We start from the raw sequence: 68,044 nt of genomic DNA, 5'->3' as shown, positions 1-68,044 counted from the left end.
GTTCGTGCCCCGGTCTGGGAGGATCCCACATGCCGCGGAGCGGCTGGGCCCGTGAGCCATGGCCGCTGGGCCTGCGCGTCCGGAGCCTGTCCTCCGCAACGGGAGGGGCCACAGCAGTGAGAGGCCCGCGTAACGCATAAAAAAAAAAAAAAAAAAAAAAAAAAAAAAAAGAAGCACTGACCAAGCCTTTGTGTGTAGCCCATGTGCTATGCTGCCTTGTCCTCGTCCCTACCACAAGTCAAAGAGCACACCTAAAGTGACACCCCAAGCCATGCGAACACCCTCACACAGAGGGTATGTGACCAGGAGAGTGACTCAGAGAGCGGGTGGGCGAGACGGATGGAGCCGGGGAAGAAGGGTGCTTCATGACGCCAGCCTGGTCGCTCCTGCCAGCTCTTCCTCGGTGGTATACACCCTCATGTTGGGAAGGTGAATCACAGGTCTGACTTTGTATCTGGGATCACTGCACTCTGTCTTGAGGGAATGCAGACTCCATGTATACACCAAGGCTTGTGCCCTCTTGAGTGGCTAGTTTGGCTCCAGGGGCCAGAGTCACAGTCATGGCTGCCTATAGAAGGGAATTTCCTACAGCCAAACTGGACCCCAGATGTGGTCTTGCTGTTGTGTCCTGCGCTACAGGATCTGCTTGCACAGGCAGCTGTTGAGCTCTGAGCAAGTTGGTTCCTGTTGAACCCAACATATGTAGTGTCCATGACACTTCACAAAGAGGTGCTAGGCATCCTTACACACCTCTAAGTGGGATTAATCAAGGAAGGCTACACCAAAAAGTGGGGATACAAGTCTTAATTGAAATGAAGGGGAGTCTTACTTACATTGTGATCAGTAAACTAGAATATATGTGGAAAATTCTCATTTGAGTTCAAGTTTTAGGGTACCTGGCTTTGTAATTTATTCCACTGAAGTATAGTTGATTTACAATGTTGTGTTAATTTCTGATGTACAGCAAAGTGATTCAGTTATACATGTATATATACATTCTTTTTCATATTCTTTTCCATTGTAATTTATCGCAGGATATTGAATATAGTTCCCTGTGCTATACAGTAGGACCTTGTTGTTTATCCATACTATATATAACAGTTTGCATTTGCTAATCCAAACTCCCAATCCATCCCTTCCCCACCCCGCTTCCCCTTGGCAACCACAAGTCTGTTCTCTATTCTGAGTCTGTTTCTTTTTCATAGATAAGTTCATTTGTGTCATAGTTTAGATTCCACATGTAAGTGATAGCATATGGTATTCGTCTTTCTCTTTCTGGCTTACTTCACTTAGTGTGATCATCTCTAGGTCCATCCATGTGAGTAGCAACTGGCTTTCATGCTCCACTTCACCCCCCACTCAGGTGCCCTCAGTCCAGCATTGGGAAGAGCTCAGTCTCACTTTAGCTCACGAGGAAGAACCTGGAGACCAGAGGACCTTGCAGACATTTTCTTACTCTTCTCTTATCACACTTCCTGGTCAGAGCCCAGCTCACCCTGCACGGTGCCTGGGGATCCCTGTACTTTATTATTATATTTTTAATATATTTATTTATTTATTTATGGCTGCATTGGGTCTTTGTTGCTGCAAGCAGGGGCTACTCTTCATTGTGGTGCACGGGCTTCTCATTGGGGTGGCTTCTCATTGCGGAGCACGGGCTCTAGGCGTGCAGGCTTCAGTAGTTGTGGCCCGTGGGCTCTAGATCACAGACTTAGTTGCTCCGCGGCATGTGGGATCTTCCTGGACCAGGGCTTGAACCCACGTCCCCTGCATTCGCAGGTAGATTCTTAACCACTGCACCACCAGGGAAGTCCTGGGGATCCCTGTATTTTAATCCCCTCTTTCTCTGCCCCTCTGTTCCCAGCCTTCATCCAACTGATGACAGATAAGCCCCATTGCAGATTACTATGGAAATAGCAATCAGCAAGTACTGTTTTGTCTTGGGTATTAAGGCTCTTCAGAGTGGAGCATACGTATAACAAAACACATGCTCTTCCAATAGCATTCTTTTCATAGCATAATAATGTTTTCTAATGCCAAGACCCCCTTCTGCAGGTGAGAATGATAAAGGGAAAAGAGTGTGAGAAGTGTTATCATGCCAAACACATTACTGATCTTAAAATTCCATGTAACAAAGTGATTCTCAGAAGGGTAAGGGGGGATGTATTTTGAAATTTCAGGTGATAGCACTGCCATTCTCTCTACCCTTAAGAACCACTGATTGAGGGAATTCCCTGGCCGTCCTGTTAACCACTGGACTCTGCACTCTCACTGTCGAGGTCGTGGGTTCAATCCCTGGTTGGAGAACTAAGATCCCACAAGTCACACGGTGTGGCCAAAAGAAAAAAAAAGAACCACTGATGGAGCTAAGGCTCTGAAGGAATCATTTGATTCCTAGTTTAACAGATGGTTACAGCTGACGATAGGAAAGATGAACAGCACTGTAATTATGAACTTACCCCAAGGCACATTAGCACAAGTCCAAGTTTAGAGACACAATTCCCACGTATGCAATATGCCAAGTGCATTTATGAATATCCTACGTCTACAGTCTACGTATTATTGTTCACAGTGCTCTTTCATTTACCCTGTAGTTAAGGGCAAGTCCACAAAACAGCCCATAACAGCATTTTATTGTTGTATTGATACTAGGTTTTAAGTTTGATCTCGCCACTTACTAATTTGTGATGGTCAGTCAGTTTGTTTCTTGGAGCCCCAGTGGTTCTAGCATTAAAATTCTGGGGTTCTTTTCTAACCTTGACGTTTAACTGATGGTTGCTGTCATTAATAATAATGGCAACCATTTATTGAGTTCTTCTCTGTGTCAGGCACTGTGCTGAGTCCTTTAGGAACATTGTCCCAGTCTCTGTAAGGTAGGTGGAGGCATTCCCATTTAACAGTTGAGGAAACTGAGGCTGACAGAAAGGAAGAAATATTCCCCAGGCCAAATAGCTGGAGGTCGGTGGTGCTGGCATTCAGACCTGCCAAGTCTGCCTGTCTGAAGCCTCTGCTCTTAACCACTGCCCTGCTTCGCTGTTAACACATTCAGGCAGCACCCGATGAGGCTTGGAATCCTTCCACTCAAATGTTTATTAAACACCTGCTATGTGCCAGGCATTGTGCTAGGCACAGAGAAATGGCATGTGACCCCGAGTTGCTTACAGCAACCTGAAGAAGAGAAACCAGTAAACTAATTTCAATTTCAATTTAAATCCTGCAAGGATTTAAAGCAGGGGAGTGATGTGGTCAGATCTGGGTTTTAGGAAGACGATGCTGGCAGCCCAATGGAAGCAGGATTGGGGAAGGGCCAGGAGCTGAGTTCTTCTGTTTGACTAATTTGATGAGCAGTGATGGAGTCCTGAATTAATGAAGTGGGAAGATGCATATGATCATCACTGAGGAGGTAGAATCAGTAAGACTTAGAGATCAGGGCAAGAGGATTAAAGGTTGCCTTGATATTTCTGAATTACAGTGAATAGACAACAGTGGTGCCGTTCACCAAGACAGAGAATATGGTGGGCAGAAGAGCAGGTTTTTGAGGAGGATGACTTGGGTATTGACTGACTTGACTTTGAGCTGCCTGAAGATACCCAAATGGAGATGTCCAGCCAGCAGCTGGATGTACCAGACTGGAGTTTAGCAGAGTAAAAGAGATCTGGGGCTGGAAACTAAGGCTTAGAGACAAGAGTGTAGCAGTGGGATGGAAGCCTTGGATTGGAACGAAGCCTTCATACATAAAAGGTATAAAGAGCAACAGAAGGTCAAAATCAAAGTCTCAGGAAGTACCCATCCTTATAAGCTGCTGGAAGAAGAGAGGTCTGAGAGAGGGCTATTGGGTAAGAGGACAGCTAAGGAGAATCCCCAGGAGGGAGGAGATAGAATTAACAGCACGGAGAGCCAGTAAGCTGAGAGCAAAGAAAAGGGTCTATTTTGTAGCGATTTGGTGCCCTTCATCTCAGCAATGTCTGTGGTGGTGGTGGGGAAGGCGGCAGAAGCTCAGCTGAGGTGGGCTGGAGAATAAATTGGAGGTGAGGAAGGAGATGAGTGGGTGTGGACTGCTCTTTCTTGGCTCTGAAGAAAAGCAGGTGAAGGTTGCTGTAGGAGTGAGAAGTCTTAGGATGCCAATGGACAAAGCCAGTAGAGCATAAGGTGGCTCACGAGGGGGCAGGTGAAGTAAGCTACAGGGGATCCTGAAAGAGTAGGGGGAAGGGATGCCAAGCTTAGCCTTGGCCAGTAATAGGGATCCCTTGTCTTCTGGGACAGAAAGGAAAAAGGAGCGGGTAGGGCAGATGGAGATGGTGTGGGATGATGGTGGAATAAAGTGATTAGCACCTGGTGACCTCGATTGCTCATTAAATGGGAGGCAGAGTGGTCTGCTGAGTATGAGGGGGAAGTCAGGGGACAGGAGCTTGGGAAGAATAAAGACGGTTTGCAGCAGCCACTGAGAAGACGGGAGAGCGAGCCGACCGAGAACACAAGGAATGGCCTCTGAGCAACGGCAGAGTTCCTGATTGAGGTCAGAACCTGAATTTGCAGGAGCACTGCAAGCTGCTTGTCACAGTTTTTTTCTAGCATCACTCGGCAGCCCAAACAGAGAAGTGGAGAGTTTAAATGCTTGCGGCTGCGTAGGCCGCAATGGGAGGACAGTGTGTGGTCCTGGAGGTGAGTGTCTGAACTGAGATGGAGATAAGATTGTTGGAGTCCATGGAGTCAAGGACCTGAGAGGCTGACCTGTTGAGTAAGCGCTGGAAGCCCCCAGGTGGCTGGCCGTAGGATTACATATCTATATATCTATATATCTGTACCTATATCTATAGATAGATAGATTTCTTGTTGGTTGCACTGCACGGCACGTGGGATCTTAGTTCCCTAACTAGGGATCAAACCCGTGCCCCCTACGGTGGAAGCGTGGAGTCCTAACCACAGGACCTCCAGGGAACTCCCCGGCAGCAGGATTAGAAACAGGAGGATGGGGAGCCTGAGCTAGATCCTTAGGGACCTGAGGTAGATAGATGCAGCAAACAAGGAGTTGAAGATGCAGTAAACATATGGCGTGAGCCTCAAAGAGTTGGGTCAGGGATTTCTAAGAGGGCGGCTGAGGCATCATGGAGAAGCATGCAGAGTTCTGAGGCCTCCCAGGCAGCGGTCATGGCCTCCGCCAGGGCTATATCACTCTCGTTTTCAGACCTGATTTTTGTCAGAGTACCTCTTTCATGCATCTATCAAGGACAGTTAAATAAATGATTAAGCCAGGAACAAGAGTACTAATGAAAGGTATTTCTTTCAGCCTTAGTAGTCATTGATTTTGGTTGATGTCATTCACTTTTCAGTCACTTGTTCAAGAAATATTTATTGAGTACAGACCATGTGCCAGGTACTGTTGTAGGCTAGCGAAGTCTGCACGAACTTCCCTTGTAGTGGGGTGATGAGTGACATGAGGAAAAGTAAGGGGAGAAGGCAGATATGTGTACATAAGATTCTAGATGGGCTGTTTAGAGAAGACCTCGCTGAGGAAGTGACACTTGAGCAGACCTGAAAGAAGTGAAGGAGCAAGTCATGTAGATATCTAGGGGAAGAACATTCCAGAGAAAGAGGGAGGTGCAAAGGCAGGAGGAATGTTTGGTGTATTTAGGGAGCAGCAAGGAGGCAGGCATGGCTGGAACAGGGGAAGCCAAGGGGAAGGGGGTAGGAGTTGGGGTTAGTGAGCAGGGCGAGATACAGGCAGATAATATAGAGCCTTGTAGGCCATCGTAAGGAGCTGGGCTTAATATCTGCACAAAATGGGGAACAAATGCAGGGTTTTGAGCAGACTGGTGTGAACTGACTCAGGATTTAAAGGACTCCCCCTGACTGCTGTGAAGGGAGGAGAGTGGGAACAGAGAACCAAAGAGGAGGCTCTTGCTGTAATCTAGGCAAGAGATGATAGGAGTTGAGGCAGTGGATGTGGTAAGTGGCCTCACTTGAGACTAATTTTACATACACATGGATGATCTTTGGTGTGGTTGATGCTGAACAAATGTTTAAGCCAAGACCGACATCTTTGGCTTTTCAACTCTCACCCAAGCTCCTGTATACACTAGCCCACAAAAGAGAGCTCAGGAAGTACATGCAACCCTCAGAAGTTGGGGACCCAAGGATGGTCAGGGGTGGAGATTTGCTGCAGACTCTGAGCAGACAGTCAGGGTTGCACTGTCTCTTTCGCGCAGTGACTAAATGGGTAAGTAACATCTAGTGGCACTGCTAGGGGAGGGGTCCTGGTGAGTCCCTTCCACCCCAGCCCCTGGCCTGTGGGAACTGCTGCACAGGTCTTTGCTCCAATCTCCTCTCTGCCCTCCCACCGCTTAACTGTGCTGACTTGCTGGTTTTGTTTGTTTCTTTCTTCAATATGTAAGGCTTCTAGCCTTATTTAGGGATACCATCAACTCTGTGCTTTCTTTGAAAGAGTGTATATAATGCATAGGGTTTTGAGAGAGATGGGGGTGGAGGGAAGAGGCAGAGAGAGAAGGTATTTTTAAGAATTTGCCATGGAAAGACAAGTACATCTTAATCTTCCTCCAGGCTCAACTGAATTCCACTCTGAAGTGTTTAAGAGCAAAGCTTTGGAATCAAACAGACCCAAGACAGTACATGGAAAGCTGTTGCACGGTGGTGGGTTCAGAGTCAGAGCCACTCCTTGCCCAGACTGGGCACTGAGGATTGGGCCCTGTGCCTGTGACCCTGACCCCCCTGTCCCAATGCAGCACCAGGAACCTAAATTGTCTGGCATCCCTAGACCAGAGGCAGCTTCCCCAAGGGGCAGGTTCTTCGCTCCCTTCTACCTTGTGGAATCCTGCTCGGTTGCTTCTTGGAAAGATTCCATGAGACGGATCCAAACCATAACCAAAGGAGGAAGAAGGCAGACTGCCCCCGCCCTGGGAGCTGGGGAGGGAGATGGAGCCCACACCCAGGACCAACAGGGAGGCAGAGGCAGATAATATAGCCTGACAGCCAGAGACCTAAGGCTGGGGCTTGGACGCCGGGCTGAGCTAGCAGAGTGGGTAGGTCTGGGAAGCTTTCCTGAAGGGTGGGAGGGTGGATCTGGGGTCAGATCAAAGGGTCCCCAGGCTGGGGAAAGGGCAGAGTGATCTGTTGCCTTTCTGCTAGGTTAGAACCCACCCCCATGCCCACTCTCCACTCCAAGGCAAGAACTGCCTCCTCCCAGCTTTGGAATCAATTCCCTGGGGCTCCTAGGAACCTAGCACCCGTGGGTCAGGGAGCTCATCAGAGGAGACTTGGCCCAATGAGACCACACTGCCCCCAAGCAGGGAGAAAGGCACACACTGTGTGTCCTTGACGCAGGATGGCTCCCTCTCTAGGCCAGCTACTGCAAGCTCGGTGGGAAGACTAACCAAAACTCCAGATCATCTGGAGACCTGGAAATGTATGGCTGACAGTCCTAGGGCACTGGGATTTAGGAGGCGTGAGACCGTGGCGAGAGGTTGGCAGCTGTGAAATCCAGGAGCTGCTGGCTCCTTTGATCCCCCCAGGGGCGTGTCCCTGAGTATCCCAAGTGCCAAAGCTCCCGCTTGGATGTCTTTCCCAGGTTGGTGGAGAAGATGCAGGCGTGGGGGGGGGTGGTTGTCACAACAGTGTGTCATCAGCCTGGCGAGCTGAAATTCACAGACACTAGCCCAGTGCCCTTTGGGAATCCAGGCAAGCTGGGGGGCCCTGGTGGATGGGATGGGGTAAGGGGTACTGGGTTGGGGGGAGGCAGGGAGACTGTACAGTCTCTCTTTGACAGCTAACATTTTCCAGAGCTGGAGCCTACAGGGGAAAGGAAATCAGAGCTTCCCATTTCACACATCTTTTTCCCATTTTGTTCATGCTGCCCAGGGAAAGCCATTAGGGCTAGGTCAGTCTGGGGCCTCCCCCACCCTCCCATGTCTCCAGCCCTGCTATAAGGAGGGGTGGAATGGCAGGGTCACTGGAAGGACAAGGCCCTAGCCTGGCAAAGGGGCCAGACTCTGAACTCTTGTATCCCTTCTTAATTCCCTGCCTGCTCAAAATGGGAGGATGGGGGCAGGGACCAGGAATCTGGGCTCCTGGGGCCCTCCCTTACTCTGCTCTAATCCCCCTGCACCTCTGATTCTATCTCCAGGGAGTCTGGCCCACTGGCCCGGGCCTGGTCTGCAGCAGGAAGGGCCCTGGTGTTGGGGAAGCTGGCCCTTATTACCCGACTCTTGGGGCTTCAGCCTCCTTCCTGGAGCCATTAGCACAGCTGGTTTCCATAGGCCCCTAGGAGCCAGGATGGGGGCCAAGCTACTAGGTCTTTTTTTTTTTTTTTTTTTAATTTATTTTTGGCTGTGTTGGGTCTTCGTTGCTGCACGCCGGCTTTCTCTAGTTGCGAAGAGCGGGGGCTACCCTTCGTCGCGGTGCACGGGCTTCTCATTGCGGTGGCTTCTCTTGTTGCGGAGCACAGGCCCTAGGCGCGCGGGCTCGGTAGTTGTGGTGCACAGGCTTAGTTGCTCCGCAGCATGTGGGATCTTCCGGGACCAGGGCTCGAACCCATGTCCCCTGAATTGGCAGGAAGATTCTTAACCACTGTGCCACCAGGGAAGTCCCAAGCTACTAGGTCTTACCTAAAGACAGTAGCTGAATTTGGGGGCTAGAGACAGGAGGGGAATGTGAGAGCTAAAGAGCTTTGAAGTGGTGTTCTCCCCAAGCTGGCCGATGTTCCTGAGTCTGACCCATCAGCCCCCTTACCCTGCCCACCGCCCCCACCCCCGCCAGGGACAGTGAGTCCAACACCCTCTTTCTGTCTCCATCCAGAACCTCAAAGCTCAGACCTGGGGCCCCCTCAGTTTCTCCTCTGGGACCTCGCCCTTCTCGCCTCCCTCCTGCCTCTTTCCTCTTCAATCCCAGAGTCTGATTATCTGGCCCAGTGCCCACCTTCTGCAGTTCAGGCCAGAGTAGGGATATAGCACCCATCCAATCTGCAGCCTTGCCGATTTCTTTCTTCCTCCAGAAACTCCAGACCATCTCAATGGAGAGGGGAGTTCTTTAGACACCTGGCTCTTCTTCCATTTGCCATCCTCAGAGAGTGGGAGAGGAGGCATCTGGGAGATGGCTCGAGCTCCCCAGAACCAGTTTGGGGCTAGACTGCAGGCTATTCATCTTTTCCAGGGTTAGCCACTGTCCCCAGGTGCCATGCAAACCCAGGTGCCCAGCCTGCCAAACCTGTCATAGCTACAGCCTTCTCCCTCCTGCCTTGGGCTGCCAGGGGTTAAGGGGCCAGTGCAGGGCAGAGAGTGGAAATGGCAGAGGGGTCTGGCCCTAGTCACTGCATCATAAAAGCTAAAAGGAGTTTAACTGCAGGTCTCGGTGCTGACTGAGTTCTTCATCCAGCAGTGCTGCCCTGGGGGGATTCCTTCAGGAGGGGGGGAGGGGCCACAGCTGGCCAGAGTCAGGTCCAGGCCCATCCAGCTTCAGATGTTGGCAACTGCCACCAACAGTCCCGGCCACACTGAATCCCCACCTCAGCCTGGAGGTTCTCTGAGAAGCATGGAGGCTCCAGAGGAAGGGGAGTCGGATTTGGTGCCTTTCACTGCAGTAGGAGAGAAAACTGAGCAGGGGCCAACGTGGAGAAAGGGATGACCTCCCATGCCAGACTGGCAAGAAGCAAAGTCTAGGTGGTGGAGCCACGGTAGAGGGACAGAGAAACAAAGAGCCCAGGGTCAAGGAATAGAATCCGTGCAGTGGTGGCCAGGCCTTGTGCAGGGGGTCTCCAGGCTCTTCAGTGACTGCCCACATCGCTGCGCCTGCCCCCTGAAAAGGCGAGCAGAGCCAGGGGCCTCTCTCAGGCGAAAGAGATTCAATCCGAACACTGTCTTCAGCCAGTGCATCCCCACCTCCTCCTTCTCCCCTCCCTTGCTCAGCCCGCCCGCGGCTCAGTGTGCCCGGCCCAGCCCTGAGGAAAGCGTTGGCGGAAGGAGCTGGGAACCAGGTAGCAGAGCCAAAAACAACAGAGGAGCCGCCTGGCTGCCTGGGTGCGGTGCAGATCCTCCCCTTGTCTAACTGTAATCCCTCCTATCACAGTCAGTCCCCTCCTCACACCCCGTGGCTCTGACCCTACTGGGCCATACTTACCTCCCTCTTTGCAGGGCCCTGGGGCTGACCCCAGAGGCCACTTGTCATCCCCTACCTCTGAGTCCAGCTGCCCCTGCCCCCGGTCACTCGGATTCTCTGCTCACGTCTTCCTTAGTTCTCAGGGTCTCTCCCATGTGCCCAGATGTTCCTGGGAAATGAGTCGCCTCCTTTCTAGTTCTCTGCCTCCCAGCTTGCACTGTAGCTTGCTGGAAGCTCTTCTTTGGTCTAACTGCCATCCATCCTGTTGCAATGGCAATTTCATTTGGGGGAGAATCAGAGCCGGCCTTACCAGATTTGAAAAGGGCTGGTCCCTAAACCCAGGGAGACATACGAATGGAACATCCCCTTCGGTACCGAGGATCAGAGCAGACTAGGAGGCAGGATGCTTAAGTCTACGCTTGGTGCTGAGTGGAATCCTGAGGGCTCAGGAAGGCCAGGAGACACAGCTGTCCTGCCCCAGGCACTCCCAACTCCCCTCTTCTACTTTCCGACTTCCCCACCCTCTATAGAAGTCCTGCTTTATTTGCTGCCCCTACCCTGAGTGGCAGAGACCCAGGTGTCCAGCCCCACCTGGGTTTAATTTCTACATGACTCCCAGCCAACAAACTCTGTGATCCAGCAGATGCAATAACACTGGTCAGGGTGAGGCCCTTCTACAAGTGCTGGCTTTGGCCAGAGAATCTCCTTGGTCCCGGTTGGGGGTGAGGGTGAGGGGTTCATGACACTCCCACTCTTCCCATCGCTCCTCCCCCACTCAGCTTCAAGGGAATGATGGAGAGGAGTGGGGGAGCCTCCTCTTCCCAAGCCCCCAGACCCCTCAATCGTGCCCGCATCTACATCTACTCACACCCACACTCTTGCAACCATTCAGAGCCTGCCCATCTCCATTCCTTGTGCAAAACCAGCCACTTTCCTCATAGCCACACTGCAACGGGAACAAATCCCCAGAGTGTTTCTTTCCTAACTCTCTCAAGCCCGTTGGTTTCCTCCCCACCCCACCCCCATCCTGCCTCTGCTCCCCCAGCTTTTCTCACCAATTAAGCACCCTCCCCCACCTGAGTCTCCAAATTCCTAGGGAGAACCCCAAGAGGAGTATGACCAAGGCTCCTAGAAAGGGGAACGCGTTGCCCCAGGAGATCTGCAGCAGATTTGGTCATAATTAAAAGGCCAGCGCCACTAGGAAATTCCTTCTCCTTATGGATCCCAGCGGGAAATTAAAGCCAGTTGTGACTGAATGACTGATGCTGGCTAAACTCCTCCCCATCGCCTTGTTCCAGGGCCCTAGTCCCTGCCCCTTGCCCCTAGGCTCCCCCAGCCTCCTCTGTTAGCCCCCTTTCCCGGTACCCCCAGCCCTCTCATCCCACTGCTCCCAACCCCAGTCCCCCAACCCCCTTCCCCTGAATCTCCCCTAAGCACCCCTTACACATGAGCCTCCATGCTTCTGTGGGGTAACAGGGCTGCTGGACGCTGAGACATCCAGCCTAGCTGCCCGGCACCATGCTCTGGACCCTCTGCCCACCTCCCTCAGCCAGGGTTGGGGTGCGGGGGCTGAAACTCAGGCCCAGAGCTGCCAAACCACAAGCACATCTGGAAAAAATTCCCCTCCCAGCCCGACTTTCCTTTGTCTTACTTCTGTCTTTTTGGAAATTCTGGCTGACTGGCCAGTGGGGGGAGTGAGGAAGTGAAGGGAGGGGAGTGGGCCCAGGCCTCCTTCCTCCACCCCAGGGAGCCCCCACCTCCAGCCTCTCCAGTTTCCTCAGCCAGACCACATCCCTCCTCTGTGCTCCTGCAGGTCTAGGCTCCCTCATTCTGGTTGACCATCTTTTGAGCGAGGTTTCTACATCCTTCTCACAAGGCTTGTGGGGGAGAGGGCCACCACTGGCCCTTCTCTTTTGCAGCAGGAGGGATGCATATTGAGGAGGAGACTGGACTATTCTGGCTGGGGTCTCAAGAGGGCTGGAGTGGAGATGGACATGGGACCTGGGTGGAAGAGGTAGGGGGCAGTGAGGGGGAAGGAGAGAAAGCAGGAGTCTGCTTTCCGCCATGTTCCCTCCCCCAGCCTCTCCTCATCCCTTTGGCTGGGAGCCTGATTTCACTGTCAGAACCTAATCCCCCTCCCTTTACCTACAGCGTTGCTGGAGCCGGGTGGATGGGGGAGGAGCACAGGCTGTGCCTTAACCCCAGGCCCTAAGCACCCCCCAGGGACCACCCCCTTCCCTCCACCACCTCTGCTTTTGTCTGTCCATCCTCCGAGAGCCCTTCGACCTGCTGCCTCCTCACTTCCAGAAGACCAGGCCACCCGTACCCCCAAATAAACTCTCCCACACCAAACCTGGAACCCTAAAACCTGGAGCATCCAACTCCCTTCTTCAGAATTGACATTTTATTGGTTATTGCAGGGTGGGACCCTGTCAAGAAGTCCTTTCTACAGTCTAATCTCCATCCCTCCTGCTCCAGAGTCACCCTAGTTGCATTATTTTTTTCCTACACACCCGTAATTCAGAGATTTTCCTCTTTACAGCACAGAGTCTCGACCTCCAGTGTGTCTTTGGTAAATCCTCCAGCCCCTCTCCCTTGGCTCTCCTCCTCCGGGCTCCTCTCCAACTAAGGCCCCTACCTCCTTAGACCGTTCCCGGGCTCTAAGTGAAAGGGCTTAGAATCTCGGAGAGCCTGTCCTCTGCTCCACCCATGGCCACGCTGGCAGGGAGGGGCCAGGGCAGGAACCCAGGGCTGGGACCAGATGAGGGGCTTTTCTTCACCGTCTCGGAAGAAGCTGGGAGGACAGCTCCGGCAGGGTGGCGGGGGTGGGGTGCGGTACGGGCATCGGGGCCACGTGCACGGATTCGCCGAGGGCAGCTGGGCTGCAGTGTCCCTCAGCGCTAGACAGGCCCCCGGGTTCCGCCCGCTCAGGGTACCGCATCCTCTGCGGTCGGCGGTCTCGAGTCTCCCGGCCTGTCTCCGAGGTTCCCTGCCTGACTTCCATTTGTTTCTCTGTCTCCTGGCCCTCTCCCCCGGGGTCTCGCTCACTCCCACTTGGGTCTCCGCGGGGAGCCGTTCCCTACCCGCTTCCTTTGATCTCCCACTTCAAAGCTGCTCGCGGCTGGGCGGCCTCTCCTTCCGCCAGTTTTACGGCTCAGAATGGTGACACCTGAGACCCCGCTCCGCCCCTTCCCCGGGGCACCCAGACTCCCCCCAACCTAGGTGGCAGCGCGGCGCGCCGAGGGCTCCGCGCCTCAGTCCCCGCCTCCCCTCCCTGCCGCCTACTGCGATTCCCTCGGGGGTCTGGGGAGCCGAGTGACAGAGAAAGCGCCGTAAAAAAGAGCTCGTGTCAAGTGATTGGCTGTGACCTCTGCCCTCCCCAGCCTGGCGCTCCAGGCTCTTGTTTAACCCTTCGATGCCCGCCCAACGCTTTAAGAAGAATGAGTCTCTTTGCTTAAACTTCCAGCGTCCGCAGGCGCTACTGGAGCCCGATACCGGGTGGGGAGTCGAGGGTGGTGGGTAGGGGGTGAAGCCCCCTCCCAGCCTCTTCGAGTTGTTCCAGTAGGGGGCGCCGTTGCCTCACTTAGGTGCCTGGCCCCTAAACCCCAGGGCTCCCCAGCCGGTCTCGAGTTCGGAGCGGTCACACTGGATCCAACTCAAGCTTCAGTGGAGCCGGAGCTTGGCCGCCCATTCTCTTCCCCAGCTCTGGCTTGCAAGCAGGGGTTCACCCGCCGGTGGTGTCGCCGGGTGTCCGGCGCCAAGGAGTCGAGCGCACCGTGTCAAGTTGGGCAGGGATGGGGAACAAGCGAGGTGCGACCCTGTGCCTCGGACTAAAAGGCATGAGAGGCCAGCATCTGTGCCCCGGGCCTAGCGCCCTCTCCTCTCGGTTGAGAGACCAGTCCGAGGACTATAGCCCTCCGTCCGCCTCCTCATCCACCCACTGGCGCGGGAGCCAGCAATCTCGGGCCCTCTCAGCGAATTCTGGACCCGCCCACTGGGCTAGATCCAGAGGATGGGGTGGGAGTGGGGGTGGGGTGGTAATGCAGGGCCGGGGCTCAAGGCCCCCCAGGTGGGGTGGATGGGGGGGCGGAGCGGGAGGCGGGACCACCTCATTCTTAGGCAAGGGCGGGTCCACAAAGGGTATAAAAGCTGCCCGCGCGAGAGCCCAGGCCGGCTTTAGGGTTGTCCTCGGACGAGTCCTGGTTCGAGTCTTACCATCCGGCGAAGGCGGCGGAGACATCTCTTTCGACTAAAGGACTCAGCGTCCAGTGCTCCAGCCGAAGGATCTAAGGGGACCGCCACTAGCACCGCCACCATGCCCAACTTCTCTGGCAACTGGAAGATCATCCGATCGGAGAACTTTGAGGATTTGCTCAAAGTTCTGGGTAAGGAGATTTTTGAGCGCCCGGGAGAGGAGAGGGGGCTCTGCCGAGGCCTCGGAGGTGGGTACGAGAAAGAAAGGGAAGTTGGAATCAGGGCGTGGGAAGCTGGGCGCCTACATTCCCAAGAATAGGGGTCAGACGCCTGGGTCCCGGGGCGCTGAGCCCGAACACCTAAATCCTTCTTCCTCTGGCGGGGCGCCCACAGACGCCAACTCCTGCGGCGACTCAGCCTCTGAATCAAGTAGAAACCAGAAGCATGAGGTCGGTATTCCCTGGGGTGAGGCAGTGGGGTTCTCCGCAGTTCGGAAGCTGCAAACCCTGCATCCAGGCTGGGAGCCTGGGTCCCTACCCAGCCGAGCCTCCCACCCCCACCCCAGGCATTCCTGCCTCCTTCCCCTTGCCCCCCGCAGGTAACCCAATCCCCGGGCAGATTCCAGATCTCTCAGTGCGGGGCTCCACCCACCAGGTGATCCGTCACCGCAGGGCCCCCAGATCCCCCTTTCTTCCCGTTTCAGAACTTTTCCACTCTGCTCCCCCCACCCTCCATCTGTGAGACAAATATTTTCCTACAGCGAGCAGCTCCAGAATCCTAAACTCGCTCTGGATAATTATCACTTTCTTAGATTTCAACAAATGGCTTCGTGTGAAACCCCAGCCATCCCCTCCCTTTGAGAAAATCCGAATTCTCTTCTCCCTGCCTCCCTGGAGACGGGCTGCAGCCCAGCTAGGTCTGTTGGTTAAAGGTGGAGGAAGTTGAATCTACCCAGACTGCCCTTCCCAACTCCAGTGTGCCCTCTGGTGTCTGGGGAGGAGGGGTGGGGAAAGCCTGGGCCGGCTGGGGAGAGGGCTCTGCAAAGAGATGGAGGTTAGTCAAGGACCCAGCCACTGGGAAGCCACCTGGAAACCCTGGAGCCATCAATTTCTGAACTGAACAGAGAGACCCCAGCTGGAAAGAGCAGAGGGCACCCTGTGTGGGGCCGGGGACTGTAGAAATGAGCCAGGAACTAGGAAGGGGCTGGAATGCAGTGAGGAAAGCAGGGATTTCCATCCTTCCTTACCATTAGTTCTGCTTGCAGTCTGACCACAGTATTTCTTGTAATCATGTCAGCCTTTCTTGCCCTACCCTTGTTGAAATTAAAGATCCAGGACTTCCCTGGTGGTCCAATGGGGACCCCACACTTCCAGTGCAGGGGGCCTGGGTTTGATCCCTGGTCGGAGAACTAGATCCCGCATGCATGCCTCATGCTGCAACCAAGATCCCGCGTGCCACCAAGATCCTGCCAAAGGATAACAATTTTCCCTTCAGAAAGCCTAGATGCCATTCCATCCCCCAACTTCTCTGGATTCTGGCCCCTCTCCCCAGTGGAGGAGGCAGTGGCCTGGCACACCCCCAGGCCCCAGCTGGAGGATAAGATCCCAAACCCAACCCTGTTGTCTGTCTGTCTTCAGTCTGTTTGTCCTCCCTGTGGGGTCTCTCAGAGCCACGTGCCCTCCTCAGGGCTTGCTGTGGGGCAGATTGAAAACAGACCCGTTAGACAAACACAGTCCTGAATCAGCCAACGTTGGCTGAGCCTGGCCCCAGCACCACAGGTACCAGAAGCTGGCTGGAGGGGTGTCTCCTCTGGACCTAGCCTTGCTTCCGCAGGAATCTCAGTCCCTTCTCACCCCTCTTTGTCCTATGCAAGAATCTCTCTCCTGGGGAGGGATGCTCAGGTATTTGGGGGATACCCGTCCCATCCAGTATGATGGTTACGACACATAGCTAGCAGCTCCTGTTCCTATAACGGGAAAGATGGATAACAGGTTGGACTTCCCGGGTAGCACCAGAGAGTGAAGTAGTCTTTTTGTCCAAGGAGGTGGAGTGGGATATGTCTCTTTTACCAAGTCAATTAGTCCTGGGAACCTCAGTCATTTCTCCCTGGACACAAGAGATTGGCAGCCAAGAAGTAGGCTCCTGGGGCTCCTGAGGGAGAGGGCTTCCTCCCACTCCCTTTTGTCTGGAATAGAGTGGGTCTGCTCTGGTGCCGAGGGGAAAGGGGATTTGTTTCTCTAGGGACCCAGGTCTGGAGGAGGGCCAGGGGGTCTGGACCGCATTGGGAGATAGGGAATCCCACTTGCCTGGCCCAGCCCAGCTTGGCCCCTCATCACACCCATTGCTTCCCTGAAGCGTTCTGCTCCAGTTCAGGGCAGGAGGCCAGGCCAGGTGAAGGGTGTAGAGCTTGGACCTCGGCCCTGACTAGAGGTGCCTCCCTGCCTGCTTGACTTCCTGCCAGAGGGCTGCTCTCTCCGGCTCCTCCACTCCTTTTAAATAACTAGGGAATAGAGAGAAGGGCTCTAATCTGGGAAAGGATAGGGGGACAGGCACAGGGACTCTGAATCCACAGAGGCTGAATGAGAAGACCTGACCCCTGAAGTGGGGTGGGTGTTCCTGGAGTCGGGCCCACATCAGGGGAGGGGAGGGGAGTGTCCCTTTCTGTTCCAGGAGGGCAGGTGGGCAGGAATCCGATGCAGGGAACTTTGTCTGAGCCCCAACTCTGGCTTTTTCTTTGCCTTCCTTTTATCAGTGAAAATAACAATAACAATAAGAGTAGCTATCGTTTCCTGAAAACATACAGATGTGCCTGGCACTGCTTGTGCTAGGGCCTAAACACACATCATCCCATGTGATAGGCTCTTGAAGAAGTTACTGTCTCCATTTTACAGTTGTGGAATCTAAGGCTCAGAGAGGTTAAGCCATTTGCCCAGGGTCACCCAGCCTGCAAGGGAGGGTGAGCCAGGTGGAAATCATGGCCTAATGGATCTTACTTATTTCACAGCCGGTGGTGTCCCCAGGCTGCTGACCATTCTGTAGGGGGAAACAGCTGTCCCACCTCTTCCCCTGCTGAGAATCCCTGCTCCTTCTCATCCTGGGGAGGGACAGAGGCTCAGCAAATAAAGGCCACAAGACAGGGGAGGTGAGTGGGCAGGACGTGAGTAGTGAGGCCTGGCTGGGGAAGGCCTGCCCTGCACGTGGGCGGGGGTGCAGACGGAGTGACTCTGATGAGCCCTCCCCAGCAGATGGTCTCCAGCAGGATGGTCAAAGGACCAAAAGTGAGGTGAATTGAGCCAAGGTGAGCTGTCGCAGGATGAGAGGAATAGGGGGAAGCTGCCCCCAAGAACCGAGTGAAGAGCTGAGACTTGGGGATCCCGATCCAGGGCTGCTGACTCATCCAGGTGGGGCCGTAGCTAGAAGCAGAACCCCCAAGGGCGGGGCACTGCCTCTCTGTCCCTCCTCCCTGAACCCACCAGCCATCAGGGCTGTACCACCAGCCCTTCCTTCAAGGTGCTTTCTTGGACACCCAGGCAGCTTGCCCCTCTTCCCAGCCCCTCACAGTTCAGCCTGCTCCTGCTGTCCCTGGGGAGAGTGTGAGCCAGGCGCCTGGAGCGCCCATAAGAGTCGAGCCTCTCCTCTCCCTCCAGGGGTGAACGTGATGCTGAGGAAGATCGCCGTGGCTGCAGCATCCAAGCCAGCAGTGGAGATCAAACAGGAGGGAGACACTTTCTACATCAAAACCTCTACCACCGTGCGTACCACAGAGATCAACTTCAATATTGGAGAAGAGTTTGAGGAGCAGACTGTGGACGGGAGACCCTGTAAGGTGCGTGCCGGGATGGGGTCCCTCAGGCTCATGGCATCTATTGCCCTGCCTCTCAACATGACATTTTCCAGTCTTTTCCTGGAGTCTTTCCTCCAGTTCCAATGGAGAAAGTCCCTAGATAGTGGTGGTGGGTAGAAAGGGGGTGCATCCCCTATACCTCTCACAGCATTGTCCCTGCTGTGGGCCCACCTCACTTGACCACCCTCTCATGCAGAGCCTGGTAAAATGGGAGAGTGAGAACAAAATGGTCTGCGAGCAGAGGCTTTTGAAGGGAGAGGGTCCCAAGACCTCCTGGACCAGAGAACTGACCAATGACGGAGAGCTGATCCTGGTAAGGCCTGCCTCCTCTCAGCGCAGAGCAAGCCCAGTGCTACCGTCAGAGATTTTCCGGGACATTCCAGGGTGCAGGAGATTTAAGAACAACTGTGGCTTGTCTCCCCATCTCCTATGAGGCTGCTGGGGCAGGACTAGGCTGTCCCTGTCCCATACAGTGTCCTTGTGCAAACGTAAAAGGGTGTCCCTTCCATTTGGAACAAAGGACATGCGCTGAGAGGTCCCAACAGTCCTCCGTGGGGATCTTCCTGGCTTGGGGAGAAAGACTTAGGATGGACCCCTGGGGCTGTATTGTCCTCCATCCCGTGATGCCCAGGCATTTTGTGACCAGCTCTTACCTGTCAGTCCTGAGCCGAGAAGTAGGTTTGGACCTGGAGGTCAAGCAGAGTACCTCCGCTCAACCCTCCTGCAACCAAGCACAGGACCCAGGCTAACGATGACTTCTCCCCTTTCAGACCATGACGGCGGACGACATCGTGTGCACCAGGGTCTATGTCCGAGAGTGAGTGGCTGTGGCCCAAGAGCCGCCAGAGCCTGCCACCAGCCCATGCTCCCTGCTTCACTGCCTCATGGGCTGCCCCTCCCCCATTCCTTCCTTCTAGGCTAGCTCTCCCCTCACCCCAGTCACTTCTGGGGGTGCTAGGATGTCTCCTGCAGGGGCTCTGCTTTTTTTGGCCCCCCCTTTCCTCCCATACACCAACAAAGTGGGATGGATGGCAGGACCCCAGATCACCCGTTCCAGAATCACTCCCCCCATCCCAAGTCAGCAGTCCCAGCCCCAACCAGCCCAGAGCACCGTCTCTCTCTTTTTCTGCAAGGGGACCTGAGGGCCCGACTGGGAAGACCGGCCCTCTGTCTTCCACTCTTTGTCCCTGTAGCCCATACAGTGTAGAATATTTATTGGTTAATTTTATTAAAATGTTTTAGAAAATAAAACCTGTCTCTGGCTCATTGGGAAGGGGTTGGGTAAGTCACCTGAGTTCAACTTTGCCTCTAAATTGCAGTGTGAGCGAGTCGATGTTTCAGCAGCACCGGTGCGACTTACACACCTGGGAGGGAACCACCTTCCCTTCACCTTTCTCATCACCACCCCCTCATTTGCTGCTGAATCCATGAGCATCACCTTCACTTCCCCTCCTCCAGCCTCCTTTGTCTCCTGCTCTGGCTTCCAAGGCCACCAGGGCCCCCCTGACTCTGAGCTGGCACGCTGGGGAACTGATTCCCACCTTCTCCCATGATGGTGACACAGCTTCCTCCTCCTCCAATTGTTCCTTCTGTCTCCTCCAACCCCAATCTGTGGGCAACCCTGGGCCTGGCCTTGGCTTCCCACCTGGTTCCAGACGAGCTCCTCACCGCCCACGGGCTGGCCTTGCTCTTACCCAGGTATCCTCTGTGTCTGAGACAAACCCATCTCTGCCTTGAGATCCCTCACTCTGCCCCATCTGCCCTGTCTCCTGGGTCTTCCAGGCCCCTTGGGTCCTCCTCCCACTCACCTCACTGAGCCTCCACACTCAGGTCTGTCCCGTGTCTTCCCAAATTCCATCATCATCTCTCTCAAATGCCTGCCCTCCTTCCCCAGGCCAATGCCCTAGACCATGCTTTCTCACTGCTCACCTCCTAACTGGTTTGCCTGTTTGCTCTTTACATTATTATGCTGTGATAGGGCGAAATGAGCACAAGTGTTAGAATAAGAGAGGTTCAAATCCTGGTTCTGCCACTTGCTAGTTGTGTGACCTCAGACAAGTTACTTAGTGTCTCTGAGCTTCAGTTGTCTGGATTTTTTGTTTTTGTTTTCGTTTTGTTTTTGCGGTACGCGGGCCTCTCACTGTTGTGGCCTCTCCCGTTGCGGAGCACAGGCTCCGGACGCGCAGGCTCAGCGGCCATGGCTCACGGGCCCAGCCACTCCGTGGCATGTGGGATCTTCCTGGACCGGGGCACGAACCCGTGTCCCCTACATCCGCAGGCGGACTCTCAACCACTGCGCCACAAGGGAAGCCCCTTGTTTTTGTTTTTAATTGAAGTATAGTTGGTTTACAATATTGTGTTAGTTTCAGGTGTACAGCAAAGTGATTCGGATATATATATATATATATTTTTCAATTCTTTTCCATTTTAGGCTATTACAAAATACTGAATACAGTTCCCTGTGCTATACAGTAAATCCTTGTTGTTCACCTATTTTATATATGTTAGTGTGTGTCTGTTATTCCCATACTCCTAATTTATCCCTCCCCCATCCCCTTTCCCCTTTGGTAACCATAAATTTGTTTTCTATGTCTGTGAGTCTGTTTCTGTTTTGTAAACAAGTTCATTTGTATTATTATTTTTTTGGCCACACTGCCCGGCTTTCGGGATCTTAGTTCCCTGTCCAGGGAGTGAACCCTGGCCCCCTGCAGTGGAAGTGTGGAGTCCTAACCACTGAACCACCAGGAAATTCCCTGTATTATTTTTTAGATTTCACATATAAGTGATATATAATATTTGTCTTTCTCTGTCTGACTTACTTCACTTAGTATAATAATCACTATGTCCATCCATGTTGCTGCAAATGACAATATTTTATTCTTTTTTATGGCTGAGTAATATTCCATAGTATATATATATATATATATATATATATATATATATATATATATATATATACATGCCATATCTTCTTAGGCCAGTCGTCCGTTGATGGGTACTTGGATTATTTTCCATGTCTTGGCTATTGTAAATAGTGCTGCTCTGAACATGGTGGGGGAGTACATGTATAGTTTTGAACTAAACACAAAATAATGTAATTCAATAGCTTATGTACTGGGAATTTTCAGCTGGGTCTAGCTCCAGGTGTGGCTAAGTCCAGGGACCCAAACAAGTACATCAGCCTCTCCCTTTGCATCCATCTTGCTCACCTCTGTTTCTTTGTGCATTGGTCGCCTTCAATCCTATCACACAGAAATGTTCTCTAAGTCATAGGAAATTGGCTTCATATGCCCCAAGCTTACATGGTTACCGCTTGAGATCTAAAAACAAGTGGGACTCTCTCCCGGGGTCTATATCTTCAACATCCCAGAAGGACTCAGTCTGGTTCTGCTTATATCACATGACCATCCCTTGGACCCTTGGTCTAGTTGCTGTTGGCAAAGCAAGGGGCCCACTGATTGGCCAGGCCTGGACCTCATGCCACACCCATGGCCAAGGAACAGGTCTGGTTCGGTGATTAACAATCGCATCAGAATCCCATGGGATGGGAAGCAGCACTTTTCCAATGAAGAGGGCTGCTATGAGTCTCAGGCTTCTAATCTAGAAAACAGCAATTATATGTAACATCTACCTCACAAGGGTGTTGTAATAGTTAAATAAAATAAATCTCATTACGTACATAGCACTTAGCAATAGTAAGCTCTTAGCATCTCTGATCTATCCTCCACAGTGCTGCCAGAGGATCCTTCAAAACATACATTTTATTATGTCAGAGCCCTGTTTAAAAAACCATAAAACAAGACACAAAATCCCTTTAGCTGCACCCCCTCTTTTTGTCCAAAATAAAGTCCAAACGGGTATTAGAGGCCCTTCAAGACATGGCCCCTACCCTTTCCGGTGTGTGTTCCTCCAGGCAGGCCTCAGCTCCAACCTCCCCTGCATGGTATGCTGCCCTCTCACCCACTGGCATTCAGCTGCTTCTCCAAAGCTTAGCTCCTCACACGGCCTGAAGCGGCCTCTCCCTCCATCGGCACAGTGCACAGTTGGTGGTCACGCTTCAGAGCCTCTGTGTCGGCTGGGGAGCCTCCTCTCCCTGCAAGACCGGGATGCCCTGGGGCCAGAGCCTTCTGTTCCTGCCCCAAGAGAGGCCACATTCGGCAGCTGAGGGCAGAGGGTCAGGGCCAGGGAGCAGGCAGACAGTGTGCAGAGTCCTTGGGTAAGCAAGTCCCGTCTCTGAGTGTGGGGTGGGGGAGGTGAGGGACCCTTTCATTTATTCATCCAACTATTGTTTCCTGAGAGCCTCCTAGGAGCTGGGCACCCTGCTAGGTACTGGAAACACAGAAATGAATAAAATGGACAAGATCTCTGCCCTCATGGGGGCTGTGGGGGGAGGGGAACAGACCTTTAATAGGGAAAGATGGTTAAAAAGTAAATGCATCAATAAATATGCAAGGGACTTCCTTGGTGGTCCAGTGGTAAAGCACCCACCTTACAATGCAGGGGATGCGTGTTGGATCCCTGGTCAGGAAACTAAGATCCCACATGTCGCAGGGCAACTAAGCCCATGAACCACGGCTACTGAGCTCACGCGCCTCAACTAGAAAGCCCGCGTGCCGCAAACTACAGAGCCCACGAGCTCTGGAGCCTGCGTGCCACAACTAGAGAGAAGCCCATGCACCACCATGAAGACCCCGCACGCCTCAACGAAGACCCCGCATGCCGCAAACTACAGAGCCCACGAGCTCTGGAGCCTGGGTGCCACAACTAGAGAGAAGCCCATGCACCACCATGAAGACCCCGCACGCCTCAACAAAGACCCCGCGTGCCGCAACTAAGACCCGATGCAGCAACAACAACAACAACAACAAATATATATATATATGCAATTACCTGTGTGGTAGGGGCTATGAAGGAGAAGCAGAGTAGAGGGAGAAAGTGCCATAGAGAAGACCTCATTTAGATCGGGGGAGGGCAGAGCATCAGAAGAGCAGGTGTTTTGGAGGACAAAGCACTTAGGGGGGGTCCTGGAGGACTCAGTGGGGTAGAGCAGAGGGGAAGGTGCTCTAGGCAGAGAGAACCATGGGGCAGAGTCTCTAAGGACAGTTTGGGGCTGTTCACGGTCCCATAACTGGAATGCCTGGCAGCTGGGGGCGGGCCATCAGTGGCTGGACCGTGCAAAGCCTGAAGGACCTGAGGGCCACAGTAAGTATTTCTTTTCTTTTTCTTTCTTTCTTTTTTTCTGGCTGCGCCTTGCGCAGCTTGTGGGATCTCAGTTCCTGACCAGGGATCAAACCCGGGCCCTCAGCTGGGAGAGCACGGACTCCTTACCACTGGATCACCAGGGAATTGCCACTATTTCTTATTTTATTCTAAGAGCAATGAGAAGCCGTTGAAGGATTTTTAAAAAGGGGGTGGCATTTCACTTGTGTTCTAAGGATTTTCTTCTGGCAGCCAGGTGGAGATGGAACAGAGAAAAGGGGAAGTGAAGGAAAGCCATCAGAAGACTGGTGAGATGCTCGGGCAGAAGGTGGAGAAAAATTGGGGGGAGGTGCAGACTGTGATGCATTAGAAGGGAGGCGTCAAGAATGGCTGTCTGGGGGCTTTCCCGGTGGCACAGTGGTTAAGAGTCCGCCTGCCAATGCAAGGGACACGGGTTCGAGCCCTGGTCTGGGGAGATCCCACATGCCGCGGAGCAGCTAAGCTCGTGAGCCACATCTACTGAGCCTGCCCTCTAAAGTCCACGAGCCACAACTACGGAGCCCATGAGCCACATCTACTGAAGCCTGCACGCTCTAGAGCCTGTGATCCGCAACAGGAGAAGCCACCGCAATGAGAAGCCCGCGCACCGCAACCAAGAGCAGCCCCCACTCGCTGCAACTAGAGAAAGCCTGTGCGCAGCAACGAAGACCCAATGCAGCCAAAAATAAATAAATAAATAAATAAATATAAATAAATTTATGAAAAAAAAAAGAATGGCTGTCTGGCTTTGGTCGCTGCTGGTGCTGTTTTCAGAAATGGAAGAATGAATCAGGCTGAGCTTTCTGGATGCGTTTTGTGTTTGGTTTAACCCAGAAGAGTCTTAACTTGTCAGCCTGAGCCCTTTCTTTATCTTTGGCATCACCTCCTCCCCTCTCACACCATCCTTGACTCCAGCTCTGTCTGGCCTGCATCCAGGCTGCTGGCTCCCCAACCTACCCTTCCCCCGTCAACTTGACTCCCCACTCCCACCCTGGAGAGGCCTTTTTTCAAGCCTTTCCCAGGCCCTTGTGGCTGGAGCTCTGTCTGTCTGTTCGGGGCATCTGCTCTTGTTTCTCTGCCTAGCTTGTCTCTTTCTGAATAAAGTTGTTGAGAATGGCAGACAGAAGAGACATTTCTTTTTCCCAGGAGATCTCAGAGGGCAGGGACTGGGTCTCCCCCATCGGACTGGGGGTTCTCTGAAGGCAGTAGCTGTGTGTCCACCCTGAGACAGAGGCTCCCCTTGGGCAGGCACTTCCTCCTGGCTCTGCTTCTCCAGTACTTCCCTGCCTGCCAGCCTGAAATGACGAGGAAGTTACAGTCCTGGACCCAGGAGATTGGACCAGGGAGCGGCCACCTCACCCATTTGGCCCAGCCCAGCCCAGCCTGTGAGAAAATCTCTCCAGCTTCCCCTCCCAACCCAAGGCCTCTTGGGTTCCTCTTCTGTTACCTGCCCTCATTACTCAGCAGTGCATTGGAGGGAAAATGCATAGGACCCCCCACCCCCTGCATGCATCCTGAAAATTCTGTGAGATATCTGTGGGCAGAGTCTTTTCTAGAGTCCAAGCTTCTCAGAGGAGAGGGAGAAGGTGAAATCTCTGGGGCAACAGAGGGGCCTGGGTCACTGAGCCCCAACAAGGGCCAGAGAGAGAAGAGCCAGAGAGGAAGGGAGGGCAAAGCCAAGGGAGGGGGTATGTGTGATTCTCTCCTGAGGTCAGGGCTGGCACACATGGCAGGGGCACTTACAGGCACTGGGACAGTCTACAGCGACATCTTAGGGAAACTGAAGTATACACACACACACACACACCAAGAAACAGGAGCATGGAACTGAGAGAAAGGTCTAGAAATGTCAAAACCAAGAGAGTCAGGACACAGCTGAGACCAGAGAGGAGAAAGCCCTGGGGAAGCCAAGGCCCAGGGTACCTCTGAGGCCTCCAGAACCTGAGGGCAGCTCCGTGCCTGTGTGTGACAGGAGGAACCACGTTACAGGAATCCACATGGGAGGGATTGGCAGAGGTGGAGCCAGATACAGGAAGCCCTGAGAGAGGCGAGAGAGAGAGAGAGAGAGAGAGAGAGAGAGAGAGAGAGAGAGAGAGAGAGAGAGACAGAGAGAGAGACAGAGACAGAGAGAGAGAGAGAGAGACAGAGAGAGAGAGACAGAGAGACAGAGAGAGAGACAGAGAGAGAGACAGAGAGATCTAGGCTGGAGAAGGCTGAGATACTCAAGAGGAGGGGAAGAGGGGGAAAGAAAGGGCCCCAGGGGTGGGGCTCAGAGGAGAGGGGCATGCTGGTCAGGCCCTCTGACCCCAGGTCCCAACAAAGGGCTACTTAAGGACCGCCACAGGCACAAGATGGATGGAACTGGGGCCGCCAGCCCTTTGTAGCGGAGGATGAAAGGGAGCAGGCTCTGAGGAGAGTCCCTCAGAGTCCCCCACCTCTTGCTGGCTCCTCTGCCTCTCTCCTCAGTGACTTTAGGACTCTTCAGGTGTCAGTGGAAAGGGAGAGACTGGGGTGGGGAGGTGGGGAGGAGTCCACCCAGGGATTTCTCCTGCCTGGGCCAGTCGTACCTGAGAAAGACGAGGGACAGGATAGCAGGACAGGGACAGCTGGGGGACCTGGGAGGGTCCTTCAGTCCGTCTAGAAAGTGAATCCGTCATATGCAAATAGGATGCAAAAGCGATGCCTATCGAGGTCCCCCGGCAGTTGAGACTGCGGCTCTAGTGAGGGTCGGGGGTCCCCAAGTCAGGTCCTCCCACCTCTCCTTCAAGCCTGCCACTGCCCTCCTGACCTCTCGGCTTCTTCCTTCCCCTGTCCCCCTTGGTGCTGCCAGTCGAGAAACCAGTTCTGTCCCTGCCCTGGATAAGGATCTCTGGGCTGGGCTCTTCCCAGGCAGCGGCAGAAACCTGGCTGGCTGACAGCACCCTCACTCCCAGCCGGGGCTGCCAAGAGCTCCCCACTCCAGGCCCACCCGAGGGTGGCCTGGCCCCTTCCTCACCATCCCTCCCACAGTCCAGTCGCACCTTCCTTCTCAGCCCTATTCCCACTCAAAGAGAAGTTCTCCTCAGAGTAGCCTTGTAGGGGGCAGTGTCCCTCCCTCACCTACTTCCTTGGGTGTCCCAGGAACCCCAGTCCCTCTCCTCCCATCTCTGTTCCCCTTTCCCTTTGGGCTGGTGGGCTGGTGGGGTTTGCCTGAATTGCCCCTTCCTCCCCCGCTCCCCGCCCGCTCCCCACAGGGCTGTGACAATTGCTCCCAGACAGCAGGGTCAGCCCCTTGCCCAGTCACTGGCACCAAAGGGGGTGAGATGAGACAGGGTTGACCCCACTTAACCCCAGCCCCTGGTCTCCTCTTGAACTATCATTCTTTTCTCATGACATTCTGGTCCTTTTTTCATCCCTTGGAGCTGCATGCCCGACTCCTCCAACTGGAAGGGACTTTAAAAGGTCGTCTCCTCCGTTCTTCTGCCTCCTCATCAAATGCCTGCCTGACCTCTGCCCCCGGCCAGCACCCCAGAAACCTCATCCCTATCCCAGCCCTCCACAGGTCTGGCCAGCCTCTCCCAGCTTCCCCCAGGGGATCCAGCCACTTGCAGGGAGTAGGAGATGAGAAAAGCAGAGAGGAAGGTAATCCTGGCAGCCATCAGAGGAGATCTGGGGGTGTCTGGAGCTGACTGGACTCAGGTCTCAGCTCCCACCCCCACTCATTGAGGTGAGCAGGTGTGTCAGGTCAGGTTGGGATTCAAGCTGGTGACTCAAGCTGGAGCAGCCTGACAGCTGCACGGTCCTCGGCAATGTGCCCTCCCTTCCGGCTGCCCCAAGGTGGAATCTTAGAAGCTGGGAATTGTTGTAGAACCAGAGAACAGAGTCCCAGAAGGAAGGGCCTTTGGGGATCATGCCTCTCCTTTGTTCAAGAAGAAACTGAGGACCAGAAAGTGATTGGGGGATCACTCAAGCAGCAGGGAAATCATTGGTCACATTAAGAGGGGTCTGCTTGGTCCCAACAGGTGTCAGCAGGACCCCTCCACATCCTCTTTCTCCCCAGCCGGGGAAGTGGGTGCCCCAGGGTGGAGAAGTGTTAGTCTTCCCCATAGGCTCTCTTCCATCTCTCACCCTGGAAGGGGGACAAGCCTCTGCTCCTTGCTGGGCCTCTCCTCTCCTTCTGGACTGAAGATTATGAGGCCAGGATAGCTGTGGGAGCCCTTCAGGCTCAGGTGGGGGATTATGGGCTAAAGTTTCAGCAGGAGCCTAAGGGCAGGGGATCCTGGGCTCAGCCCAGAGCTGCCTGGGGAGGGAGAGCCACCCTCACTTGGCCCAGCTTTGGGGCGGGACACTGGAGCTTCCTCAGAGGCCTGATGATCCAGTCCCCAATTCATTTCGGCCCACCCAGGGTGTACCTAAGCGTAAGGAGACCCAAGGACCCGACCATCCTCCTCTTGGTTCGACCATAGCACAGGTGTCATTACTGTTTTCAGGGATGCCTACAAAGGCAGGGCCCAGGCCTGGCCTTGGCCAGATGGGCAGCATTTACTCCCTCGACAAACATTTACGGAGCATCAGCTATTCGCCAGGCCCTGTGCTGAGCAGGACCAATGCAGTCCCTGACTTTCATCCGTCCTCTCATCCATTGAGGAAATTCTCCCCCACCTCCTCGTATGTGCCAAGCACATCATTCCGGCTCCTCGCCCTCAGTTCCAGAGCTGAGCTGGGATGGGACACCCCACAGCAAGATCTGTGGGACAAGGTGTCAGAAGGGCCCTCTCGTGCCATCCTCAGGCTGCCATCAGGCTGCCCAGGTCTCAGCTCCAGCCCCTTACTTAACAGCTGAGTATAGAGGCTAATCTTTCAGTGAAACTTTCCTGTAATTGTCCTTCTGTCATCACAGTCCCTGACTCAGAAATCAGCCAAGGAACTGCAGAAACAGAGGCAGAAAGGTGAGGTCATCCTTCCAGCAGCCTGTCTCAGGGCAAGAACATGGGCCACAACCCGGCTGAGTCCCGGGACTTAACAGAGAAGGAGAGATTGCACCCTCCCACAATCCTCTCTGGCTCACCCCTTCCCTTGCCCCCATTCCTCCAGGGAAGTCCTTCCTAAAGGCTAACTGAAGTTCCTCCTGCTGTAGCTTCAGCTCCTCAAGGGGCTGGAACTCAGAGGACAGGCTCCTTTCCTCAAGTAGCTTTAGAGACTCAGAAGAGGAGTAGTGTGGGCGCACCCACGTGGGGACACTTTCTCCACTTCTCCCAGCTCTCTTTTCTTTTTCCTTTCTCCACCCCTCATCCTTTCCCCTTCCCTCCTCTCTCCTCAGTCCCCGACTCCAGCTCCTGGCTCAGTGCCAGCATTGTTCCTGCCTGGCTCCCCTCTCCCCTCCTCCTTCCCTCCCTGCCCCCTCCAGCCAGTCCTAGGGGCACCAGCTTGCCCAGTCCCTGCCCTCAGTAGCCCCAGGCTGTGGGGGGGGCGGGGCGGGGTGGGAGGAGACCTTTCTGATTCCATCTTCTGCTTCCTCTTTGCTCTGCCCTTCTAGTCCCCACTGACGGCCTCCACCCTGCCATAGAAACCTGGGAGCTTGGGTTACTCAGGGGCCCTGGTTATTTTTAATGCCACCAACTCAGAAGATAAATATACCTCCCCCTCCCCCCAGCTGCCCTGCATAGACCAACACCTCCTCCAGATACCCTCATTCTCCCACCTTTTATCCAATCTCCTCAGTCTTGCTAAATGCCTTCCCATCACATTCCTCCCTAGTGGGTTCCCCCACCTTGGACTCTCAGCAGGAAGACAGCCTGACCCCCAAACCCCCATAGATGAGGTGGGAGGTGTCCTGGTGTCCTGCCTCCACTTGGTGGCTTCCTGAGACAAGGGCTCCATGGGAGCTTCCCCCTCGACTGGCATGGCTGGGGCAAGACTCAGAGAGCCCTGGGGAGGAGGCGCTGGACAGGAGTCACTCCTTGGCCCCAGCCTCAGCCCTGGGGTCCCTCTCCTATTTGGCCAGGGGAGGGGCCAGTTGTCAAGAGCCCACTGCCTCTTCCTCTCCCTTATCCCACTCCATTTCTGTTTGATCCCACAAGACAGGCAAGTTCTTCCTGGAATTAACTTCCAGGCCTCTTGTTTTGGCTCAAAGAACCAAACTCTGGCAGGGAGTTCCCTGGTGGCCTAGTGGTTAGGATTCTGGGCTTTCACTGCCATGGCCTGGGTTCGATTCCTGGTCGGGGAACTGAGATCCCACGAGCCACGGTGCAGCCAGAAAAAAGACAACCCTCTGGCAATATTTCAGGGCAGGAACTGCAGCTCTCCAGGGAGGACAGGAGCGGGGTCCTGGGGTCCAGATGGATTGTTGTTCATTCCTAGAGTGTTGGAATCCCCAGGGTTGAAGAAGCCACCAAGGTCCTCTAGGACAGATCACAAAATGGATCACCCTAGAGTGGTTAGCTGTCTTGTGTCCCAGTAACGGGGCTCACACTCCCTCTGGTGGCAACCTGCTCCAGGACAGAAACAAGTCCTGTGCCCATCTCCTTTGTCTGGGCTAGCATCTGGGCCCGTAGCATCTACTCATCAGGACGGGTTCTGATCTCTGGACCCACTAAGAGAAGTCTGGGCCCTTTTACCCAAGAGCCCCTCAGGCACTTCAAATGACCCCACCGTATGTATTTATTTTCAAATATTTCACATACTCTATCAATAAAGAACTACATTACGCACAGTGGTGTACCTCTCCATCCCCCTTGCATCTCCTCCCTCCTCCCCAGAGGGAACTACTATCCTCTCCTTTATTTTTACCATTATTTTGCCTTTCAAAAACGTTTTTACTACATACGTACAAACCTCCAGATAACACACTGTTTTGCAGGGTTTTGAGCTTTGATGGAAAAGGCATCTGCCGTGTGGATTTTACTGCAGCTTTTGCTTCTTCTTCTCGACATGATGTTCGTGAGGTGCATCCATGCTGATGCGTTTCCACAATTGTACTGAATGAACACACTTCACGATTGTGAAAAATTAAAAAATCTGACAGTACCAAGACCCTGTGGAGCAATGGGAACTCTTTGCACACTGTTAGTGGAGAGTAACCTGGTATGCCCGCTTTAAAAAACGACGTGGCAGGAAGTCCCTGGTGGTTCAGTAGTTAAGACTCCAGGCTTTCACTGCCAAGGGCGTGGGTTCGATCCCTGGTTGGGGAGCTAAGATCCCGCAAACTGCATGGCCAAAAAAAAAAAAAAAAAGATGTGGCATTGTCCAGTGGAGTTGAAGACGTGCCTTCCCTCCAACAAGCAATTCCCTTCCAGATGGCTCCAAAGAGAATGGGACACACACGGGCCCCAGAAGACCTGGCCAAGAATGTTTGCAGCAGCATGGGTAGTAACAACCTAACTCACCCCACCTTATTCACTCATTTATTCATTTCACAAACATACACTGAACACCTGTTCAGGACCAGGCGCTTGGACAGACTGAGCGGCGAGCTCTCTGTGCTCAGATTGGGTGGGTATTATTTCCCCCATTTTATAGATGAGGAAGCTGAGACTCAGAGAGGTTAAGGGTCTCTCCAGGACTCAGGTCTGCCACCAGAGCCTATGCTCTTAACATCCTCACCACACTTCGTCCAGGTGCCTGGTCCTTCAGTGGGCACGTTACGGTGTGTCTGTGCCCTCCTTCAGCAGGGTGCTCGGAGCCAAACTCAGCCCTGGAGTGTGGCCAGACCAGCGTGGGGTTGGACAGTCAGTCAGCAAACACCTGATGGGAGCTCAGTGTAGGCAGAGCATCAGGGTACCACCAAACACAGACGGCACCTTCAGCATCTTCCCTGGGATCCCAGCCCAAGACAACACTAGCTCCCTGATTCCAGCTCCAGTCCAGCCCCAGCTGGCCTTCTCTGTCCACTTCTCCTAAAAACTGGGTGGGTGGGTGGGTGGGTGTTGGTGGGGTGAAGACTGGATGATTTTAACCAGGGGAGAGTGTTTTAAGTTAGTCATCTCCCGGTTGGTGCTGTGTGTGCTAAGGTGGCCCTGAGTGAGATGCTAGGAAAAGCATGAGGGATGGTAGAGATTAAAGACTTTCCCACAAGGTCCTCTCTGACTCATCCCCTGACCCCGCCCCCCCATCATCATCTTCTTTCCCAGAGAGAGGGAGGTGCAGGCTGAGTCAGAACTCTGATTTCAAGTTCTATTTGTGTGGTCTTGGATAGGTTACTTAGCTTCTTTAGGTTGTTTCCTGTTAGAAAATCATGAATGATAATGATGATAATAGTACCTACCTCACTACCTAGATATTATAGCTTAAAATCAACATCACAGGATTTCCCCAGGGAATGTAGCTTCTCTTGTGGCAATAGTAGCGCCCGGTGGCCGTGCCCCACTGCAGCCCCTTTTACTTTGCGGGGGTGGAGACCTGAGCTGAGCCGGAGCAGGCGGGTGGCTGCTGCTTTGCAAGCGGCTCAGCAAACCGCAGACCCAGAGCGTCACAGAGAGAAGGGAACAGCTCATCATTCTGTACTTTTATCCTCTGTCCCTGAACAACCTAGTCCATGCTCACAGTCCCCCAGCTTATCCACCCCACTCGGGCATCATCCTTCTAAATGTGATCCCCAACCCTGCACATCTGACAGCCACTGCACCTCTCCCCATGCCACCCTCCCTCCCCACCCTAGGGCCAAGCCACCAGTATGGGAATCTTCCCTGTCCCCTCCCGCCATCCCACATCTAACTCTTATTGGAACCGACACATCCTAAGTATTCTCACACTCATCCCTCCTCTCCGCCCCTAGGCTCTGGTCTCACCACCTCGAAGGTGGCAACTACCTCCTGATTGGCCATCCTGCCTGTCTCCCCCCAGCCCGCCCCAATCCTTCACAGTGATCTCACCAGGTTACCCGTGGTTGAGGTTAAAACCTTTTCAGGGCTCCTCGCTGCCTGGAGGGCAAAGGCCCCAAATGAACCACACGGCCACCTCCTTTGTCCCCTCCCCCCTCCTCCTCCAGTTCATCACGCCTCTCTACCCGGATCGCACTCTATGGTTCCCACGTCTGTCCTCCAACGTGCCCATCGGCTTCCTGAGGGCAGCGCTCCACATTAGTCATTTTTGATTCCTTCACAATATTTATTTAGTGCCTATGGTGCACCTGGCACTCAATAAGTGCTTTCTAAATATTATTTGAATAAATTACTGTGGAAACCACGACCTAAAGAGGTGAACTGACTAGTCCAAGGTTGCATAGAGAGACAAGGCTCTTTGTCCAATGCTTTTCCCATGCTACTTGCCTTCCCTGAACCCCTCCCTCAGGATGGAGAATGAGGAGTCCAGCTGGCCTGTTGTAGATGTGAGGGAAAGGAGAAAGCTGCAAAACAAAGCCAGCCCCATCATCCCTCCAGCCGGGAGAGGAGAAAATGAAGAGAGAAGGAACATTTCAGCCTCCCAGACCCAGCTCCAGCTCCAAGCCTCCCTCACGGGGATGGGGAAAAGCAGCATGGAAAGGGAGGGTCCAGCCAGTACCCAAAGCTCTCAGGCCAAAGCCAGACTTCCCAGGAGGGGTCTCTGGGCCCGCTCTCTGCTCTGCTGGTCGCTTCCTTCGCACCCGCTCTCTCCCTCTCTCTATGTCTCCAGATCTCTCGGTACAGAGCTTCCCAAAGTTGTCGTCTCTCTTACCATCTGGTCTCCAACCTACTCACTTCCTTCTTCCTGTCTCTTTTCTTGTTGTCAAAAGACTTGTGACTCCTTGCTGACGTTACTCCTTGCCACACATGTCCAGCAGGACCCATCTAGTCCTGGAAGTGGAGGGGAAGAGAGAAGGGGGACAGGGAGATAAAAAGGAGGGGTCAAGTTAGGGATAGGGCAAGAGTGATGTCCTGCCCCTGCCCTAGCCTCCGTATTATGAGGCAAAGAAGTGAGAGGTAGGGGAGGTAACAAAAAAGAACAGCTTTAGATCTCTCTGACCACTGCCTGCAATGACATTCTGTTGGGTCTCCCTCTCCTGTCCCTTAAGCACACTTTGGCAGACCCGCCCCGAGGCTTCCTTCTCCTCTGCAGGACAGAGGAGGAGACAGGCTACAGTCAGCCTTCCTCAGATGCAGACCTCCCTTGGGGGTGGTGATGCCTAAAGCTTGCTCCCCATGGGGGGCTCCTTTCACAGAGTCCTCTTGGCACACAGAACCTCGCCTGTCCCTCCCTGTGGCCCCCTCTATTCCCAGCCATCCCTCTCCAGTGTCTGTGTCTCAGTGAGGCCCAGATGAACAAACCCCGTGCCCTAAAAGACAGCTGCCCAGAGGTGGGACACCAATGTGCCCTTCATGCGGATGCCCGGCCGTGAGGAGTCATCCCCTTGGAAGTCCACACCCACTCGCCTCAGTATGCATCACCCTTCCCCTCGGAGCAGAGGAGGGGAAGCCGCAGCCTGCCCTCCAGGGCTGGCCACCCCGCAATCCAATGCTGCGGTGTGCAACCTCTTTGCCCTCCGCCTGCCTTCTCTCCTGGGGACTGGGGCAGGGGTGAAGCCTTGCAGATGAGTCTGGCAGCTTTCTTTAGGATATGTATGGTGCTCAGAGGCTATTATCTTTTAGTTTCGGAACTTAGCTGCAGTCCTGAGACATGAGTAGCTTCAGAAATTCTTCATCAACCATGATTCCAAGTTGCCTTACCATCTGCTCATCTTCCTCTGGGATCAATTCCAACCTGCCAAGGTCCCTCTTAAAATACTGTGTCCAGAACAATACTCCAAATGCGGAAGGGCAAAGGGAATGTCACCACCCCTGATCTGGATGCCTTGCATCTACGAATCACTTATATCCTTTTTACTCTTTTAGGTGGCCACATCACAGTGGTGGTTCATAACAAGCTTGTGGTCTGCTAAAACCCCCAGGTTTTCTTCACTAGATAGGCTTTATTCTTTTCTCTTCTTATGCTGTTGATTTTTTTTTTTGAAACCTAAAGCAGAATTTTACATTTATCCCTATTAAATGTCATCTGGTTCATTTTTTTTCCTATTCTGTCAAACCCTCTCATTTCTTGCATAATATGTAAACTTGATCAATATGGCTTCTATGATTTCATCCAAGTCTTTAATAAAAACTTGTGATCTTCAGACCAAGGACAGAACCCTGAGGGCCCACAGAACCCTCTTCAGCTTTCTCATGGACATCTCTGGGGATGGCTACTGAACTTTGTATCCACCCAGTGTAGTATCACACAGTCCATGTGTCCTGGCCAGGCACAGGGACATAAGAAGTGCAGGCAAAGGCCTCATAAAAATCCCAGTAACAGGGCTTCCCTGGTGGCGCAGTGGTTGAGAGTCTGCCTGCCAATGCAGGGGACACGGGTTCGTGCCCCAGTCCGGGAAGATCCCACGTGCCGCAGAGCAGCGGGGCCCGTGAGCCATGGCTGCTGCTGAGCCTGCGCGTCCGGAGCCTGGGATCCGCAACGGGAGAGGCCCGCATACTGCAAAAAAAAAAAAAAAAAAAACAAGAAAAAAAAGAAATCCCAGTAACAATGCAACCCCCCGAGGGAGGAGAGGACACCTGGCCCAACTTGTGCCCATTGAGTGTCCCCTGGTCGCATGGAAGGCCTCATTTTCCTCAGCTTCTCATTGCCTCAAATATCAGTTATCTGTTTAGAATTGTCTGGGCCTTGGTGTCCATTCCACCAGCTGTGGTTGCTGGGACCCACCTTCTCCGGCCTTAAAAAAATCAACATCCCACTCTTCTCCAGCATTTTAGATCATCTCTGCCTTCCAAGATTCCCAAAACTCACCAAGAGTGGTTCACGGGAAGGGTTTGCTCTAGCTTGATGGCTTTCATGGTGATGGTCCTCAAAAAGGCTTTGTACAAAGACGTCCCCATACCCGGTCTTCTTTGATGCTCAGAACAAACGCCTGGGGATGGGTAAGTATTCACCTCCTTTACCAAACAGGTAAACTGAGGCTCAGTTGGAGAAGCTATGTGATTTGCCTAACGTCATTCAGCTAGAAAGTGTAAAAGTCAGACCCAGTGCTCTTTGCATGAAACACAGTCCAAATGTCTCCCCTCTGGGTGAGAGTGAGAGGCCCAGGAGGGAAACTCCCCACACCGGTGCCACCCCACATTTCCAGGGGACCCCCCCCCTTGGAGGATCCCAGGGATCTCAAGTATTCAGCTTCTCTCTCCCCACAGCCAGGAAGAGAAAGAGGAGGGAGAGATGCCAAGTGACCTCCCCTGGACACAACTTTTGGGATGCCCCAGCCCAAACCAAACCGCAGGATTTGTGAGGTAATGTGGGGATGGAGAAGCCTCAGCCTCCCGGTCTGCACTCAGTCTCAGTCAATCCCCCCACTCCACGCCCACCGGCCCCTCCCTTTCTGCTCCACATATGGTAGTGAATTCAAAGTCCAGTTGGCCTGGTGGGATGGCCTCCTGGTCATTGACCCTGCTGTACCCCCTTTCCAGAAAACCTTCTCCATTATCTGTGCTCCCCCAGGTCTCTGTGGATAGCTCAGGTGCTAAGTATTATGATAATATTACCTCCACCACCATTGCTGTTGCCCTCACATTACCAAACCATGTGCTCCTCCAGGGCTGGGACAGAGTGCTGACACATAGTAGGTCTCAATGAACACTTGTAGAGCTAAATTGGATTTACATGAGCAGAAATTCCTTCCCCAAAGACCCCCCTCAGTCTCATTATCTCTGGCCCTCTCCCTCGGACCCTGCTTCCCCTTTACCCTACAAACCCCAAATTCCACCTCCCTCACTACCCAGTTCAAGGACCCCTCCTCCTCCAGAAGGCCTTCCCAGCTACTCCCGCCCTCAGTGAGCTCTTCGTTTCCTGAACTGTGGAACGCTCAAAGGTATATTTTGAGGATTCAGTCAGATAACGTAAATAAAATGTTAGAACATGACTGGCATATTACAAAGGCTCGATAAATTTGGACTAGTTGTGACAAAAGATGCCTCTTCTTTCTGCTTCCTCTTCTTGGCCCGGTCTGCGAGCCACCAGGGGGCGCCCTCTGCCCAAAAATCCCTGACAACGAGGCCAGGATGGGGTGTCCTTCCCTGCGAACTGGCGGGGCGGGCGGGGGCTTCCATTACCTAAAAAGTGGGTATATGCACCTCAGGTTATATGAAAGATGAGTAGAAAGGATGGAGGTGAATAATGGGGAGAACATCCTTTTGCCTGCTCTCTCCGTTTCCTGGCGGAGACTGAGGAAATAGGGTGTGTGTGCATATGGGGTGTTTCCCAGTAGGGCACATTTGTTCTTGTGTTCCAGGCAATGTCTCTTCTAACTTCTCGCTGCAATGCTGCCTTCTTCCAGTATTTCAGGAGGGTGAGCCTTCGCTATTTACGAAAAACATGCCCACATCTATTCTTTCAACAGTCCCATGACAGTTCCATCATCACTCCCATTTTTTGGATGAAGAAACTGAGTCTTAGAGGAATTCAGTAAGTGATAGCTCTCTTGGATGCGCTGAGTAACTGAGACTCGCACCCCCTCGCAGGACTGAATCCCCTGGCACCCCCTCCACAGGCTCAGTTCTGTGTTTAATGGGCTTTTACATCTGCGGTTCTGACCTTGCCTCATGGCCTCTTCCCCCTGAAAGCCACCATCGGATCGGATTCTCTGGGCATGGCTTTTCCTTTGGTTTCACTCTCCAGCATACCGGGGGCACAGGGACAAAGGCTGCCGTCGTTTCTCTGAACTCTAAGGGGTTAAGGCCTGGGTCCCGCCCCTTTTCCCGCCAGGCTGGCGGGAGTATGAATAGCCTCGCTCCCACTCCCGACTCTCAGTCGCTTCAGCTGCTCCTCGCCCCGCCCCGTCATTGTCCCCATCCGTCTTCTTTACCCTTCCGTCCTAAAAGCTTTGAGAGCTACTGGCTTCTCCCGGTGCTTCGCCTCTCTCCACCTTCGGTGGATCAGACGGGCAGGATGGAGGGCTGCCTGGGGGAGGAATCTTTTCAGATGTGGGAGCTCAACCGGCGCCTGGAGGCCTACCTGGCCCGGGTCAAGGCGCTAGAGGAGCAGAATGAGCTGCTCAGCGCGGAGCTCGGGGGTCTCCGGGCACAGGCCGGGGACGCCTCCTGGAGGGCCCGTGCCGACGACGAGCTGGCGGCCCTGCGGGCCCTCGTCGACCAGCGCTGGCGGGAGAAGCGCGCGGCCGAGGTGGCGCGCGACAACCTGGAAGAAGAGGTGGAGGGCGTGGCGAGCCGGTGCCAGCAGCTGCGGCTGGCCCGGGAGCGGACCGCGGAGGAAACAGCCCGCAGCCGGCGCGCGGTCGAGGCCGAAAAGTGCGCCCAGGCCTGGCTGAGCACCCAGGCGGCGGAGCTGGAGCGCGAGCTGGAGGCTCTGCGCGCGGCGCACGAGGAGGAACGCGCGGGCCTGAACGCTCAGGCTGCCTGCGCCCCCCGCGGCCCCGCTCCGCCCCGCGGGCCCCCCGTGCCGGCCCCCGAGGTTGAGGAGCTGGCGCTGCGGCTGGGCGAGGCGTGGCGCGGGGCAGTGCGCGGCTACCAGGAGCGCGTGGCGCACATGGAGACGTCGCTGGGCCAGGCCCGCGAGCGGCTGGGCCACGCGTTGCAGGGCGCCCGCGAGGGTCGGCTGAAGCTGCAGCAGCTCCAAGCGGAGCGCAGCGGCCTCCAGGAGCGCAGGGCCGCGCTGGAGCAGAGGTTGGAGGGCCGCTGGCAGGAGCGGCTGCGGGCTACTGAGCAGTTCCAGGTGAGGAAGCCTGGGGGCCTGGGCAAGACAAGGCTTCAGGAAGTCCCGTTGGGGATCAGAGACCTGGGAAAGGGAGTGGGAAGTCGGGGGTGTGGTGGCTGCAGATTCAGGGGCCACTTCTTAGAAAACCATGCCTGGTGCCACTGTCCTAGACTTTCACAACTCTGTCTAGTGTAGGGCTGGAATGATGGAGGTTCAGACCTCAAAGCACACCCCCTCGAAGGGCAGACAGGCACAAGACTGCAGCAGCCTCCTCACTGTCTAAGCGGCACCTTCGTACCCTGATGGCCCCTGGACCCCTCCCTAGGCCCTGCTGTTGCTCAGAAGATGCTCAGAACTTTCCCTCTCAGTGCTGATCTGATGGTCTGGCCACTCAAGAGTCTACAAGTTCCCAACTGCCCTCCTCCCCCTGACAGGAGAGGGTGAGGGGCCCTGGATGGGGAGCCACCAGCCCTTCTCTCCCTTGTCTGGGCTTTTCGGCTCCTGAGCACATTCCAGAGGCCTGGGACAGCTGCTCCCCCTCACACTGCGCAGATGTGACCAGCAGCTGAGAAAACAGCCTCCTGCCTGGGCCAGACAGAGGTCTCACCATGACCCCCCCCCTCCTTCAGAGGAGAAAGATTCCAGAACATGTGGGAAGTGGAGGGGGTGGGGGCCTAGCATGGGGAGCAGGAGACAGTGACTGGGACCCGGGCTGTTTGGCTTCCAATCCTGCAGGCTCCAGGCCTGGTGATTAATCGTTTTTCCTTCTGCTTCCACTTTTTTCCTTCTCCTCCTCTCTGTAAGCCATCTCCTCTCCTCCCTCGCCTCCCCCTTCCTGTGGGAGCTGAATTCTGAGCAGCATGTGCTACCATTTAATCAGCATTCTCAGAGGAGGAGCCAGGCGGTGGGAGAGGGCTGAGAGGGGCCGCTGTGCTCTTCTCGGGGGCTTCGGGAGGGGTTCTCTGGGCGGGAAGTGGGGTAGGGGAGGCCGGAATCCGCTCTGCAGAGAAGTGAGGGAGCAAAAAATGCTGCTGCAGTGGCCAATGGGGATACGTTAGCAGAAGGACCCCGTCCCTTCACTGACTGCCTCTGGCTTGCTCTGCAGCTGTCCGTGGAGGCCCTGGAGCAGGAGAAACAGGGCCTACAGAGCCAGATCGCCCAGGTCCTGGAAGGTCGGCAGCAGCTGGCACACCTCAAGATGTCCCTCAGCTTGGAGGTGGCCACATACAGGTACAGGTTGACCCTGACCCATGCAGGCACACAGATGCACGCATACATGCAGGGGCAGGCTCCTTGGCTGAAGAGGCCCAGAGCCACGGGTGGTGGAGGCTCTGCCACTGCTCAGTCCTGTGACTCTAGGCTGATCCCTTCCACACAACGATGTGTGCCACCTAAGCCCACCTGCTCTCTCGTGGGTTCAGGACCAGAGAAGCATCCCGTGCCCAGGAGATCCCCCAAGGAGAGGTGATACAGCTGAGTGGGACAGCCTCAAAGGAGAGGGCTGGACACGTGTGGGTCACCCAGATCCAGAACCTTACCCCAAGGGGCTGAAAGGCCCAGTCTCTGTGTGTGTGCTCACACAGAGAGGGTGACATCCTTGAGCAGCCTCAGGAAGAGGGAATTGCAGGTGTGGGCCCGTGGCACTGACTTGCCACCTGACCTGGGCCTCAGTCTCCTTGTCGGGAGGATGGGAGATGGGCTGGGTGACAGCCAAGGTCCCTTCCATCCTGAATGTCCTGGGGCCTGGCTTCTCTCGAGCCTTGGCCCCGCCCAGCCCTTCTACTGACCACATTCCCTGTTGGCTCAGGAAAGGTTGAGACCAAGGAAGTGCTGCTTCTCTGGCTCTGTGGCCTTGGGCAAACCCAGTTTCTGGGAAACTGGCCTGGTTAGCCAAGGATCCACTGATGAAGCCTGAGGAAGGGGCTTTGCTACTGTGAAGGGCTGCGTACCCCAAGCCTGCAGGGTGGAGCCAGGGCTAGACAGGCTGTGAGGACAGTGCCCCCAGAATCCACAGGCAAACAAAAGCAGGGGCCCTGGGACAGGTTAAGGAGGGGAGGGGAGGCCGGGCCCAGAGAGGGAAGGTCGGTGAGGATCTAGGGATGAAGAAGAGAGGGCCTCCACCTCCATGGGGCACAGAGCTCAGGGAGCGTGAGGCTGCATCGAGAAGGACAGAGGTGAGACCACAGAAAACACTAACCAGACTCAGAGATCATGAAGTAGAGCACAGAGGAGATAGATGTTCAGGATAACTTGTTGAATTGATTGGTCCTCCCTCCCCCGCAATCGGCCCCCTCCTCCTCAGTCCCCGTGGGGCACTAAGGCAGGGGCGTGTACGCGAAAACCTCCATTGCCCTGAAAGGCTTGGGATCCAGAGTACTTAGAGATCTCAAGATGAGGGCCTTGACCCCTAAATCAAACCACTGAGGGGAGAGGACTGTGCAGGCTTAACCTGGGTTTTGAGGCATGAAAAGGATTTGGAGAGAGGGAGCTGAATTCATTGGCTTTTGTCTAGAACCAGCTCTGGGGGCCCTGGGGGAGAAGGAGGAGGGAGCCTATCCCATGGGAACGGCCTGAGAATTCCCACTTCCCCTGGGAAGCCCCCTACTCAGACCCTCCAGATGGCAGTGTGGACAAAGGCATCAATTAGCATGAGAATCGGCCCCCCACCCGGAGGATGAGGTCATAGGCCTGGGGTTGGGAGGGGACTAGTCTAAGCAATGTGTGGGTGTGTGTGTACACTGTGTGGACTGTGTGGGAATTTGCTTGTGTGTCTGTGAGTCCAGCTGTGTGTCCCACATAAGTGTGTGACTCCGTGTGACCAAATGGGTGATATCTGTGGGATGTGACCATGTGATTTCATGTGCAGAGCCAAGTATGCATGTGGCTTTTGTGTGATAGTGGTGAAAATGAAGAGATAGCCTGCCAGGCCAGGGACGCACATGCTCAGCCGCGACTTTTGCCTGGCTGGCTTGCCGGCTGGCCTGTGGGCAGAGGGCTGACCCAGCTTTTCCTCCCTTGTCCCCAGAACCCTCCTAGAGGCAGAGAACTCCCGGCTGCAGACACCTGGCAGCGGTTCCAAGGCTTCCCTCAGCTTCCTGGGTAAGAGGAGGGGCCAAGGTCCCCCCAAAACTTTACCTTTCTTTCCTCTTCACACCCAGAGCGATGCCTTTCCTGAAAAGCAGCAGTCTTAAGTCTTGACACCGTGGTCCTCCACGGCAGCGAGCATACTCTTAGCCCAGCCCATAAAAGGCAGGAGCAGGACCCTCTTGCCAGAAGTGGTAGCTGCTCCCCTGCCCCACCCCCAACCTGTATGTGCTGACAGCGTTCCTTCCCCTCTACTTTTCCAGACCCTAAGCTGGAGCTGCATTTCCCTGGGACCCCAGAAGGCCGGCGTCTGGGACCTTTGCTTTCTGTGCTGAGCCCTACTCCCCTCTCCTCGTCTTTGCCTGATACCCTTGAAACACCTGTGCCAGGCTTCCTGAAGAGCCAGGAGCTCCTTCAGGGCCATGCCCCCACCTCGGCCAGCACCCCCATTCCGCCCACACCTCAGGCTCCCCGCCCTGCCACAGATGCCAAGATCAGAGCCCAGGATGCCCCTCTCTCCCTGCCCCAGCCACAGGTTGGGGTGCAACAGGTTCCAGAAGCGGTGTGGGCTGAAGCCAAGGTGGCCATCCCTGCCAGCGTCCTGCCAGGACCAGAGGAGCCTGGGGGCAAGGAACAAGAGCCCAGTCCAGGCCAGTCCTCTGAAGATCATGCCTCCCTGGCTCCAGCCCTCAGCCCTGACCATCCCAGTTTAGAGGCCAAAGATGGAGAACCCAGTGGGTCTAGCAGATTCCAGGAGGAAGGGGAAGGACAAATCTGGGGGCTGGCAGAGAAAGAAACAGCTGTAGAGGTCAAAGTAATAAGCAGCTTGCAGCAGGAAACATGGCAAGAAGAGGGGGATCTGGACATGAAAGAAATCCAAGACTCCCTGGGTCCTTTGGAAAAAGAAACTCTGAAGTCTCTGGAAGAGGAGATTCAGGAGCCACTGATTTCTCTGGAAAAACAGCGCCATGAGACAATGAGATCTCTAGAGAAGGAGAATCAGGAATCTCTGAGGTCTTTGGAAGAAGAGAACTTAGAAACACTAAAAACTCTAGAAAAGGAGAATCAAGAGTTATTGCAGTCTTTAGAAGGAAAGGAGATGGAGGTAATGAGACCTCTAGAAAAAGAGACTCTAGAAGTACTTAAGCCTATAGGAAGAGAGGACCCACAGACATTGCAATCACCAGAAAAGGAGAGTCAAGAAATAATGAGGTCTCTTCAAGGAAATGTAGGAGCATTTTTATCTCCAGGAAAGGAAAATCAAGAATTAGTGAGGTCTCTAGAAGAGGAGAACTTTGAGTCATTGAGAGCTCTAGAAAAGGAAAGGCAAGAGCCACTGAGATGTCAAGACGTAGAGAACCAGGAAACATTGAGACCCTTAGCAAAAGAGAATCTAGAGCCACTGAGATCTCTAGAAGAAAAAGACCAGGAGACATCAAGACCTCTAGGAAAAGAGAATCAGCCACTGAGGTCTCTAGAAAAAGAAGACCAGATGACATTGAGCCCTCTAGAAAAGGTGAAACCAGAGGCACTAAAGTCTCTTGGAAAAGACCAGGAGATAGATAGACTTCTCGAAAAAGAGAATCAAGACTTATTAAGGTCCCTAAATGAAGAGAGTGTAGAGGCAGTGAGATCTTTAGGAACAGAGACTCTAGAACCACTAAAGCCTACAGGAGAAGAAAACCTGGAAATGTTGAAACCTCTAGAAAAGGAAAGTCAAGAACCACTGGGGTCTGTGGAAGGGAACCAAGAGACACTGAGACCCCTAGAAAAGGAGACTCAGAAATCACTGAGCTCTCTGGGAGGGCAGAGTGTAGAGGATATGAGATCTCCAGAGGAGGTAGACAAGGGAAGTCAAAGGTATCTGGAAGAGGAAGAGAACGTGGAGAAGGGAGAGAATTCAGAGCTACCAAGGTCCCTGGAGGAGGAGGGACAGGAGCTGCCACTCTCTGCACATCTGCAGAAGTGGGAAGATACGGTGCAGGGGGCTCAAGAACTGGATCAGGAAACGCCCCCTGGGAGACCTGAACTGGACAGTGCGGACGAGGCAGAGATGGAACCTAGGGAATGGGAGAGCTTTGCTGGGAAGGGGGAGGCTGTAGACCAAGGGGAGCTGCAGCTGACGGCCACAGGCAAGGCCTGGAGCCCAGGTGAGGGGCAGCTAGGGAGCTCCGAGCCCAAAGAGCAGAGGGTCTCAGCTGAGGGAGCCAGTGGGGTGGGAGGCACTGAGGGCCTCCAGGACCCTGAAGAGCAGTCAGACCAGGTGGGGACCCCAGGCCTCCCAGCTCGCCAGGGAATGTCAGAGGTGCTAGAGCCAGTGTTGGAAGGTGAGGATGTGGCCCCCAGCGATGGCCGAGCCTCCCCAGAGGTCGCCTTGGGCTTAGAGACTGCAGGAGCGGAACAGGGACCGGAGCAGGAGGCGGTAGGGCTGGAGGACCCAGGCGGCCTGGCCAGAGAGGAGGTGATGGAGCCACCCCTGGGGGAGGAAGGTTTGGAGGCAAAGAGGGTACAGGGCTTGGAAGGGCCCAGAAAGGAGCTGGAGGAGGCAGCTGCTCTGGAGCCAGAGCTCTCCACACTGCCCAGGAAGAGCAGAGACCCGCTGGACACTGCCAGGGGCTGGGAGGAGTCTGAGCCTGATGCCCCTGAGGAAGCAGAGGAGATGTTCCCTGCTGAGACCTCGTGCTGCGATGGAAGTGATACACCTCAACCCAGGCCCTTGAGCTCCGAGGGAGCAAAGGAGGATGCCGAAGCAGTGCTGGGGCCACCCAGCCCACGGCCCACTGAGTCCTGCTCACCCATCCCAATCCCTGAAGATGCCCCTGGGCCCCAGCCCCTGGCTGAGGGTAGCCAAGAGGCTAGCTGGGGGCTGGCAGGCAGGGCTGAGGTCCTGGGAAAGGTGGAGGGTGAGCAGGAGGATATGGGCTCCGCGGGAATCCCTGAAGGCCTCTCGGAGGAGGGGGAGGAGAGCAGAGAAGAGAGTGAGGCTGATGAGCTAGGGGAGACCCTTCCCGACTCCACTCCCCTGGGCCTCTACCTCGGGTCCCCTGCTTCCCCCAAGTGGGACCTGGCTGGAGAGCAGAGGCCCTCCCCTCAAGAGGAGACTGGAAAGGAAGGCTGGGGCCCTGCAGTCCTGGCCTCTGAGGGCCTTGGGGCCCATCCCTCAGAGGAGGAGGAGGGAGGAGATGAGGAGGAACGTGGCCATGACTCTGAGCTGTCGGAAGAATTTGAGGACTTGGGGACTGAGGCTTCTCTTCTTCCTGGGGTCCCTGGGGAGGTGGCAGAACCTCCAGGCCAGGTGCCCCCGTTGCTACTGGAGCCTGCAGCCTGGGATCCGGATGGGGAATCTGATGGATTTGCAGATGAGGAAGAGAGCGGGGAGGAGGGAGAGGAAGAAGATGAAGAAGGGGAGAGGGGGCCAGGGGCAGGGCGGTGGGGGACAGGGCCCTCTGTGGGCAGCCTCCCGGCCCTGAGTGGCCCTCAGAGAGGGAACCTCCTGGGGTCTGAGACCATGGATGTCAGTGTCCCCTGGGATGATGGCTTGAGGGGTGCGGCATCTGATGCCCCCATGACTGCCCTGGAGACTGAGTCCCAGGACAGCACGGAGGCCTCAGGATCAGAGGAGGAGTCTGATGCTATTCCCCTGGAGAGGGAGGGCCAAGTCCCTGGCCCTCTGGGGACCCTCAGTGCGGTGGAGGACACGGGCTTGGAGGCAGGGGACCCCCTTGGTGGTGTCAATGGCCAGGGCCCCAGCCTGAAGGAAGAGTTGGAGCATGTGAATGGGGGTGTGGTGAACGGGCTGGAGCAGTCTGAGGGAGTAAGGCAGGGGAAACCGGGGCCCCCTGAGGGTGACCGAGGGAGCCCCTTGGAGGAGGAGGAGGAGGGGGGTGCCCTGAAGACCCCTTGGGCAGGGGCTCCGCTTCACCTGGGCCAAGGCCAGCTCCTGAAGTTCAGTCAGCGAGAGGGAGATGGAGACTCCTGGTCCTCAGGGGAGGACTAGAGGAAGAGCACCCCCTCCTGCACTGAGGTCTTGGGCAGGGGGGTATCCCCAAGCCCCCTCCCTGCTCGGAGGCAGCACCCTTAACTTATCTCTTGACCCGTGGTTTCTGTCCGAGAGGCCTGGCTAGCCGAGGTGAAATGGGTGTGGCAAAGGGACCCGTTCCAAGAATGCAGGCTCTGGGAATAGAAACCAGCCCCTTGGACCCTGCTAAGGGGGACATCCGGCCTGCACTGTCCCACGAGGCTGAAGCCAACTGAATCTCTGTAGGACTAGGCCCCCCCTTTTCTTTGCACTCCCTTTCCTTCCCATCCCATCAGCTGGAAAAGGCCAGGGGCCCAGTGGCTCCTCCATGGGGAGGGGGCCGTGGTGGTCCATGCGCCAGGGCTCACCAGCTCTGCCCTTCTTCACTGCACCCTCATGGGATGTCTGGCTGATGGCTACTGGTGGTGAGGGGGTGCTTCTATGTCCTGACCCCCCATATGCCTGCCATGTTGTAGCCCCATCTGGCTTTTCCCTGCCTGAATAAAGTAATACCTCCGCCTATAAAGTCTGGACTCTCCCTTCCTCAATTCAGGGGGGCCTCAGGGCTGACACAGAAGCAGAGGAGACTGGGGGAGGAAGCAGGACATGCTAGTGTGAGGGAGGGGCTGCCTCCTGAGGAGAGGAGGACCTGGAAGGCCTCATGGAGGAGACACAGCAGACAGACGAAGGCTGCAGGCAGCAGTGCTGGAGACCTGGGGAGGGAGGGGGGTGCTGTTTGACCAGGGAAGGAGGGCCAGCCCTTGTGGCCTTCTGCAGGAGGGCCTGCAGAAGTCCGGCCTATCATCATCTCTGCCCACAGCGCTGATTACAGGGATTAAGCCTTGGGGCCACACTCTCCCGCGCATGTCCTCACTGCTGGCCCCTCAGTGCCGCCAGCATAATAAGCCCCCTTGCCCCCAAACCCAAACAATTGTATGGCCTTGGCGTCTGCTCAGACTGGCTGGGTCAGAGCTGCGTAAGGGAAGAGGGAGGCCTATTCTGTCTCAGTCTGGCTGTGTGGCCTCAGGTCAGCGTTTAACCTCTCTGAACCTCAGATTCAGCCACACAGCGAGGGATGCTGGGCCAGGTGACTGCGGGGCCTCCCAGGGCAGGGAGATCAGGAGGAAGGCTGGGGAAAGCCGGAGGGCTACAGTTTAGATCTTCGGTAGGACTTCCCTTCCATGCTAAAGCAGGAGACAGAGGACAGGAAAGTGGAGGTGAGGCCGGGATAGACTGAAGCTGTCAGGGGTGAAACAAAAGTGCGAGGGGGTGTGCTGATAACGGGTTAGATCAGGGGTCCACCCAGCCACAGCTTCTTCCCAAGAGTACCCCCTTTCCCAGGAGTTCTCTGGGTCCCTGTGTAGGGCAGGGTGACACCAGGGGTTCCTGGATTAGGCGGGGCTTGAAGGCCTTGAAGTCAGGATACCCAAATAGAAACCACTCCCCAGCTCAGCTCTGCAGGGAAGGAAGAGCTGGCGACACCTCTAAATATCCTGGGTGGGGGTGGGGCAGGGGCTGACAGACAAATGTTCCACGTCTGGGGACAATCCCAAGGCCAGAGGCAGGCCCTTCCTTTCCTCGGGCCCAAGGCTGAGGGCAGGGGAAGATGAGAAGATGAAGTCTCACCCTCTGGACAAGGAGGGGTGGACAGAGGCCCCCTGACAGAACCTCACTGTCTGTTTCTCTGCCCATGCCTTTCTCCTCCACCTAAGAGTCTTTGCATTAGGTATCCAGGCCCCCTCCTCTGCCCTTGGGGTCCAGGATGCTGGCAGCCCTCCTGGCAGCCCAAGCCTCCACGATCCTTCCTGTACTCACTGCTAACAAGGCCGTCTGCTCCCGCCAGGCTGTGGGCGAGCACACTGGCCCGAGCAAATAAGGCCCACTCCCTGCTCCTCTAATGGGACAGAGGAGACCTGTGCTTGATCTCCCCAGGCCCTCGGGCACCCCCGCCTGGATGGGGGACCAAGGACAGAGGCCAAGCCAAGCAGTCCTTCCCTGTGTCTGGTGCCCATCCTGACCCCCACACCAAGATCCCTGGTTCCCTGCAGAATTACCCAAACTAGCCATTTCTGCCAACAGTCCCAAACAGGTGGAGGGACATCAGTTAGACAGAAGTGAAGACTTTCTAAAAGACGTATATGGTGGGTGGTGTGTTCTCTTTGGCAATGGTAGTCCATCTGTGCAGCAAGAGAAATGAGGGTTGGACAGTAACAGGGACTGTCAGATGTTTACAGGGCATCTCCTATGCACCATGGACCATGCAGGTGCTGGGAGTCCAAGGTTCCTGGCCCCAAGAGCTCTACCTTCTAACCAAACAAGGGCTTCTGAGTGGAAATCATATTTGAAAACAGAGAAGGGCAGGAGGTTATGGGAGCAGAGAGCGGGGGCCCCACCTGATCTGGGCTGGGGAAGGCTGGGAGGAGGAGGTCAGGGATGGCTGCCCTGGGAACCTGAAGCATGAGCAGGAGCTGACCTGTGTGGTGAAGAGGAGGGAGGAGGAGGGAGGAGGAGGGAGGAGGGAGGAGGAGGGAGGAGGGAGGAGGAGGGAGGAGGAAAGAGGAGGAGGGAAGAGGAGGGAGGAGGAGGGAGGAGGAGGGAGGAGGAGGGAGGAGGAGGGAGGAGGAGAGAAGAGGAGGGAAGAGGAGGGAGGAGGAGGGAGGAGGAGGGAGGAGGAGGGAGGAGGAGAGAAGAGGAGGGAGGAGGAGGGAGGAGGAGGGAGGAGGAGAGAAAAGGAGGGAGGAGGAGGGAGGAGGAGGGAGGAGGGAGGAGGAGGGAGGAGGAAAGAGGAGGAGGGAAGAGGAAGGAGGAGGGAGGAGGGAGGAGGAGGGAGGAGGGAGGAGGAGGGAGGAGGAGGGAGGAGGAGAGAAGAGGAGGGAAGAGGAGGGAGGAGGAGGGAGGAGGAGGGAGGAGGAGAGAAGAGGAGGGAGGAGGAGGGAGGAGGAGGGAGGAGGAGAGAAGAGGAGGGAGGAGGAGGGAGGAGGAGGGAAGAGGAGGGAGGAGGAGAGAAAAGGAGGGAGGAGGAGGGAGGAGGAGGGAGGAGGAAGGAGGAGGAGGGAGGAGGAGAGAAGAGGAGGCAGAGGAAAGGATTCTAGTCAGAGGGAAGAGCAGGTGCAAAGTCCTGGGGCAGGAAGAGAAGTCTGGGCATTTGAGGAACAGAATGTAGGCTTGTGTGGCCAGAAGGTGGAGAATGAGGGGTAAACTGTCCACAATAAGACTAGAGAGGAGTTGGGGGCCAGTGGGCCAAGGCCTAGCCAAGCAGCCAAGAAATACGGATTTCATCCTAAGGGAAATGAGGAGCTTTGAAAGGTTGTAAGTAGTGAGATGACATGACCAGGTTTGCATTTTAAATAGAACCTCTGGCTGCTGTGTGAGAGTGGATTGGGGTAGGTAGGTGGGCTTCAGGGAGGCTACTGCAGCGGTCCAGGTGGGGGACAAGGGTGGCAGTGGGAAGGAGAGGAGGCAGGTAAGGAAAGCACAGTCTCAGGCCTTGGTGACCCACTGTGGGAGATGGAGTGGGAGTGTGGCAGTAGGGGCAGCTGGGAGTCAGTGGTCCCATCTTCTGAGCTGGAGAATCCAGCAGGAAATTGTGACCTCTAGGAGGAGCTGCCCTGGGAGAGGGTGGGTTTGTGGAGCCCAGGAGAGAGGACCAGGTTGGAGAAGAGAATTGGAGGGGTCTGGGGACCCAAGGGTGCTCAGTACACATGGACTGAATACATGAATAAATGAATGAATGAACGACTGTGATGAGATCAGACGACAGGAAGCACTTGGAAGGGTGGAGTCCCAGGGGAGGGAATGAGGAGGCAGCACCCGCCACGTCCCCCCCATCCCAGCATGAGGACAAGTGGGAGGTTATTCTGGGACCTCCTCTGGGTAAATATAGCCTCTGGGGTGGGGGTAGGATGGGGGGGCTGGAGGTGACTTCCTCAGTTTGCTTGGGGCACTTCCTTATAAGGCTGTGCGGGCCGCGGCGCCTGGGAGGGTGAGGTCAGGGGCTGAGCTCTCCATTCAGCCCAGCCCGATGCTGTCCGGTTGCTGCTGCTGCCGCCAGAGGCTCAGAGGAAATCAAAGGCCTTGGCTTTGGGTTCTGGCCAAGGAGCTCAGAGTGTGGCCTCTTAAAGGGCCCCCTCAGCCTCACGTCTATGCAGGAGCCCAGTCCAGGGGTGGGAGGGGGTGTTCTTCCAGGGTCCTCTCAGGAGGTGATGCTGGGGGCCTCGGTTTTCCCATCTGCACAGTACTGCTCGGACTGGATCGTTCCCTGCTGCTCCATGCAGCTAGGAGATGCTGCCGTCTAACCTGGATCCCTCCCACTGCAGGGTCTATGCTTCTTGCTCTGGCCTCTTGAGATCAAAGCCTCAGAGTTCATTCATTGCTTCCAAAGGCCCTGGTCTCTCAGCTCCCCTAGTTTCCCCCTCTCGGCCCCTCCTTGGGGGACCAGCTGCTGCCACTTGACCCTGTGGTGTCACAGCTGCTATCAGAAATGCCATCCTTGTCAGGCAGGGATGGAGGAATGTGATTTAATTTCAGCTGGAATGTGCCCTCTGGGGCTGCCCCTAGAAAGGGGAGGGAATGGAGACTAAGCCCAAGAAACCCAAGAGGGCTCTGGGCTTGGCAACAGGCCCCTGGGTCCCTGTGGGGCCGCCCCAGCCCACAGGGGATGGAAAGTTCCAGGACACTGCTGCAGCAGGATGGGTGGAAGTTAGACATGAGGGTCTTCCTAGGAGGTGGGAAAAGAGAAGGTGTCACGTGAATGCAGCTCCAGTAGATAAAGAAAAGACCCAGGGACCCGTTCCCGAGTCCTCAGGCCCACCTTAAAAAGACAAAGGAGAGTCTCAAGTGAGCCACCAGGGAAGGGACTTTTGGGCTCAGGGGCAGGAAGAGGGACAGAATGGCCTCAGGTGAGGGTCCACGGAGTCTGCGACCAGAAGCAGAGGAAAACACGGCCCTCTCTGTTTCCACTCTCATGATCCGAAGATCCCATAGCCACGTCTCCATCCACCCTGGGGGCCCCTCTCCCCTTTCTTTCTAATACAGCACTGGCACACCTAGATCATGTCTCTTCTCCAACAATTCAGAAGCAGTAGACTCTGCCTCCCACTCCCCACTCTTTCCCCAGCCCCATTAATCCAGGGTCTCCAATGTGGACATCCCTCCTGTAACCTAACTCCTGTTTCTCAGGCTGTCGCCTCTGGCCCCTCTTTCCCAAAGGGGCAGACCTGGGCCCCAGAGTCCCAGGTCCTAGAGCCTCCTTCAGCTTTCTCCTCTTCCAGTCGTGAGCTCCCCTTCCCCCAGCCTTTGTTCACTCTCCCCACCCCGTGACTCAGCTGTGGCACCAGAAATAAACCGAGGCAGGTGCCAGGGGGCCACTGTCGAGGAAGCACCTCCCAGCAGCTGTGGGCTCCTGCTGACAAGTGGAGCCCCAGGGTCCCAGGAGGGGTGGCTTGGAGAGTTCAATTTTGGGGGTGGGGAGACGTCTCACTGGCTCTGGCTCCCTCCTCCCTCCTCCCTGCTAAGGAGAGACACCCCCTCCCTGTCAGCCTCACTCACCACTCACAGACCCACTCTCCTTCCTCGTCTCCCCCTTTTCACCTCTCCTCTGTCTTCCACTCTTCCACTTCCTTTCTTCCCTCCTCCCTGGCCCCTTCCCAAGTCCTGAATCCTTTGGTCTCTCCTGGATTCCCTCTTTCTCTATTCACCTCATTTGCCAGGAAATTCTGTGTCAAAAGAGAACTTCAGTTCACCTTGATGGGGATAAAGGCACAGACAGACATTCTTGCCAACGATACTAAGAATCCTTAGATGTCACTTGGGGGCCATAGAACATGGGCCAGCGGTCTGTGGGCTGTTCCTCTTCAGGGCTCCAGTCCAAAGTGGTCAACCAATAGCCTTCCCTCTGTTAACAACTTCTAAAGACAAAGGAAGAATCATCAGGAAATAAACACAGAGGCCACAGGATCTACACACTCAGACGATTAACGAGAGTCTAGAGTCTCTCAGTGGGGAATTTCCCCACATTTTTCTTCCATTTTCCTCTTTTCTTTTCTCTCCTCTCCTTCCCAATCCTTTTCCCCTGCTCTGTCCCTGAATCTTTCAGTTCTCCCTTCCCAGGAGGAAGAAGGCTGCTTTGCAGGAGGCAGATGGGAAGTTAGATCTCAGGAAGGACCTTTAGCCTGGGGAACAGAGGAACCTTTATACCGCTGGGAGAGACAGCACCTGGATCCTCACTCCAGGCGGGATCTGACTGCAGCCCCTACGGAAAGCCCTCCCACCCACGGGGGTCTGACAGGCTGAGCATTTTTGGAAGTCTTTGGGAGCTACTGTGTCGCAGAAGGCAGCCAGGACAATGGGGCCCTTTCTCTCCCTGCCCAGGAGACAGGCCCACAGACAGGCTAGGACAAAGGCTTCAGTGAGGTCAGGGCAGTGTGTGGGAGTTATGGGTGGGGGGGTGGGGAGTGGGGGAGGAATGGGGAGGTGGGATGTGGGTAAGAGCAGACTGGGAAAAGCTGGGGACCCTGGCAGGTGGAGGACCTCTGGAAGGCCCATCTCCCTGGGCTCTCAGGCCCCTTTTCAATGCCCAAGGCTCTAACCCAAGCTGGGCCTCCTCTCTCCACATAGAGGGGGAGGGAACCCCCATTCTAGATATGAGGAAAGGAGGCTGGGAGCTTAACCGTATACCCAGGGCACTCTGCTGTGTCCTGGAGGCAGAGGTAGATACAGCTGTGCCCCTACTCCAGCTGTCCAAAGAGATAGGGATGACACTCCATGAGGGGCCGATTCCCCCTATCCAGACCAAGAGAGCCCCCCCCCCCACACACACACACATACTGGTCCAGGGGTTAGATTCTATGCAGGGTGCTGAGTCATCCCTGGACCAGCTCTCCCTTCCCCAGGAAGTCCAACAAAGCCAGGAGAAGGCTTCCGTTTCCGGCAGCCCTGCCCAAGCAGCTCAGCAGGTGTCAGGGGAACAGGGGGGATCCTAGTTCTTCTGGAACTCTCCTCATCCACAGATCAATGACGGTAGATCCCTGCCTACTGCTGCCGGGAGATTCAGTGAGAAAGCTGATGACAAGGCTGGGAAACCAAAGCCCCTTCCAGCTTCCCACCAGAGTCTCTCCAGGAAATCCAACCTGCTACCTAAACTCCATCTCTGTGAGGATATGTTTCTCAGACAACCTCCCTTAAGAACCCAAGGACAGGGCTCCCCTGGTGGCGCAGTGGTTAAGAAGCCGCCTGCCAATGCAGGGGACACGGGCTCAAGCCCTGCTCCAGGAAGATCCCACATGCTGTGGAACAACTCTGCCCGTGTGCCACAACTACTGAGCCTGTGCTCTAGAGCCCGTGAGCCACAACTACTGAGCCCATGCGCCACAGCTACTGAAGCCCGCACACCTAGAGCCCGTGCTCCACAGCAAGAGAAGCCACCGCAATGAGAAGCCCACGCACCGCAAGGAAGAATAGCCCCCGCTCACCGCAACTAGAGAAAACCCCGCGCACAATACAGACCCAATGCAACCAAAAATAAATAATAAATAATTTAATTAAAAAATAAAAACCCAAGGACAGACACTGCCTCCTCCTCTTCAGACCCCACCTTCAAAGGCCCACTTTGGTCTTGATCCACTTACAATTCCAGCTTAATGCTCTGACATCCCTAAAAGTGCAATGAGTGGGTAATTGCAGGGTAATACAGGATAAAGTGGGGTTCTGCTCTGGCCCCAGGATCATCTTCTTCTTCGTAGCTGCTTAAAAAACAGTCCCACTCCCTAGCCATGCTAGGCTGTGTCTTGTGGAGGTGTGGAGTGTGGGCCGGGCAGAAGGTGGGACAGGAGAGCCTGGGGCGAAGAGAGGAATGTGGTGGTTGGTGATTGGTTGGGAGCTGGCTCTGGGAGGTCAGTGTTGGTGTCTCAGAGACCAGCTGGTTGGGGTTTACATACCTGGAGAAGGCCCAGGATGGGCCTGGGCAGGGATGGCCTGGGAGAGCCCCCAGCTCCCCCCAACAATCACCTGTCTTCCTCTGTCCTGTCTCACCTGTCTGGGTCTCTTCATATTGTCCTCTCTAAGCTTTTTGCTCCTCTGGATCTGTCTCCCTAACCCTTAGTTTTATCAGGTTTTACTGACTTCCACAAAAAGGAGTAAGAACTGCCCATGTGCGTGAATGTGGTGTAACCGTGGGCACAAGCAGAAGTGTGTACACATGACAGTGTGCACACGTGTGTGCATGTGTGTGAACCAGTGTGGTTAAGTGTGAGGATCTGCAGCAGTAAGATTCACCCCCATCAAGAAGACAGACAGCATGCTGGCAAAACACTTTACCAGGAGGCACAAGAAGGCACAATTCAGTGGACTGCGATGAGGTACACACACACACACACACACACACACACACACACACACACGCACACACGCGCGCGCGCAGCTGACCATTCTCTCTCCACTATTCAGAGAGTGACCTCATCATCTCAGTCTCCGCTGACTCACAGACCCCAGGGCCAGCTCAGCCTGGCCGGAAGTCCTACCTTCCTCCCGCCCCACAGCCCGCAACCCGCTTCCCTTCCCTGGGCTCCTCAGAAAGACAGACCCCAGCGCTCCCTGGCGGTATCCCGGGACTCCTCCAGTTCGGCTCCACTCACGCACGCGCACACGGCACTCTCAGGCTGACGTGTCTGCAGCCGCAGCGCCCTCTGCTGACCACAGCCTATGGGCCTCACAGGTCGTTCCCCAGATCTCTGCCCGCCCTTGTTTCCCCGTTCCTGCATCTCTGCTGCTTCTGCTGAAAGTAAGCCTTCTTGAAGCCTAACCCTCTGCGTTCCCTTCACCCTCACACCCCCTGGGAGAATCCCCCTCTGGAACCTCGGAATGGGGACACCAAAGCACCCACCTCTCTGGGCCCTCAGCCCCTCTACCTCCCCAGACTGAACTTCTCCAGGTCGGCTTGACTGGACACTCTGGGCACTCCAGCTTCTTCCAAATATCCTCATGCTGTTCCCCAACCCCCGTGGGCTTATTCATTCCATAAATACTTACTGGGCAGCTATTCTGTGCCAGGCACTCATATCAGGCACTGACATCTTGAGGACTTCTCTGACCTTCAGAAGCTAATAAACACAGAAGGTCTATTTATCCTGTGAGGCCCGGCCCAACTCCACTTTTCTCTCTCACACACAGAGGCATCAATCTTGTTTGGGCTCAAATGCAGCTTTATTTCCTGCTGGTTTTACAGGTATTCCACCCTGCGAACCCATTCTCTTGGAAAACCGAGAATGAGTGGGCACAGTGCCCCCCAGGGGAATGGAGAGGACAGGATGGCTGGCAAGGAGAGGGCAGTTGAGGCACTTAGGGACCTACTCAAGGCCCTGAGGGAAAAACCTGATGCCCAGGATAGGGGTGAGAGAGCCTAAGGCAGGGCTGGAGCTACCCAGGTATTTCACAGAAGCCCCTCCAGGCACTATCACCTGGACTTCAGCTCCACCCCTCTCGTTGTCACTCCCTGTGATGGGAAAAGCATGGGTTGGAGGGAGGGTTGGGGGCAGAGCGCAGTACTGGGGGCCTTGACCCTTAGGGACCTGGAGCGGGATTGGGAGGGGGTGTCAACCGTGCCTTCCAGCTCCCCAGGAGCCTCCTCGGATGTCCTTCTGGGGCTTTTATTGGGCGCAGAGCTCGAGCCTGGGAAAGACACACACACTCACCCTCCACCCTTGGGCTCCTCCTCCCTCTCTCTCTTCTCAGAGCCTGCCCTCTGGGTTCTTGCTCCTTGACCTCTGACCTCATCAAAACACTTTCGCTGGCTCAGCCCGTAAGAGCCCAGACTGTGGCTGCATATTCTCAGACAGCAGCACTGAAGGGGACCCCGGAGCATTCAGCCCACCTCCTCTTTGCCCCAGAGAGGGGTAGTGATAACTCCAAGATTACACAGCCAGTGATGGACAGAGCTAGGACTGGAGCCCAGGGTTGTGTTGGCTAGCGCCCCCCACCTGCCTCCTCCTGGCACTCACAGGCCTGCGGGGCACACAGGAGATCTGGGGGGGCTCCCAGCGACCATTCTCCTGGCAGCGGATCAGTGGTAGGTTGCGCTGGGCCAGGCCCTCCAGGCACCGGTAACGAAGCACTGTGTCTACTTCATAGCGCAGCCGTGGACGGCCAAATACTCGAGCCAGGGGCAGCTCTGGTGGGGGGCCACAGGACACTGCAGGGGGGACACAGTCAGGAACTGGGAGCTGGGCTCTGGGGGTAACAGTTCCCAGAATTGGGATGAAGGAGGAGAGGAGTAGGCCATAACCTGACACACAAAAAGAGTAGGGGTTCCAGGGACTTCCCTGGTGGCACAGTGGTTGGGACTCCGAGCTCCCAATGCAGGGGGCCCCGGTTCAATTCCTGGTCAGGGAACTAGATCCCACATGCATGCTGCAACTAAGAGATTGCATGCCACAACTAAGGAGCCCACCAGCCGCAACTAAGACCCGGTGCAACCAAACAAATAAATAATAAAGAGTAGGGGTTCCAAATGGACCCATCTAATTTGTTATCCCGCCCATGCCCACGGCCTGGGACACATTTCTGATTTCTCTGTGTAGCTTTGCACCCTCCTTCTGCACACACATCAGTTCCAGGATTCTCTAGCCCCCACCCCTCCTCCCCCTCGCCCGCCCTCACCCAGCCCCATCTTGCAGGTGTAGGACAGGTGGTAGTTGCAGGGCACATCACTCCATTGTCCCTGATCATGCCACACCATAACCACGCAGTTCTCTCCGGACAGGAAGTAGCTGTCTGGCTGCCCAGGGTTCCAGTTCTCATAGAGCTGGGAGGGTGGGGGGAGGATGGAGGAGGTGGTGAGGAGCTCCAGCCCCAGGAGCACTGAGAGGAATGGACCTGGAGGACCTGAGGAGAAGGGGGTGGGGGAGGGGCACCAGGAGAGGGAAGGCTAGAGGGATGGGGAGTAGGGGACCCAGAAGGAAAAAGAAGATGTCAGGGGCTTTGGGGGGAAGGATAATGGAAACCAGAAGAGAAGAGAAGGGGACACAAGGAATGCAGGAGGGCCAGGAAGAGGAAAAGGTAAGGGGCCAGTAAAAGGAGAGGGAGGGATGGGGGTTACTGGGGGTAGAGGGCAGAAATGCTTCGAAGAAGCGACCTAGACAGCGTGAGGGGCGGCCAGAACCTCTCACCAGGGAGACGCCATCTGACCACAGGAAATCGCCTTCGATGGTCCTGTCATTGAGCCCGATCCACTGGTATTCCCGGTATCGATCTGGGGAAGAACCGCAGGGGAGACGAAGGTGTGCAGTGAGCTTCGCTGCCAGCAGATGGCGGCCATTCCCTGTCATCGGGCTCTCTGTGGGTGCTCGCGGGGGGGAAGTCCTTCCCGCAACCCCAAATCCGCGCTTCCCGGTATCCTTATCCCTCCAACATCTGCACAAGGGCGGGATGGAAGGCAGGGGCGTGGGGGGTGAGGGAAGAAGAAAAACCAGGGCTAGAAAAGGGAAACTCTGGAAAAAGTAAAAACTCTCAGCAAGGTCAGAGTCGGGGAGAGTAGACGGAGGCAGGAGAGCCAGGGAGGTGGGGAGCGACTAAAGATAAGCCCCCAAGCAACCGCCAGGCTGATGCAGGTGTATTTCCTGCGCGAATCTCAGCCCTCCCCTGCCTGAAGCCCCACTACCCACGTGTGGAGTGGGAAGGAGGGAGAGAGGAAAGAAAAGTGAATGAATGAATGAATGAGGTAAACCAAGTAATGAGTGCCTGAATTAATGTATAAGGGAGTTAATTAACACACTCATTAACTGATTGATTGATTGATTGATGAGTGAGTGTGTGAGTGAGAGAACAGGTGACGAGGGTCGCCTCCTGCCCTGTCCCCAGCCCACTGTTGATGAAGTCCTGTTCCTCCGGCGTGCTGACGCTGGCCAGGTGCGCGCCGTACATCCGGCACTTGTTCTCCGCCTCCTCCCAGCTCCTTCGTGTAGAAAAGTGCTTGTAGCAGGCGCCCTGGAAGGCGTCCCAGCCGGGGCTGCAGAAGTGGAGGCCTAGGACACAGAAGGGCAGGCAGCTTAGGCGGGAGAACCCCGAAACTCTGAGAGGCTGGGTCCCCAGACAGGGACTGGGCTCCTCCCACCACCTCAGACCGAGGGGGCGGGCTAAGTGTAGGAGGGCGGTGCCAAAGAGAGAGTAGAGAAGGAGCGGCTAGGAGCTGGAAGGGCCCTGGTTGGAGGGGGGCCTTGATGCCTTCCTTCTCTTGAGCGACACAGACCAGGGTGAGGCTGGAGTCCCGGCCTGGGTCTCTGCAATCCTCCTTCCTAAAGAAGAGCTGAACCCTCCTCTCTTCCCAGGAGAATGGAAACCGACAAGTACTGCCTGCCTGCCAAATTCCAGGAGCATAGACTCCCTGAGAGAGTCTTTTTTTTTTTGAGAGTCATTTTTGATTCCACTTAACAGATGAGGAAATTGACGGGAGGGCTCAGAGAAGTTATGTGATTTGTCTGAAATGGGGATTCTTTTCCCGCGCTTCCACTGCAGGAGGCCCAGGTTCAATCCCTGGTCAGGGAACTAAGATCCCGCAAAGTGCGGGGTGCATCTAACAACAACAAATGGAAATTCATTAATGGCAAGGCCAAAACCAGTGTCCCGTCCCACGCCCTGGAACTAGCGCGTTGTGGCAGGGTCTAGGCTTCAGCTCTCCCCCCAACGCAGCCCCTCAGCACACTCACCAACATCGCACAGGTCCCCCCCATAGCCAGGCAAACATAGGCAGCGGACCCCCTCCTCCTCCTCCAAGCACGTCCCACCATTGTGGCAGGGGCTGGGGACACAGTAACCTGAGAGGGAGAGAGGTGTGAGGTGGGGGGCCAGGGAAGCACAGCTCTGCAGCAGGGGTCCCAGCCCTGACCCGCTTGTCCTGGGGGCTATCACAGCACCCTAAATGTTCTCCCTGGAGCCTGCCTCTGGTCACAGCCCAGACCTGAGTTCTGGGTTTTTTCCCCTCCTCACTGCCCCCCACTTGAGCACTAGCTCAGCCCAGTGCTGGTCATTGTCATGCCCACCAGTGTGGGCCACGTCTAACAGGGGCCAAGAGGAGTGTCCAGGAAGGCCTTCAGGGTTTAATCCCACTAAGGGGAAAGATACTGGGCTGTCAGTCATGCGTCCTGGACTCTTACCTAGCTCCTGGATCTGCTGGGTACATTGAGCCAGTCACTTTACCTCTCTAGGCCTAGAGGTTAGTCCCCCACCCCTTGTCATTGTGCCAGGTCCTAGCACAGTTCTGTGTAGTCTAGGTGGGCTGGGTGGAACTGAAGGAGAGGAGAGTCACCATAGCAACAGTGAGGTGTGGCCTGCCATTTACTGCTTCTGGGACCTGACACTGGGGTGGTCTAGGAGGGAGCTAACCATTCCTCCTGCTGTCCACTGGGCAGAGTCAGGCCCAGAAGCTCTTAGTGAAGATCCAATGCACTTCCCTCACTCTATGCCCTACTCCTTCGCCCCCCCAACCCTTCCCAGAAATGGAGCTGCAGCAGCTCCCCCTGTCCTGTAGCACTGGCTCCACACACTCTCTCAACATCATCCAAGCTCTTTGCCTCCCCTTCTTATCTCCCAGGACTCTCCCCCCACCCCGTTACCAGACTCCCCTTTCCCCCTCCACTTGGGGCCTCCTGCAGGTTCCCCAGCCTAGAAACCCCTCCAGTCCATTTTGTTCCTTCCTTCTGGCCCCTCTCCTCCAGGCAGTCTTCTTGGACTAACACACTACTCTGAAGGCCTGCAATCTGTTGTCTACATCCAGCTCCGTCTGGCTAGGCCATCTGCCTTCTCTTCTGGACTCTCTCTCATGATCTTGGGTGGCTGCCCTTAGACTGGGCCTAGGTGCTGAAGGGGCTGTCAGATTCTACTCCTTTCTGATCCGGATGACCTGGAGATGATGGCCCCACAGACTGACAGAGCAGGTCAGTGTTCTCGGCCCAGCCCTGGGCAGGACCCCTCAGACCAAGCCATCCACTCCTAGCAGCCAAGGCCCATGCCCACAGTGCTTTACTCTGGCCCAAGATCCCACTGCCTGGTGGGGATCAGAGCAGAGGTGCGGGGAGGAGAAGCTGGAGGTGATTCAAAGAATTTTGCTGGGATGACCTAGCTGTTTTGGGTAAAATGAATCAGCTATTCCAACACCACTCCCGCTGTCATCACTCCTTCTGCCAATAGTTTCTTTCAAGCTGGTACTGCTACCTCCTAGGGCAAAGCAAGAAGGGGAAGTGTTTTATTTAACCCTTTAAGGACCAGGTCCTACAAAGGGTAGGAGTCCTGAACCCCCTTCCTTTCCTCACACTTTCCTGCTCCCCCCGTGATCCTCTCTGCTCCTCTCTGTCCAACCCCCTAACCCTGGGGGCCAAAGACTCTCAAACTTGGTCCCTGGGGCCTTACCCAAGCCACAGGTCCCTCCCCCTGGCTGTGGGTGGCAGAACCTGAACCAGGATGGTGGGGGTTGGGTGTTGGTGGTGAAGGAACTCCTCTTGAGACTTTCTGGTCTTCCACCTCCCCCCTTCTGGATCAACTACTATACACAATCAGAAAGTTCTTCCTTCCTTACTGCTGCAATAGCAGGCTGGAGGACCTCTCACTCATCCCCCAGGTGGGGTAACTAAGACACCGCAGGTACTTCCAATGGTGATCCTCTCCCACCAAAGCCCCTCCTCACCCCACAGCACTGAACTCCAAGGCCAGCTGGGCAGGGAAACAGTAGTTGAAATGAGTGAGCCTAGGTGTGATGTAGAGCCCCCTAGCCCACCCTGGGCCATCTAGGAGAATGACCCTGGTACTAGGAGGGTCCCAGCCTTCTCCAGAGATCTCCATTTGGAAGCTCAACCTTCACTGAATAGATAGGGCTTCTTTCTCTCAGACCCCAGAACCTAACTCCCCATTCCCCCTCCCTCCACACTCTCCAACCTCCCCTCCTGATTTGTTTCTTCTCCAGCAATAGGAACTTTGAGATCCTCTGGGTTCAGGAAGGGTGAAATAGTGGGTGAGGGTGGTCATTAGTGCAGGAGTTAGTGGAGGAGGGGGAGGCCATAGGCAGTGGGATGAAAGCGAGATACCATTCCCCTGCTGATATGTGGGGGAGGGGAACAGAGCCTTGGGGCACCTGGACACCAGGGAATGGCCTTCATGCTAAGAGGGGCTTTCTCTGTCAGTCCTCTGTATGTATGGCTCTAGATGGGAGCCATCAAGATGGATCAGAAAGGGACACGTGTACACACACACACACACACACACACACACACTGGCCTGCAGAGGTTTCTCTCCATCAGGAGTGAGGGACTACAACTCCCAGCATTCCCGCAGACTGACAGACAAAGACTTCTCTGGGGTAAAGTGTACAGTCAGATTTGGGATCTCAGCAGTCAGGAAGGAAGGCGGAGACAGGCCTGAGGAGAGGACAAGGGAACAGCTGGGGCTGTTAGACTGCTAGGACAGGAAAGGGTGCAGGCTGAAGATGGAGACGGAAGAGGCACAAAGACACACAAAGACCCAGGGGGAGAAAGAGAGAGACAGAGACACAGAGAGAGAGATGGCACCAAAAGAACCATCAAAGAGCTACCCAGGACACAACTCCATGGAATGAAAGGGGCAAACAGCTGGGGGTGGAGACAGAGGGTGCCAGAGTTTTGGTTATAAAGCGGTTTAATAGAGATTTATTTCCAAGGCTTGTTTCCATGAAACAGTCGAAAAAAGTACTTCACAGAAGTAGTTGCTTAAGGCTCTGTGGGGATAGGGCTCTCCTGGACCCCAAAGGTTGAGGGGTGGGCATGGGATCCCAGACTTCCCTGATACCAGTGGGAGGCAGCTGAAGGGAGGTGGCACACAGGAGGGAGAGGGAGCAGTGGAGGATGGGCCTGGGCCTTGAAGAACGCAAAAGGCAATGAGGGCACCCACTGAACAAGGCATGAGGGTCCTCTGTGGGGCCAGTGAAATGTGAGTCACAGGTAGAGAGCCGAGGGTAGGAAAAAGTTCCAGGTGTTTGGTGGTAGGGCTGGGGGTCACAGTGTGGATTTCAGAAACAGAAACTCCCACAGGGTGGGAGTCATGGAGTTGGGGGTTACAGGGTGAGGACTCAGAGAGCTGGAATGGAAGTCACAAGGTGGGGTATCCAAGATTGGAAGCCCACAGGTAGAGGTGGGTAGGAGAATGAAGGCAAAGGACAAGAGAGTCTGGGGCAGTGGTGGGTTAAAGGACTATAGGTCAGGTGATCCAGAGCTGCAGGGGGGGAAAGAGGATGAGGATAAAGAGGGAGGTTGAGCCTTGGGCAAAGTTACCTGATGAGGGGGCCACGGCCACTCCACCATGGCTGGCACTGTCAGTGGGCAGCACCGGCTGGGCATGCACTGAAGTCCCTGCTGGGACAGTTCTTCCAGAATTCTCTTCAGAAGGGGTCTCCAGGTCCCTGGTACCCTCAGGGACCCGTGTGGCTGGAAGCAGGGAAGGGGCATCCTCGGAGCTCCCTGTCTCCTCACTCTCTCCTCGAGGGACCCCAGACAGCTCAGGACCCCCAGTCTCCTTCCCTATCTCTCTTGCCCCAACCGGAGTGGAAGGTGATGGGGATGCCAGGTTCCCTTCCCTGGGAGAGGGCAGGGCCTCCGTGGGTGGTCCAAGGACCGTTGGAGGCCTGGGAGCCTCTGGCTCTCCGTAGGGAGGTGGTGATGCATCAGGCTTCAGGACTGCCCTCACTGGTGGGGATGCCTGGGAGAGTGACTCCTCTGGAGCCAGCTCAGTGGGGAGAGGGGCCTCTGGGTCCAGGCTGCTGAGCTCACTGGGCCAGGCCCACAGGGCCTCATCCTCCACCTCCTCCTCTTCTTCTTCTTCCTCTTCTCTCTCTTCTTCATCCTTGTGTGTCTCTTCTTCCTCCAACACCTTGCCTTCCTCTTCTGAGGACCCCAGGGGAGGTACAATGGATTGGGTTTCAAATTCTAGGCAAAGCACAGATGGTTCAGCACCAGGGACAGCACCCACCAGAGGCCAGGAAGAAGGAAGGGGAAGGGGAGAAAGGTGGGGCTGGGGAGGGTGAGCCCTCAGGGAGAGGGAAGAGCCTGCCCTGGGGAGGAACTGCCTTTGCTCCACACCAGAAGAATTTCAACTGGAGCTGCAATAGTGAGGCAACACTTGAGAAGGCTCTATGAGCTGTCATTAGCCCAGGAAAACCTGGTGGTTGCATCTCCTTCTCCCAGTCTGTTAAAATTCTCTGTTTATTTTGGGTAGGTGAGGGGGAGGAGAGACCAAAGAAAGGAGATCCCTCCTTCCCAGAGGGCAGCTCCTTAGTCCAAGCATCTCCAGACCCAGCTATCTGGGAGTGGGATTTGCTGGAAAGGCAAAGGTTGGGAGAGGAACAGGAGAGATGCCTTGCACGACTGTGCTGCTGAGAGAGGACAGGGTAGAATCACGGCAGCGACAACCCTGGCCTCAGCCTGGGCTTGCCCTTTCTGCCCCAACTTCTCCCAGGTGTGGATATCCCCAGGATAAGAGATTTGAGTTACCTAGGAGGGTCCTAGGGGCCTCTGCTGGGTCTTCTGGAGTGGAGCTTCCACCTGTTCCATCCTCCATGATGGGAATGGAGTAGATGGCTCCCCGGGACTCGCTCTCCACAGCTTCCTGAGGCAGCTGCAGTTCCTCCAGGGTCTCTGTCACTGTGACAATGGCTTCCAGTGCATCAGAGGCCAGGTCAGTGGCCTCAGGGATGGCAGAGGGCTGGGCAGAGTCTGTGGCAGGAGGAAAGTGCCAATGGGAGGTTAAGGAGGTGCCTCTGCCCTCACAGGCCTGCATGTGAGGGTTCTGGGTTAGACTCAGAGACCATAGCATTCTCTTAATTCTCTCTCATCTTCCCTATGGAGCACCCACGGGGCCCAGAGAGCACCCCGGGGCTTCATCACTCATTCCTCAAGCATTAATCAAGTGCCCGCTATGTGTCATGCCGAGCATTCTCCTGGGCACTGAGGATACAGTGCCCAGCGAAACAGCAAGCTTCCTGCCCTCAAGGGGATTTATATTCTAGATACAGACAAACAAATAAACATATAATGTTACCATATAAAGAACAATTAAGTTTAGCAAGGAGACGGGAAGTACTACTTTAGATAGAATGGTAAAGGAAGGCTCAGGAGAGAGGTCATCCCTCGAGTAAGGAGATGGAGGCAGAAGGATGGACAGAATGGCCTCAGCACCTTGGGACCCTGGTTTTAGGGTAAGGTGTGAGGGATCCCAGTCATCCTAAGACTCTAGAAATGGAAGGGGACAGGCTGCCATCACCACAGGAGAGCTGAAGGGTAGGGTACAGGAAGGACATTCAACCATCACCGCCTGATGACCTCGGTGTTGGGGCCAAGGGGCAAGTGGCCACCCCATCCTTCCAGGATCTGCTCTCTTCAAATAACCAGAGTTTTAGAATGAATTACCTTGTCCCAGGGGAAGGGAACCAAGAGCAGAAAACCAGTGAAGCAAAGGTGGAATTGGGCTAAGAAAAGCCCTGAGGGCCAGCCGTGTTCAGCCAGACAGGACAGGACAGCGCATCCTGCCTGCGTCACCTGCTTCAGTGAGCCTTGCTCATACCAGACAAGCAAACCTGTACCCTTGCCCGCCTCTGCCCTCCACCTGCTCCCAGCCATAGTCGTCCTCTTCCTTCCCCTCTTCTCCTGATTCAGTTCCTCCTTCAATTTCTTTCCATAACAGTGCTTGGGACATAATTATAATCGGTGCTAGAAGTGTTAACTGCTATCGGTATAACTAGTAGCAGCAGCATCACCATTATCTGTGTTCAAGTAAGTCTTTCCAGACGGACCTGTCTTCCTGTGGACTTGCCTTCCCCACCCCTCCCAGCCTCGGGCTAAAGCCATCTGGAGATCTGTCCCAGGGGAAGTAATGCTTTTCTCTCAGTCTTTCCTTGCGCTGGGAGTGAAGCATTTCGTCTTTGATCAGACTGCGGGCTCCCATGGCAGAAACCGTGTCTTCCTCCTTCAGACTAAGGGCTCCTAGTAGGCTGTGTCTTCTCTTTCCATTTCTGCCTCCAGCCCTTGTACCAGTACTGCAGGCTCACAGTTGGGGCAGGGACTCCAATGCTCCATGGCAATGCCTCCCTGATTGTCAGTCATCCTTGGCCTGGGCCCTGTGCCTCTGGGGGTCGCAGGCACTGCCTCCCCTCCAGCTCCCAATATAAGATGTGGGCAGGAAGCCATCTCTACACCCAGCTGTCTTTAAGGACCTGCTCCCTGTGGGGGGAATTACGTCTGTCCCTCAATATTTGGTGGTAAAAATCTGATACCTTCAAGCTGAAGGTTCTGGAAACCCCTCTGAAGCGTATTTAGTTAACTGGAGCAGATCATTCATTGGATTCAGAGAATGTCAGTCATCTCTGGTCTGCTCATGAGCTGACCAGAGATGGAGACATATTTGGCAGCCCAATAAGGGAGAGGCAGCTTTGCAACAGGAAGAGACAAGGCAGGGACTACTGGTGTGGAGGCAGGTGAGGAGATGCAGCGAGGTGAGCCCTCCTTGAGGCCACAAAGACCAAGTCAGAGGGCACAACCAGAATTAGAACCCTAAGTGACAAGCTGAGCACCACCCAAAGCTCCTTGAGGCAAATGGCAAAGACCCAAGAGAAACTGGTCGGGGCTGGGGTAAGAGCATAGGCTTCGACTCCGTCTCCCTGAGGTTGGTCTCAGCCTCTGCAGGGAGGTGGGCTCACCTCGGAAGCAGTAGACATTGAAGCGGCTGTGCTTGTTGGGGAAGCCGGTCTGGTTGGGGAAGAGGAAGAGAGTCTTGACACCAGGGAGGCCCCCACCACAGCGCTGGCTGGGTGTGACGATGGGGTAGCGCACACTGCCATCAGCCAGCCAGCCTGGGCTGCAGCGGTCCAGGCCACCATCCCAGGCTGCATACAGCTGGCCTGTGGTTGCAATCTTAGCACCCCGCTCCTGGCAGTATGCCCGTGCCTCCTCCAATGTCAGCTTGTCTGGAGGGGCACCCAGGAACAGCTCTCCTGGGGAGAAGAAGAGGCTGGGTTACCAGGAAGGGAGCTCCTTCCACCCTGGGCTCCCACAGAGACTCTGGGCAAGCTTCTCTGGGCCTCAGTCTCCTCATCTGCGACATGCAGTCCATCACACTACTTTATAGGATCGAAGTCTTGATAGAATCTTAGGATCGATAATATTGCTCGAAAGAACCTGGCCCAACTTCCTAATTCTGCCAAGAAGGAAACTGAGGCTCAGAGATACTAAAACATAGAGAGATGCACAGCAGGTAACAGCAGACTCAAACTCAGTCTCCTACCACCTGTCTGAGGCTTTGGCCATGAACTTGTCTCTATGACAGTGTTTGGAGGGAGGGACACTGACTCTTTCCTTACCACTGGCTGCCCACTTAAATACAGGATGATAAAGGACGATAAGGTCCAGCAGAGGCCCAGGAGGACCTATGGGCAGCACTGGAGAGGGGGCTCTTCCCCTGGCAACTCCCTACCCCCAATCACCATTTAGTTCTTCAGCATAACAGTAGACATCATAGAGGTCATCCGGGTCCACCACTCCATAGTTCCGGACCCCAGGGAAGCCATCCATGTCTCCATAACAGGCCTCTCGTGGAGTCTGGATGGGATACCTGGGGAAGGGGTACAAATGCCTTCACCAGGGAGCCATCCCATGGTGACCCCCCTGAATCACACTGCCTTTCAGTGCAGCCAATTGTCCTCCTAGCTCTGCAGAAATGCACACCCCCCACCAAGGCGGGGTCCTAACCCACCCTCCAAAGACCAGCTTCATCCGCCAGAGGCAGGGAGCCCTATATGGCCAGCCTGAGGCAGCCCCTGGCAGAACCAGAGGCCACAGCCCACCTCAGAAACAGCTAGAAGCTCCAGGGCCCCAGCCCCAGCCCACCTCACGGTCTGGTCGGACAACCAGCCAGCATCACACTGTTCATAGCCCCCAAGATAGGCGGCATAGAGCTGCTCCGGAGTGGCGATTCGGGCTCCGATGCGGGCACAGGCCTCCTGGGCCCCAGCGAAGGAGAAAGCATAGCGGGCAGAGCCCTCTCGGTAGAGAAAGACGACCCCTGAGGGGCAGAGAGGATCCTGAGGCAGGATCACCCAGCACACTGACTTCCCCTTCCCCTCCTTGTCAACCCCCTGTATACAAAGGGTAAAGTCCAAATAGCGCCCGCTCTACAGCATGAGGGGCTTCAGTTAGACTGTGGGTAGAATTTCCTCCACCTGAAGAGAGAAAGGAGGTAACAGAGGCCTGTAGCTACCCGCTCCTTTTCCAACTCAGTCTGTGCCTTCTAGGTGTTTGCTTCCGCTTCAGACTGTGGGCTCCCCTCCCTCTCTCCGGGAACCTCTCTCCATCTTTGCCCTCTCACCTTTGACCTTGACCTCCACAGCGTCGCTGCTGTCGTCGATGCCGTGCTGGACCTCGCAGCGGTAGATGCCCGAGTCGTTGGGCCGCAGCTCGCTCAGCACCAGGGAGACATCGGTGAGTGACGCTGGGTAGGCAGGCAGTGCCACGCGGAACCGGTAGGCCTCGCTCACCTTGACGCGTAGCCCCCGCGCCACTAGTACCTCGGCCTCCCGGCCGCCGGACAGGAAGGTCCACTTGACCCGAGGGGAGCCCTGCGCGGCCCGGCGGCTTGGCGGCGGCCGCAGGTAGTGAACGTGGCACGGGATGGTGAGGGCGCCGCCCAGCACGCCCTGCAGCGGCGCGTCACCCGCTATGCGCACGCGGAAAGCCCGGTCCTCTGTGGGCGGGCGGGGCCGGCTGGAACTTCTTGCTGTGGATCTGCCACGACCCGCCCCAGGGTTTCCGAGCCCCGCCCCAGGATCCCGACGCCCCGCCCTAGGATTCCCGGGCCTTGCCCGGGGGTTTTCGTAACCCCGCCCCCAAGAACCTGGGCTCGGGCCCGCTGAGTCCTGCAAACCCATCTCTAGATCCCCCAGGCCCACCCCCCACGGTCTACAGACCGATCCACAAAGTCTCCCAGTCAAATTCACCCCCAAAGTCTCCCAGTACCACCCCAGGATTCCTGGCCCCCACCCCAGGGTCTTCTAACCTCACCCCCTGGGTCCTGCAGCCTTATCCCCAAAGTTTCCCAGTCTGTTCCCTTCAGTCACTTTCACGATTTCTCCCAATTCCACCTCTGTTCTGCCTCCCAGCCCCATTCATCGTGCCCCAAGGGTCTCCCATCCTCCACCCTGGAGACTGGCAGCCATGCACCTAGTGCCCCTCCCCAGCCCTACTCCCAAGATTCCGCCACCCGACCAGCGGCCCACAAATCATCCCTTATTTTCAAGTGTCCCTGCCCTGATCTTCCCCTACAGTGCTCCCAATTCTGTCTCCTCCCTGGGTCCCTCAAGGCTGACAGACGTTGGTTAGGGCTGAACAAGAGGCTCCTTCCTACCACAGGGGAGATGCAGGAGACTGACAGTGACCTTGAGTGGGGCTGCTTACCTGAGCTGTCTCCTTCCAGAGCATCAGCTAAGGCCGCAGGGACCCAGGCCAGAGCCAGGGTTGCCAGCAGGGGCAGAGATGGTAGGGCCATGCTGCAGGATGAGGGGGGGAATGGAGGAGGAAAGATGGGGTTAGACCTCAGGATGGACTTCTGACTCCCTCTCATGTCCACATGGATCACACATATCCTGACTCCAGAAGCCCACTGCCCCCACCTCACTATTAATTAACACTGTTTCTGTCTCCCCACAAGGGATTCTTATTTATTTATGTTTGGCTGCATTGGGTCTCTGTTGCTGCGCGTGGGCTTTCTCTAGTTGTGGCGAGTGGGGGCTACTCTTGGTTGCGGTGCACGGGCTTCTCATTGTGGTGGCTTCTCTTATTGTGGAGCACAGCCTCTAGAGCGCAGGCTCAGTAGTTGTGGCGCACAGGCTTAGATGCTCCGCAGCATGTGGGATCTCCCCGGACCAGGGC

General features: G+C 55.4%; 3 protein-coding genes across 3 annotated transcripts; 2 read left to right on the top strand and 1 right to left on the bottom strand.

Moving 5' to 3' along the window:
• Positions 1-14,276: 14,276 nt before the first annotated feature.
• On the top strand, positions 14,277-19,392 carry CRABP2 (cellular retinoic acid binding protein 2). The gene is made up of 4 exons (XM_032642239.1): positions 14,277-14,489; positions 17,946-18,124; positions 18,339-18,455; positions 18,913-19,392. Exons 1-4 carry the CDS (start codon positions 14,420-14,422, stop codon positions 18,961-18,963), a joined length of 417 nt encoding a protein of 138 aa, XP_032498130.1. The 5' UTR covers positions 14,277-14,419; the 3' UTR covers positions 18,964-19,392.
• A 17,720-nt stretch (positions 19,393-37,112) lies between these two features.
• Positions 37,113-45,648, top strand: NES (nestin). Its single transcript, XM_032649636.1, has 4 exons — positions 37,113-38,038; positions 39,126-39,250; positions 41,046-41,119; positions 41,368-45,648. The coding sequence occupies exons 1-4, from the start codon at positions 37,256-37,258 to the stop codon at positions 45,099-45,101; spliced, it is 4,716 nt and encodes a 1,571-aa protein (XP_032505527.1). The 5' UTR covers positions 37,113-37,255; the 3' UTR covers positions 45,102-45,648.
• Positions 45,649-54,346: 8,698 nt separating this feature from the next.
• Positions 54,347-67,661, bottom strand: BCAN (brevican). The gene is made up of 13 exons (XM_032644131.1): positions 67,571-67,661; positions 66,486-66,860; positions 66,008-66,182; positions 65,605-65,732; positions 64,822-65,115; positions 62,621-62,842; positions 61,406-62,056; positions 57,818-57,925; positions 56,978-57,136; positions 56,282-56,364; positions 55,773-55,917; positions 55,115-55,305; positions 54,347-54,785 (listed from the first exon to the last, which is right to left on the bottom strand). Exons 1-13 carry the CDS (start codon positions 67,659-67,661, stop codon positions 54,678-54,680), a joined length of 2,730 nt encoding a protein of 909 aa, XP_032500022.1. The 3' UTR covers positions 54,347-54,677.
• Between the last annotated feature and the right edge of the window lie 383 nt (positions 67,662-68,044).

This window comes from Phocoena sinus, chromosome 1 (genome assembly GCF_008692025.1).
Source record: "Phocoena sinus isolate mPhoSin1 chromosome 1, mPhoSin1.pri, whole genome shotgun sequence".
In the NCBI taxonomy this organism is placed as follows: Eukaryota; Metazoa; Chordata; class Mammalia; order Artiodactyla; family Phocoenidae; genus Phocoena; species Phocoena sinus.
Note: the sequence above shows the minus strand (reverse complement) of the source record. Positions and strands in the feature narration are given on the sequence as shown.

Excerpts from the sequence above, each read along its gene's own strand:
- NES (XM_032649636.1), top strand. The coding sequence starts at position 37,256 with ATGGAGGGCTGCCTGGGGGAGGAATCTTTTCAGATGTGGGAGCTCAAC. Across the intron at positions 39,251-41,045 it reads TTGGAGGTGGCCACATACAG|AACCCTCCTAGAGGCAGAGA; the intron begins GTACAGGTTGAC and ends CCTTGTCCCCAG. Across the intron at positions 41,120-41,367 it reads GGCTTCCCTCAGCTTCCTGG|ACCCTAAGCTGGAGCTGCAT; the intron begins GTAAGAGGAGGG and ends CTACTTTTCCAG.
- CRABP2 (XM_032642239.1), top strand. The coding sequence starts at position 14,420 with ATGCCCAACTTCTCTGGCAACTGGAAGATCATCCGATCGGAGAACTTT. Across the intron at positions 14,490-17,945 it reads GGATTTGCTCAAAGTTCTGG|GGGTGAACGTGATGCTGAGG; the intron begins GTAAGGAGATTT and ends CTCTCCCTCCAG. Across the intron at positions 18,456-18,912 it reads ATGACGGAGAGCTGATCCTG|ACCATGACGGCGGACGACAT; the intron begins GTAAGGCCTGCC and ends CTCCCCTTTCAG.
- BCAN (XM_032644131.1), bottom strand. The coding sequence starts at position 67,661 with ATGGCCCTACCATCTCTGCCCCTGCTGGCAACCCTGGCTCTGGCCTGG. Across the intron at positions 66,861-67,570 it reads TCTGGAAGGAGACAGCTCAG|AGGACCGGGCTTTCCGCGTG; the intron begins GTAAGCAGCCCC and ends GCCCGCCCACAG. Across the intron at positions 56,365-56,977 it reads GGAACAGGACTTCATCAACA|ATCGATACCGGGAATACCAG; the intron begins GTGGGCTGGGGA and ends GTTCTTCCCCAG.